The sequence below is a fragment of the Alligator mississippiensis genome, chromosome 16 (genome assembly GCF_030867095.1).
Source record: "Alligator mississippiensis isolate rAllMis1 chromosome 16, rAllMis1, whole genome shotgun sequence".
NCBI lineage: Eukaryota > Metazoa > Chordata > Crocodylia > Alligatoridae > Alligator > Alligator mississippiensis.
The window spans coordinates 21,121,363-21,192,105 of NC_081839.1; the positions used below are offsets into that span (position 1 = coordinate 21,121,363).

General features: G+C 48.4%; 2 protein-coding genes and 1 long non-coding RNA gene across 5 annotated transcripts in view; 2 read left to right on the forward strand and 1 right to left on the reverse strand.

The window, feature by feature from the left end:
• PUS3 (pseudouridine synthase 3) overlaps nt 1-1,784 on the reverse strand; it is a 14,141-nt gene extending 12,357 nt beyond the window's left edge. The window contains exon 1 of one of the 3 annotated variants that reach the window (XM_014600885.3): nt 876-1,784. Coding sequence is in view for 1 of the 3 variants with exons in the window: in XM_006270122.4 (XP_006270184.2) it covers nt 389-475 (87 nt within the window). In the remaining 2 variants the exon portion in view is untranslated. Of the gene's footprint in view, nt 1-384; nt 830-875 lie in introns of those variants that run through there. The other 2 variants (XM_006270122.4, XM_019490156.2) reach the window with 2 other exon arrangements.
• Nucleotides 1,785-15,103: 13,319 nt separating this feature from the next.
• DDX25 (DEAD-box helicase 25) lies at nt 15,104-53,569 on the forward strand. The gene is made up of 11 exons (XM_019490083.2): nt 15,104-15,238; nt 15,957-16,007; nt 24,611-24,746; nt 28,779-28,871; nt 32,045-32,147; nt 34,884-34,998; nt 40,081-40,258; nt 41,035-41,272; nt 43,959-44,121; nt 48,382-48,570; nt 53,342-53,569. The coding sequence occupies exons 4-11, from the start codon at nt 28,810-28,812 to the stop codon at nt 53,401-53,403; spliced, it is 1,110 nt and encodes a 369-aa protein (XP_019345628.1). The 5' UTR covers nt 15,104-15,238; nt 15,957-16,007; nt 24,611-24,746; nt 28,779-28,809; the 3' UTR covers nt 53,404-53,569.
• A 13,790-nt stretch (nt 53,570-67,359) lies between these two features.
• LOC109283752 (uncharacterized) overlaps nt 67,360-70,743 on the forward strand; it is a 4,375-nt gene continuing 991 nt past the window's right edge. The window contains exons 1-2 of the long non-coding RNA XR_002091017.2: nt 67,360-67,587; nt 68,265-68,340. This is a non-coding gene — a long non-coding RNA (uncharacterized LOC109283752). The remainder of the gene's footprint in view (nt 67,588-68,264; nt 68,341-70,743) is intronic.

Genomic DNA, 70,743 nt, shown 5'->3' on the forward strand with positions numbered 1-70,743 from the left:
AGAGGGTCTCTGGTGCACCTTGGTTTGCAATAATCAAGATGCTTTACTTACCAAGTTAGACATATTCCGTCATATTAACCCCAAACTCTTTCAGAGGGCCACATTCATACACTTCATACCCTTAGTAATAATTTTGTTGGCCAAATTCTTCCCTTGCAGACACCTCTGCAGCCCCAGCCTTCAGTGGGGGGTGCGCAGATGTAACTGATTAGAACATACCGAGTAAAGTCAACATGAAACAATCCTCTTCCTTTAAAAAGTGGACCAACACCACAGAGGCAAGTCACGTCACAACAGCACGTGGGGAGGGCAGAGCAGGACCTGTTGTGCCACACAGAAACCAAACTGACCCCTATTTTCAGTGACCAAAAAAAATCTTTCTACCTACTCTCCAGAACAGCAGGCAAACCGCAGCCCCTTGGAAATGAAGACGTTCCCATACCGCCACCGCCACCCGGTGAGGAGCTAGGTTCATGCTTTAAAGCTGTAGAGACTGAAAAAAACTCTACAAACTAGTGGTTCTCAGCCTTCCCGCACTCCAGGCAGCCCCGGCTGGGCGCAAGGAGTCCCTCCCTGGACCAGGACAGCCCTCAGAAAACGCCGACTCTTCCTTCTCACTCCGGTGTGACTGCTGAAAAACACTAGAGCAATTCTCCTCTCGTGCCGGGGCTGCAGAGACCCCGCGGGTCGGGATGTTTTTAACGCCACGGATTCCTCTCCGTCATCTCTGGCGCTGAGGACCGAGGCCGTGGGTCTCGCGGCGCTAACCCCGCGTGGGGGCTGCCCCGGGCGCGGGGCGCATCGGCAGCCGAGCGGGGGGCGCCGCGCCCGCAGGTCCCACGTGCGCGCGGGCGGCTGCGGCCTCCACGACCTACCTGCGCCGGCGGGACGGGACGGGACGGGACGGGACAGCGCCGCCCGCCAGGAAGTGACTTCACGTGTCATCGGGAGTCACAGCTCCGGCGCCTGCGCGTTAAACTCGGGCAGCGGCGGCTCCTCCCGCCCGCGCCCCCGGCAGTCTGAGCCTGGCCCCGGCCCCGTGTCCGCTGCAGCAGCCTCCCCGGGAGCGGCCGCCTGCACCTGCGGCCCTGCGCAGCAAGCGGGCCGCCGGGCTGCTCCGCCGCGTCCCTCCGCATCCTGCGAGACGAGCCCGCCCTCCCGGGGGAGAGCGTGAGCAGCCTTCGGCAGAGGGCAGCAGCGGCTGCGATCTGCTCAGGCGGGATGTGTGGCCGAGGTTCCTGCGCCCTGTACGAAACCTGCGTTTCCCAGCACAGGGGGTGAACTGCCCCAGCAAAGCTGCCCTTGTGCTAGCCCAGGGGCCCCCAGGTGTGGTCTGCTTTGCGGGCACAGCGCGGGAGGGGGCGGAGGCAGGTTAGTCTGACGTGGGTCAGAAGGCAAGGTAGGCGCGCACCTTTACCGACCAAATAAGATGCATCGAGTTGTCGCACAAGCTTTCAGCAATGCAAGTTGACTCCACCAGCTGCTATGCGCAAGGTGCAAAAAGCAGTGCCCGAAGGATAGAGAAGCGGGAAGAGAGTGGGGAGCGGGGTACTGCCAGGAGACGAGAGCAAATGAGCAGCAAAGCAGTAGGAACAAAGGGGGTCACAGAAAACTAATCCAGGTAACGAGGTAAGAATCCATAGTCCCCATTTTAAGCCATAGTTAACAGCCCAGTTTGTGGAAGATTTCCTGTTCCAGTTTCCCCATTCAGACTGGCTTTTAGTTTTTTTCCCCTTTGCCTCAGAACGAACCCGAGGACAACAGAGGAGTGTCTAGGGAGGTCAACGTGTTTTGCACGGGCTTTTGCATCTTTCCGCAGCTGATGTCAAAATCGGTGCTCATTCACTCTTACACACAGGGATCGCCCTGGGTGTCCAGTGTAAACAACTGGATTTGTTACAAGAGGGCTAAATTCAGGTGGTACAGGCAGTCTTGACTCTGGACGTCTGAGTTACAGGTTCTTGATGTTTAGGATTTTTTAAAACACTTTCTGGATAATTTTAAGTGTCCGACCATTGACTTAGTTTGCTTTCTTCTCTATGGTTTGTTCAATTAGCCTTAGTAGGAGTTACAGATCCACTGACAAGACACTAGGCCTCTTAACAGGTCCGACAGAAGCCACGTTGCATAACAAATAGCAAGCTCTTTACAGGCTTCTGGTATGCAACTGTGCTCCACGCAGAGTGTGTCTTCCCACCTTCAAAAAAAAAAAAAAAAAAAAAAAGGCTGCTAGTTTTAAAAAGCCTGGGTTTTGAGGTGGAGCAAAGTTTATTCTTGCTCTGGGCACAATTATTTAAGCCCTGACTTGTCTGAGAAACATGATTTGTCACCTACCAAGTTTCATATAGTTTCTAGGGTCAGAAGGAACCTGACCAGATCATCAAGTCTGATCCCCTGCCCTGGGCAGGACCAAGTGCTTGGATCATACTACTCCAGCCAGATATCTATCCAACCTCCTCTTAAAGACCCCCAAGGTAGGGGAGAGCACCATCTCCCTTGGGAGCCCAGTCCAGAGCCTGGCAGCCCTAACCATAGTGGTCTGAACAGCATGAAACTATGAAGATGAGCCCTTAAAAAGTCATTACCACTGGCCCCTTCCCCTAAATCTGTTGACATTCAGCTAATTAGGTTCCAAGCCATACCCAGACATCTCTACATGTTCATCCTAAAGCCCATATGCTTCATCTCCGTGTCCCATCACTTTGGGAAGACAAGGCCCTCAGCAGATCAATCTTTACTTCATTCTAGCTTGATTGCCCACAAGAGACAGTTGGGAGCTCCCATGGGGAGCCCCAAGCACAGGAACATGGGGGAGACTCTTCAGTCTTCACCAGTGCCTGCCCTAAAAACATCTAGACTCTTCCAGCTTCTTCACAAGTATTTTCCCTCCATGTCTTTTCCTCTTTGCACTTCTTATCCCAGGCCTGACAGGGTCATAAGATGTCCTTATTCAAGGTAGCCACCTACCAGTACAAGTAGATACTCGTCCAGAAAGTTCTTTGCAACTGTGGGGCCTATTTTCTTTTAATACTTAATTTTCACAGGGTCCAAGCAGAGTTCCTAAGGATGGCATCTACTGACTCCTCCCTGGGTTCTTGTCTCAGTATACTTTTCCAGTGCCTTTATGCTGTGTAGCAGAAAGCCCCCTTTTCCTCTAATGTAGCAGAAAGCCCTCTTTTCCTCTTGCCTGCATTTGCTCTCCCCTCTTTGGATGTTTCTCTTTTTCTACCTTTTCTTCCTTCCTCTCTCTCTCACTTTAAGATAAGGAATTGTATTTTAAAATTTGTATGTGTGCATTTTGTATCTCCCCTTGTAGTTTGGTATTTTTATCTATTTGTGTGCCATGGCATTTGTAGCTTATATTTTATACTCCTCACCTTTCAACTTTCAATTAAATGTGTTTTAGTAAGTTATACATTGTAACATTGTTAACAAAGGCAGGAATCAAACTGCCCTTCTCTGTATCAGGCTGGCCTCTGAAAGAGTGAGTGAATCAGTGATTGAATGTGTAACATGGAAGCAGGCAGCAATTATCACCTGGAAGCTGAACTCAATAGAAGACAGTGTAACAACCAGGAAATCTCTATACCTCACTGATCAAGGGCTAGAAGCCCTGGCCTGACTTAATCAACACCAGAGACCAACTTTTGGGCTGAATATCTCCAGATCGACCACTCCCAGAGCCCTATTCTAAATTCATCAACGGACTCCCAAACCTGCACGTACATGCGGACGACCCCTGGGGCTGACAGATGCTGTCCAGTAGCCACTGAGGGGGGGGGAAGTCCCACGAGGGTCAATGACCCCTGGATTGGGCAAACCAGAAAACTGGGGAGTCACCAAAGTCTGCCAGGGACAGATAAAAGGCAGTGAAAAGTGACCCTCAGTGGCGCCCTCTTGATCTCCAACTCGACCAGACCTGTCCAGCCAGAAGGACCAGCTGGCGACCCCCTTCTGGAAGATAACACCACACTGAAAGAAGCCTCAACGCCAGACTCCAGCGCTTGTAGGATAGGTATACCTGACTCTGTAGCCTGCTACTGTGTGTGTGTGTGTGTGTGTGCATGTGTGCATGGGGACCAGCCCCAAGGTTTATGATTACAGTGTTTCAATCCGCCTAATAAACTAGAATTTTAAGGATCCCGAGTTGGACATTTGTAGCCAACAGCTGAACCTGTGACCATCCCTCCTATTCCTAATTTTTCCCTATGCAATCAGTCTTTCCCAAGTTCTGTGGTCACGTCCTCCTCAGAAGAGTTCAGGCCTTTAGTCCTTGTAAGCCCAAGGTGGCTTTGGACACTCTCATGCCCTCAGGCACTATTGGGGCCTCTGCCTTCCCCCAATAGTCCTAAATGCAGGCCACCTGTTAAAACTAAAATAAAAAACTTAAGTACTCTGGCCACCTATATACAAGCACAGAGGCTGTCCCGACATACTAGAATCCCAGCGCATTGGAACAGACTCAATTAATTGAGTCTGGAGCGTGGCAATTTCCATGCTTCTGTAGCCTCCTATGTCTCATGTATCAGCATCCCCATGCTTAAAAGTGGCAGCAGGGGCACTCATTGAATGAGCTTCTGTTCAAGCGCTCCCATTACCATTTCTAAGTACGGTGACACTGATGCAGGACATATGGTAGTACTTTACTTTGAGCAGTAGTCAGAGCTGCATGAATTAAGGCACCAACCTCCCACCCCCCAGAGCATGAGTGCCTTCAGACTATAACAAACCTCCAGTTTCTTGGCTATATACCAAGATTCCTATCCAGCCATGGGCCTTAGTCCACTGCTAGCCCTCAGCCCTTCACTTGCTGTCACCAGGCATAGCATTCTCACAGTCCATTTCTCAGCAAACAATAACTCACCACAGAGCTCTTCAGCCTCTAGGGCCAGAGACTACCTTGGCTCTGGCCCTAGCTTATTTTTCTACCAGGTCCTGCCCTTTTGACAGCAGGTGACTGGCCACAGGTGCCATCTAAGTGGGCTCACTAACTAGTCTCCGTGGTAGCGTAACTGCAGCAATGCCTTGTTTCCCCTGCAGGGCTCCAGCCTACAGCTGAGCAGCTGGCACTGCAATAGGCTTCCTACTGCTCACGTGAGCATTGTTCTACTGCAGAGAAACTACGTCTTCAGTGAGCACTCATAGTCCCTATTTCTCTGGGTCAGCTCTCCTGCCACTTCTCCATCACAATTGTCTCCAACCTGAGGCTCTTCCTGGGCTCTTTCTCTCTTAAAAAAGGCTCTCTGCTACACACACCCCTTGTTACAAACCTACGTTTGAAGCCCTCCTCATTTTCCTGCACCAACAGGAATCGGCACAGGTCATCAGATCTCAGACCTGGCAGCTGCCATGTAGCAGGTGGTTTCCTTCCCACCCCAGGCTGTGGTCCTATTTCTCCTTACAGGAGGACTCCCTTCTGTAACCATAAGTTGTGGCTTCCTCCTTTCTCATATCCTACCACCCCACATGGACTTAGGAGCTAGTGCTCCTATGCTCTGGGAGGTCTCCCAAATTTTTCACCTCCACCAGCTTCCTTTCATATCTAAAGGCCTCCCTGCAAGCTTCCACTGAGTTTGAGTAGTGTTTCTCAAGCACTGTCCTCATTTCTGAATTCCACCTTTGCGCAGCCATTGGGCCTTCCTCCAGCCTCTTTGTATATTTTTACATCAGTAACCCCTCCAACTTTATCCTTGAACAATCTCTCAACAATCAACCAGCCTGTGTTCTCTGGCAGGTTACTTATAAATATCTTGCCCTTTCTCGCAGTCTTTTCTCCAGTATCATGCCCCATTTACCATTGAAAAAGGTAGACATTCCCTCCTCTCACTTCAGACTGAGCTTGCCTTGCTTTGTGGACTTCCCAGTTCAGTGTCTCAGGTTTTTTCTTCTGGCACCAACAGGGCAACTCTCACTCTGGCTTTCCCTGAATTTCTGCCACTCCTTCCTATTCTGATTACTCTTGGAATAGCCCCATCTTTGTTGTCATGCCATCTGCAAAAGCAACTGAGGCTGGCTCTTCTTATTCAGGGTGCTTGGTGTTGTCCCTGTGGGTGCTGTTTCTCCAGCCTGCTCCCTTAAACCTGCAATCACTGTTGCCCCCTCTGATATCTCTAGCAGCACTTCCCTGTGGGTGCATCTTTAGTGTGGACCCCACTCCTTCATAGCCTTTTAATGCATATGCTCCACAACTCCCACCTCAGCATCTTTGCCTTCATCCCCCTTCTCAGCTGCCACTGTGGTTCCTGCCACTACCTCATCTTTACATAGCTTCTTGAGGCAGGGCTGCATCTCCTGTTACCATCCAGGCACTGCTCTTGCAGCCTTCTCCCCAGTATAGGTACCTTTTTCCTCCTTTTGTTCAGGGTGGATCACCATGTGGGTGCAGTTTGGGCAAAGATGAATACTGCTTCTGTCTGATGTCTTGGTTTGGTCTTCTTTCTGCCAGGCCTCTCTTTCCTGAGCCCTTCCCAGCCCAGCCTCTGATTGCCACACTCAGCTTTTCACCACCACCATCTTTGTCTTGTACTGGCTGGTGAGCTATGCCAACTCCCTACTCAATCCTTCAGTCTTTTTATTGGCTGTCCTGTCTAGTTCTGTCAACTTTTGGTTGAGGTGTCCAATCCTTGGCCTCTCACCTCCTGCCATTCAGTCTGTGCCTCACATTGTCTCAGCTCCTGACCCGTGTCCTGGCAGTCCTTGGATCCCTTTGGTCTGCGAAGTTCCTGTTTTCACAGGCTCTAGCTGTGCCTGGGATTCAGTTAACATTTGCCTCAGTGCCTCCACTTCCAGTAGATCATTTTGGCGTTCAGTGCCAGTCATCTCTACGTGCTCTGTTAGTTGTGCTTCCAGCAGAGTCGTGAGCTCTCTCAACCTATCTGCGTTCTTAATTCTCAAGCTCTCCACTGCTTCTTGTAAAGAATGTACCAAGCTGCTGTTCTGACTCTTCCTTGGCTTTGACTGCAGTAAGCTGCCCTGCTTCACCTGCTTCCTTAGCTATAGTCAGTGCTGCCCTTGTTTTCTTCTTCTCTACACAAAGGTTGTTGTTCTGGGTCTTTTGGTGTTCAGCTATTAGTTCCCTGGCTTATTTTTCCAGCAAGGAGTCTAGGTCTGCTTTTTCTTGAAGTCTTAGTTGCAGCTGTCTCACCTCATCTCTACTAGCTGCCCGCACATCTTCATTTCTTTCTACCTCCCTCATCTGTCCTGCTTCCAGGAGGTCTCCCCTGGCTTTAATTCGCACTGTGAGCTCTCAGTTCTCAGCTTCAGCCTCCCACAGCTTTCTTTTCAGTGCTTCATGCTCCTCAGACTTGCGTTTTGCTTCTGCTTCCGTAGCAACAGCTTACTCTGAAGTTCAACAAGGTCTTGTTGCTGGATTCAATGCCACTCATTGACTGTGGCTAGGTTCTCTGCAAATCCCATGTGTAGCTCTTTAATGGTAGTCTGGTTCTTGCCATACTTCTGCCATAGTGTTTTCATGCAGTGGTGATGCATAGGGAGTGCACAGGGGTGCCTGTGCACCTCTGAGAGTGCTGGTACACCCCCTGACAGGCCACACTCCCTGCTTAGGTAACGGGCAGAGGGGGCCAGCAGGAGCTCTGGTGCCCCTCCTGCGGGTGCTGGCCAGTGAGTAAGATTGGCCACAGGGGCACCCCTCCCCCCCCAGTTGGTGAGATTGGTCGTGGGGGACCCCCAGTAACTGGCTGGTCGCTGGGGGGGCACATGCCCCCCTGAGTAAGGTAGCACCAGTTGCCCATGTTTGCATGAGATCTCCCAGCTGGAAGCATCTATTCTGCCAGATCCCCAGATCCTTCCGGAGGTCCTCTTTTTATTTGCTGCTCTTCCATGAGACGTGCGCGGCTTGGTGCCTCAGCTGTCTTTGCTACTTCCTCCTCGGCTATTCAGGCCATGACAGTGACCTCTTTCTGGAGCATCCATGGCTTCTCTCCCGCTTCTTGCCTTTTTCAGATTCTGTCCTAACAAGGCCTTTGTTTCCTTTATTCTTTTCAGCCTCCGCTGCAATCAGGCACCTAACTTCCTTTATTCACCCTTCCTTTCCCCCCTGCTAAAAGTGTTGCTTCAAAGAAGCTACTTCTGCTGCCTGTTCATGCCAACACCTCTCCACTTCAGCCTCCCATTGTAACTGATCTGCTGTATCTCCCATCTCGTGATCATAGCTATAAGTTCAATATTTGGCACTTCAGCCCCCTGTGGTGTCTGCCTCAGCCATGATTGCCACACAGTCCAAGCTGTTGGGCCCAGGTACACAGTTCTTTGTCCCTTTTCCTTGCTGGGTTAAGAGTTTCTGTACCCCTTCCTACCCTAGCTTGGCCCAAGGGCCCTCCTTTCTCTAACAGGAGAGACTTCTCCTCACACATGGCTTCCTCTGCCAGTGCATCTTAATAAAGAAAAGTGTTTGAAGACTGCTATCAATGTCCCCTCTTAAGCGCCTTTTCCACAAACTAAACATGCCTAGATCCTTCAGCCTTTTTTCATATGACTTGCCTTGATCATCTTAGTTGCCTGCTTCTGGACCATCACTAACTTCTCTGTGTCCTTTTTTAAAATGTGGAGCACAGAATTGCGCACACTACTCCAGATGAGGCCTAACCCAGGCTGATTAGAGAGGCACGATCACCTCCTGTGTCTCACACCTCTAAAGCTTATATCAATGCAGCCCAAAACCGCATTCACTGTTCATGTGGCTGCATCACACTGCTCATATTGAGACTGTGATCTACCAAGACTCACAAGTCCTTTTTCGCAGAGATGCCATCTAACAAGGTGTTCCCCATTTTATATTTGGTTTAATTATTCCTCCCTTCCCTGTATTTGTCTGCATTGAACTTCATCCTGTTAACTTTCCAATCCGTCAAGATCCTTCTGAATTGTGCTCACATCCTCCAACATGTTTGCAGTACTCCCCAGTTTTGTGTCATCTGCACACTTGCTCAAGAAGCTTTCTATGCCAGCATCCAAATTGTTAATAATTACCTGTTGTTTGCAGCTATTGAGCCAGTTATCTATCCACCTTAAAGTAGTTTTAACTAGCCCATATGAGAAGGTTGTGTGGGACCTTCTCAAAAGCTTTACTGAATACAGTATATCCACAGCATTCATAGATTCATAGATGTTAGGGCTGGAAGGGACCTCAATACATCATCGAGTCCGACCCCCTGCATAGGCAGGAAAGAGTGCTGGGTCTAGATGACCCCAGCTAGATGGTTATCTAACCTCCTCTTGAAGACCCCCAGGGTAGGGGAGAGCACCCCATTCCAGACCCTGGCCACTCGAACTGTGAAGAAGTTCTTCCTAATGTCCAATCTAAATCTGCTCTCTGCTAGCTTGTGGACATTATTTCTTGTAACCCCCAGGGACGCCTTGGTGAATAAATACTCACCAATTCCCTTCTGTGCCCCCTTGATGAACTTATAGGCAGCCACAAGGTCGCCTCTCAACCTTCTGTTGCGGAGGCTGAAAAGGTCCAGGTTCTCTAGTCTCTCGTCATAGGGCTTGGTCTGCATGCCCTTAACCATACGAGTGCCCCTTCTCTGGACCCTCTCCAGGTTATCCGCATCCCTCTTGAATTGCGGCACCCAGAACTGCACGCAGTACTCCAACTGCGGTCTGACCAGCGCCCGATAGAGGGGAAGTATCACCTCCTTGGACCTATTCATCATGCATCTGCTGATGCACGATAAAGTGCCATTGGCTTTTCTGATGGCTTCGTCATACTGCTGACTCATGTTCATCTTAGAGTCCACTAGGACTCCAAGATCCCTTTCCACTTCCGTGCCACCCAGCAGGTCATTCCCTAGGCTGTAGGTGTGCTGGACATTTTTCCTCCCTAGGTGCAGCACTTTGCATTTCTCCTTGTTGAACTGCATCCTGTTGTTTTCTGCCCACTTGTCCAACCTGTCCAGGTCTGCTTGCAGCTGTTCCCTGCCCTCCGGTGTGTCCACTTCTCCCCATAGCTTTGTGTCATCTGCAAACTTGAACAGAGTACATTTCACTCCCTCATCCAAGTCGCTGATGAAGACATTAAAGAGTATTGGTCCAAGGACCGAGCCCTGCGGGCACCCACTACCCACACCCTTCCAGGTTGAAGCCGACCCATCCACCACGACTCTCTGGGTGTGACCCTCCAGCCAATTCGCCACCCACCGGACTGTGTAGTCATCCAAGTCACAGCCTCTTAACTTGTTCACCAGTATGGGGTGGGATACCATATCAAAGGCCTTCCTGAAGTCTAAGTATATGACATCCACCCCTCCTCCTGTGTCCAGGCGTTTTGTAACCTGGTCATAAAAAGAGACTAGATTGGTTAGGCACGATCTGCCTGCCACGAACCCGTGCTGGTTTCCCCTCAGCATAATTTGTCCTGCCGGGCTCTCACATATGTGAGCCTTGATAATTTTTTCAAAGACTGCCAAGGATGGAGGTGAGACTGACTGGCCTATAGTTGCCCAGGTCCTCCTTCCTCCCCTTCTTGAAAATGGGGACCACATTGTCCCTTTTCCAGTCCTCCAGGACTTGGCCCGTGCGCCACAAGCGTTCAAATATTCCCGCCAGTGGCTCTGCAATGATGTCGGCCAGTGCCTTCAGTACCCTGGGATGGAGCTTATCCGGGCCTGCCGACTTAAAGGCATCCAGTTCTTCCAAGTGACTCTGCACCACCTCAGGGTCTACGCATGGAAGTCTGGCGCCTTGCTGCTGCCTCTCTACAACCCCAGTGAGAGACTTGTCGTGCCCCTCGCTTAGGAACACTGAGGCAAAGAACTCGTTGAGGAGTTCAGCCTTGTCCCCCCTGTCCGTCACCAATTGTTTCTGCCCATTTAGCTGGGGTCCTATTCCTCCCTGCGCCTTCCTTTTACTCCCAATATATCTAAAAAACAATTTCTTGTTGTCTTTTACTTGGGTTGCCATCCTCAGCTCCATGGTAGCTTTGGCCTGTCTAACTGCGTCCCTACAAGCACGAGCAGAGGAGGTATATTTGTCTTTGGTGATCTCTCCCTGTTTCCACTTTTTATGTGCTCCCCTTTTGGCCCTTAGGCTGCCCTGGATTTCTGCGGTCAGCCAGGGAAGCCTCCTGGCCCCTTTCCCTCTTTTACCTCGCACGGGGATCGTCTCACTTTGTGCCCGAAGGATCGTTTCCTTAAGGCACAGCCACCCTTCTTGGGCTCCCATCATTTCAAAACTCCTACTCTGCAGTGCGTCCTTGACTAATCGCCTGAGTTCACTTAAATCAGCTTTCCTAACGTCTAGTACTTTCACCCTACTAGTTACCTTACCCACTCGACGTCTTATGGTGAATTCTATTATTAGGTGATCACTGTCTCCCAGATGGCTACCGATCTGTAGGTCCCCTACCATGTCATCCCCTGTTGCCAATACCAGATCCAGTATGGCATTCCCCCTAGTGGGACCATGTACCTCCTGTGTCAGGTGAAGGTCCTGTACACAGGTTAGAAACCTGCGTGAGCGGTGGGACTTTGCCGTCTGCATCTCCCAGCAGATCTCTGGGTAGTTTAGGTCCCCCATGACTACCGCCTCTTTAGCTTTTATGTTCTCTGAGAGCTGCCTCAGGAGCCCCGCATCTATTTCTTCCCCTGTAGCAGACCCCTACCACCAAATCCCTTTCTCCTTGCCCCCCATGTAGCCTAACCCACAATCCTTCTACCTCCTCATCCTTGGATTCCGTCTTGATGAGGGTTGACGTATATTGCTCACTGACATAGAGCACAACCCCTCCCCCTTTCTTTCCCACCCTGTCCTTTCTGTACAGCCTATAACCCTCAATATGTACCGCCCAGTCGTGGGACGAATCCCACCAGGTTTCTGTTAGCCCTACTAAGTCGTAGGTGTTTTGTGCAAGCAGGAGCGCTAGTTCATCCTGCTTGTTTCCCATGCTCCTAGCATTAGTATATAGGCACTTGAGCCCTGCGACAGGTGCCTTTGCTGCCCCCCCCGCTCCGAGTCCCAAGGGGCCCCTTATTTCTTACCTTCTCGTTTCTTACCTGTGCCATAGTGCTGGCCTCCCCATGGCTTGCAGGTTCCCAATGTTCTCTTTCTTCAGGCTGGGCTGTCCTTGTGGGTGCCACATGGTTTGGAGGTCCACAGCTTCCCCCGCCCTCATCTTCCCCTCCCCCTTTTTCCTTTCATTTGCCCAAGTAGTAACTTTGTCAAAGGAGATCAGGTTTGTTTGACACGATTTGTTTTTCATAAATCCACACTGGCTGCTTCTAATTATCCTTTCCTCCTCCACATGCCTGTAAATAGCCTTCCTTAGGATAGTCATAGTGGATATGCCCCACTTCTTTTTCTTAGAAGGAGGATAGCTCTGTGTGGATGCTTTATGTAGACTATTGGGCTCCAAAGAGGCTCATCATCCTGAATCAATTCCCACTGCCTTATATTATGGAGCTATTTCAGAGACTCTGGCTGGCCTGGATTTATACTTGTTTGGACATTTACAGGGTATACTACCAGTATTTGATTTGTGCCAACAAATATGACTGGAAAACTGTCACGGCCACTTTGTGTATCTTGTTAACTTTAAATTTATGTTCTGCCTTTCAACAACACACCTGCTACATTTCAAAATAAGTAGCTTTAGGGATGTATTAGGTCTACATGTAGCACTGTACCTGGAGGACACTTGCTTTCTTGGAGAATGGGAGCTATGTTGTCAACATTTCTGTTCTGTACTTGAACATTTCTGTCAGAATAATCATCATGCAGAACTGGAGAAATGTGAGTTTGATCAGACTTGTGAAGTTCCTGAGCTATATAATCTCTTATAGTGGACTGAGGATGGAACACCACAGACAGGTGCCTTGACAGACAGATGACAGATAACTTCCCAACACAGCTACAACCTACACCCCAGATAACTTCCATGCACTCCCTTTAAGGAAGTGTGAGGGATCCAATACTTCCTTTAGTTTGCGGATTTTTATTTTTAACGAGGACTTCTCCAAGTAACCACACTCAAGAAGGGTCTCTTTGCTGCAGCCTCAGGGAACTTAACCTGTCCTCACATTGCAGCTTTTTCCCCATGAAAGTCTCATCATCACTGATATCATATCCCTTATTAAACAGTACCTGAAGTAATGATCACTGATCAGAACATGATCTTTGCGTTGTTATTACCATTGGGCTGGAGCCACTGATGCAAGATACTGGAGTGTTTAAAAAATATTTGTTGCCTATTTTCAGAAGACAAAAACATGGTATTTTGAAAAAGTGAAAACAATGAATGGTTCTTAGTAACAGCAGAACAAGGCCCATGAACCAGCAGGACAGTGCAAGCAAGAGGCCAGCAGCCTAGGAAAGACACTGCTAGCAAGCAGACAAGCCATATGTTCCTTGGTGTCCTGGAAGCAGTCTCTCCATAGACGGAGAGGGAAGGCTACACTCTTAAGCTGTTGACTTGGAAGGAGCCTAACTGTATTTGCTGCAATAATTTTTTTTCTCTGTTTGCACCTCTTAATAGAGAAATAGAAACCGCTGCTTGGGTCTGGCTGTTGGGCTGCAGGCTGTATGATCACCTGCATGTCTTTGATTGCATCTGCCTATGCTGTCTTCCAACTGGACGAAGCCATATTAGAACTCATTTTTAACATTCTAATATAATAAAGGGCTTAGTGTGTGTGTCCGTAATGTTTTTGGCCAAATGTGCATGCGCCACCGAATAGGGTTACCATATGTCTGGGTTTTCCCGGACATGTCCTCTTTATGAGCCCTCTGATCACCATCTGGGTGGGTTTTTTTAAATCTGACCAAATGTCTAGGATTTTCCTTTGCTCCACTAGCGGAAGCAGGGAACACAGATGTACCTGCCTCCAGCTGTGGAGGCACGGACAGACCGGTGCTCCCTGCTGCCTCCGAACACCCTTCCCCTGCTCCCCTCTGTCTCCGAACACCTCCCCGGTGCACCTTTCCCACCCCCAAAGCAAAGGAAAAACCCAGACATTTGGTCTGAGCAGGGGGTTCAGCTGTGACGGGGCACAGGGGTGGGGATGCCTGTTCTCCAGTGGAGGGAAGGAGTGGGTGTGGGGGGGCTTCGAGGGCAGCAGGGAACTCTGTGGCCAGGCCAGCAGCACAGGGCATGGTGTTTGTGCTGGCAGGGGCTGAGCAGCCAGGAGACACTGGAGAGGGGAGGAAGGAGAGGGAGGGGGCCATGGCCAGGCTGCCTGGTGTGGTGCAGCAGCCTCATCCCAAAGCAAGAGGGGCCACAAACCTCCCCTTTAGCCCATGCTGGGGCTGGACACACAGCTGCCGCCTGCATGAATTGGAGCCGCTGCCAGCAGGGCTGGGGGCTGCCTGTGGCTTGACAGGGGGACTGTGGGTGGCTGGAGGCACCGGGGATGGAGTCTGGAGTGAGGGGCACCAGCATGGTCCAGGGGGGCAGGGTACTGCAGCTGGGTGAGCGAGGGGCACTGGCAGGGCTGGGGTCAGTGGCTTGGCAGTGAGGGGCAACACTGGCACTGGCATGTCACTGCCCCCCGTCATTCCCCCCCCAGCCCCCGTGTGACAGGCGTCCTCTTTTTTGGACCTGGAACTACGGTAAGTACGCGGAGAAGGTGGGTGGCGATGGGGGCGGGCGTGGGGAGGGGGATCGCGGTGGCGGCGCCGCCCGGCCCCGATGCCCCCCGCGTGCTTGCGCCCCACGGGCGGGGGCGGAGGGAGACCCCGCCGGAGGAAGTGCTGACATGCCTCCCCCCACGCAAACACTCCTTTGAAACCCCCCTTGGCGCGGGCAACCGGCTCGTTTCCTAGACAGGTGCCAGCGCTCAGGTCTCCCCACTGCCGGGGCACGCGGGGTCGCGCTGGTGACGGTGCCGGCTCGGGCTCCCCGGCACGAGGGGGCCGGTGTTGCAAGACTCCCAGGCCCCGGCGGGCCAGGCTACGAGCAGTCGTGCCCAGCACGCCCCGACGTGCCCGCAGCTCCGGCCCGGCCCAGCCGCCTTGTGCCGGGGGGGGGGCACAAGCGGCGGCGGCGACGCAGCGTCCGTGCGCCCCGCCCCGCCCCGCCCTCGCGCCTCTCCCTGCGCATGCGCTCTGGCCGCGGCGGCGATGGCGATGCCGGCCGAGCGCTGGGGGCGCGGCGCAGCGCGGGGGGGCCGCTCCCCGCTGGCGGCCCCCGCTCCCCCTGGCGGCCTCCGCGGCTCCTGGCCGCAGCCCCGTGTGGGGGGCCGTCCTGCGGCCGCCTGGCCTCGCGCGGGACGCCCGGCCTCCGCAGGTGCGGCTGGGCCGGGCCGGGCTGGGGGTTGCCGCGGGCACGGGGCCTGCACTGCCCGCTTCGCTCGGAGCGCGGGGTTTCCGCGTCCTGCCCGCGCTGCACACGCCCCCCCCCTTCCCCGCTGCTCCGGCCTTGCCCCATGATGAGGGACCCGGGAAATGCCCCGCTGCTGCCCAGTGCCCGGGGAGGCCCCGCGCCCGGGTAAGGTCTCGGGGCCCCTCTTTGTGGACGGAGCATTTCACCGGTCTCTGCTGTGACCTTGTTAAAAATCAGGAATTTCATGTGTTTAAAGGGGAACTTGGTTTTTCTCTAGTTTTCCCTTGTGATTTGATCCATTGAAAGCAAGGTTATGTGAGCCATCCAAAAATGGATTCTTGTTTTGGTAAGAGAAGAGATTGGTTTGGGGAAAGCATGGACGTGGAGGGAGAATCTGGTTCTCATCGCCCGGAGTAAGAAAATGGGGTGTGCAATAGGCACTTTACAGTCTTAAGTATCATGATTTTGACCGCTGGCTACTGCCGCAGTAGTAACACCTAGGCTGGAAACTCCTCTTGCCCTGACGAGTCCATTTTTTTACATGACCACCTCCACGTGTCTTAGTGCACAGGTGTAACAACCCACCTCTGCTGAACTGGATCTAAAGTATGAGCGCTTGGCTAGCACTGGGTTATAAGCTTGTAAATTGCCATTTACGTTTTGCATTTTCCCCCCATCTAAGGGAACAGAGCTACAACTAATAGAGGAGGAGAAGAAGAGGATGATGACGAAGGTGGGAATCGCGCATCTTTTCCAAGGTTTTCATGTTTAAAGGGGAATTGTCGTGTCTTTTCAGCTTGGAGTGCGGGCTTGCTAGCCAGGTCTTGGTTTCATGGGAGCACGTGCGCAGTGGCTCTGTACTCCCATCTAGTGACTAGGCCGTGTCAGTAAAGTATGTAAGAGTCCTACTTTCTCAGCCCTTCAGAGAACCAGAGTAATTTCAGTCTCCTTTTTGTTGATGGTAATGGTACATCAGTAAAATGTTGACGTGTTCATGAGGAACCCCAGTGCTTGGGGGATTATTTGTTAGTCAACTGGTAAGGTATTTTATTAGATTTAACCGCTCCAATAGTGTAAAAGACATAGAAGAATCAGGGGTGTACCTTGTATCTGGGTTGGTCTAAGGACACAGGCAGACAAGGTTCTTTGGGTGGATCTGTTATCTTTTATTAGACCAACTTAAATAGTTGAAAACAAACATTTTTAAAGCAAGATTTCGGGTTTAAAAAACCCTTTGTCAGGCTGAGGAAGCTTTTGCAGTTGGCGTGTGCTCTTCCTGGATGGAATGAAAAGTAAATCAGCCAGAGGCTGTTCTCACCCACTCACTCCTCAGTTTACATCTTTACTGACTGCCTGTCTTTCATGCATACCAGCCCAGCCTCTGGCTTCTGGCAAAAACGTCCAACCTGACAAAGGGTTTTTAAATCCAAAAGCTTGCTTTAAATTTTTTTTCCCAACTATTTAAGTTGGTCTAATAAAAGAATCATGGGCTCTGCTTCAGATATATGGACAAGGTGACAAGGGATGCAGGTTGTAATTTTTTTAGTCCTTTTAAAGTCAGAGAAATTCTGGTTACCTTAACTAACCCCCAAAGCATTCTTTTATTCCTAGCCTGAATACTGATCAGCAGCTGTTAGGTTTCAGTTTATTTCACCACTTCGTGGAGTGATTCCTGTTTTAACATTTACAGTTGGTAAAGTTTATATAAAAGGTGCTATGTAATGGTGACAGTGCCATTAAAAAGTCAGTGTAGAAAATGAGTGACACTTAAGAAGATGAAATTAGTCTCGAGTATGCATGTAACTATATATCTGAAAATGATAGGTTTTCAAAAGAAATGCATCACACTTTCCATAACTGATTTCCCATTTAGGCTCCATTGAACAATGAGCTATGTAAGTTGAGCTTCATTGATGCAAGGTGGGCCATGAGCACAGCCGTCCACCTTCCCACCTCCCTACCTTCTAATGCAGGGATGGGCAATTATTTGAGCCAGAGGGTCACTTAAGGAGTTTTGGTGAGCTGTTGCAGGCTGGGTCAGCACCTGCCCCTTCTCCCTGCCCACAACAGCTCACAAAAACTCACTTAGTGGCTCTGCCCCAGGGCCCGGTAGAGGTGTGCCGATAGGCATTTTTGAGGCCTCTACCAATGGCCAATTTTTAAGGAGGCATGTCAGCTGATACCAGTTTGATTTCTAATACACAGCCTGGCAACATGCAGCTGGTAAGTCTGTTGTGGTGGAAGGGGAGTGGGGGGGAAGGAATGCTGATCAAGGCCCCCGTAGAGAGGGAGGAAGTGGGGCCGGGTCAGGCTGCCCAGCTGGGTCAGGCTGCCCAGCTGGGGCAGGGCACGGGGCAGAGTCGCGTCTCATCTGGGGCAAGTGGGAGGTGGCTTCTGCCACTGAGCACACCCTGGGATGGCATGGGGGGGAGTGTGTACTCCTGGATCTGCGCAGGCTGGGGCTGCACTGGGCTCTTCCTGGTGGTGGGGGGTACTGGGCCAGGCTGCGTTAGGGTGGGCGGTGGCATTGGGAGGGGACTAAAGGGGGGGCTGCAGTCACCCCCAAATTCTCTGTAGCCCCCCCCAACCCTTCCTCCCAGCACCACCACCTGCCCTGAACGCGGCCTGGCCTAACCCCCTCCCCAGCCCTGCCAGGAAGAGCCTGGTCTCACCCTGCACCAGATCTGGGGGGCACATGCCCCGCATCTGTGCCCTCCAGGGGTGTACGCAGAAGGAGGAGCTGCCCCCCACCCCCCTGCACAAGCCATGGCTCCATCCCACACCTGACCCGGCTGGCTAGTGTCTGCCTCAGCGCCACTCCTTCTCTCACTGCAGGGGCCTTGATCTACGCCCCCACACCCCTTCCCTCCCTCTACCCCTTCCACCACAACAGACTTACCAGCTACATGCAGCTGTCTATGCTGCCGGGCTGTGCTCCTCACTGCTTATGTGCTGTGTCGCAGCTGCACGCATGCATGGGCCATTTATCAGCCAAATTGTCGGCCACATCAGGCCGATTTCTGATGCAGTCAATTTTCTTTATATTGGTGCTGATCTGATATCAGACCAATGCGTTGGTGCACCTCTAGGGTCTGGCCATACTAGCACTTGCAGGACTTGCAGGGCAGCGTGCTCAGCCAGGAGGATGGGATGGAGCCATGGATAGGATGGCAGGGGGAGGCATCTGGGAGTGGGACAAGTGGGTGGGGCTGAGACCTTGGGGTGGTGATAGTGTGGGGCTGGAGTCTGGGGCAGAGCTGTGATCTGCTTCCCCTGGCCCTGCCTGCAGAACTGGCGCTCATCTCAGGGATGTGTTGGCAGTGGATTGTGGCTCTGCCCTGGGCCCCAGCCCCATGCTGTTACCACCCCAAGATCCTGATCCCAGCCCTGCCTGCCCGTCCCACTCATGGATGTTCCCTGCCAACCCATGGTCCCAGCCCAATCTGCCCAACCAAGTGCCTGGCCCACACAGCTCCCAAGTCAGTCTCCATGGAGACCCTGCCCACCTGCTCCATCTAATGCCCTGGTGGTGGTTGTGAGGCAGATGGGTCAGGTGCCTGGCCATGGCAACTGGAAGGAACAGCTGCTGCACAGGCTACCAGGAAGCTAGTCCAGCAGCCATGCTGCCCCAGCCCTGCTGACGTGCTTGGGGGGGGGCAGTGGGAGCAGCCAGCTGCATGTGCCACAGCCTGGGCTGCCCTCTGCACCTCGGCCAGGCAGGGCCAAAGGACCCATTGTAGGCTGTATAGAGTCCCTTGGCAGGTTATATTTTGCCCACAGCTGTTCTACTCCATCACGCACTAACTGGAAATATGCTTATTTAGTTATGAAAGCTTATTATGAATGGAGATAGCAGAGCATATATTATGGTTGTCTGGTGCATCCCATTGTAAGATGTAGCTCTTTTCAGTTGTTAATTACATAGCCTAATGTTAACCATTTGGGCTGAAAGTTTTTTTTCTTTTTCTGTCAAAGGCTGAATTCATTTCATCCAAAACTATTCACAAAACTAGGGGAAGATACATTGTTCTGTCATGTTAAATTCCACTAACAACTTTGCAGAAAAGCTGTTTCACCCTATGCTTTGGAGCAGGAACCTGATTGTGCAGAGTGGCTTGGGGCTACAGATCTGCTTTCTGCTGTATTTGTAAATCCACTCGGTCAAGCTGTACTGCTTTGGGAAAATAATGCCACTTTGCACATGCTCAGCAGAGACTTACTGCAGAGAAATTGTCCAGTGATTTTCTGCATTGAGTAGGCTTGCACACAGGATTATAGGGGCTTGGCAGGACTTGCCTGGCATTTTCTGTCAAATTGGGTGGGCTGAGGACTGAAACAAAATTGAGACTGCTTTTCTGTGATCTCGGTGATCCCCCTCCTGGTGGCCAGGCAGTATGGGAAAAATGACTTGAGTGTAGGGGGACAAGAGTTTTGTACGAGGAAAGAATAGATTGGATCATAGTCTGGGTGGGAAGAGACTGGTGCTGGAGTTTGGTGGAGGAGGGGAAGATATCAGGAATAGGGTTATGTGAGAACCCCAGTGTGGGAGGAACATTAGTGTGCTACAGCTCTGCATGCAGGGCAGGTTTACCTGGCACCTGCCATTGTGTTTGTGACGCAGCTCTCTTGAGGGGCTCTTATGGCACCCTGGTTGAGAACCACTGGGCTAGAGCTCTTGCAAATAACTTTCTTCACTATACCATCCTGACTCATCTCCAGAACAAGTCTATCTTAGAATCATAGAAAATTAGAGTTGGAAGGGACTTTGGGAGGTCATCTAGTCCAACCCCCTGCTCAAAGTAGGACCATCCCCTAACTAGATCATCCCAGCCAAAGCTTTGTCTAGCCAGGTCTTAAAAACCTCCAAGGATGGAGATTCCACTACCTCTCTGAGCATTGGTGATGCGTAGGGGTGCATGTGCACCCCCTGAGCTTGGCGGCACACCCCCTGCATAAAGTGCCGTAGATACTGCCAGCGGCGCCTGAGGGTGGTCGCTGCTCGCCATCCCCCCCTTGCTGCCATTGCTACTGGTGGGGTCTGCAGCCAGACCCTGATTGCTGCTGGCTGCTGCCAACAGTGGCATCTGCAGGTGGTCGCCAACTGCTGGTCGGCGCCTGCTACCAACACTGCTGTTGCCACCCGCAGGAGCTTCCTGCTTGGTCCGCCCCTGCTGCCAACACTGCCGCAGCTGCCTGTGGGAGCTCCCCACTCGCCGCCACTGACACTGCCACCTCCGCCTGCAGGTGGTCACCGTGCCCCCCACCTGCCTCCAGGGTAACCTGTTCCAGTGTTTTACTACCCTCCTAGTGAGAAAGTTTTCCGTAAAATCACCTAAACTTCCCATGCTGCAACTTGAGACCATTGCTCCTTGTTCTGTCATCTGCCACCACTGAGAACAGCTCCATCCTTTTTTGAACTCCCCTTCAGGTAATTGAAGGCTGCTATTATATCCCCCCTCAGTCTTCTCTTCTCCAGACTAAATAAGAACAATTCCTCCAGCCTCTCCTCATAAGTCATTTGCCCCAGCCCCCTCACCATTTTTGTCGCCTTGCAGTTTGTCCACTTCCTTTCTGTAGTGGGGGCCCAAAACTGAACACAGTACTCCAGATGTGGCCTCTCCAGTGCTGAATAGGAGAGAATAATCACTTCCCTTGATCTGCTGGCAACACACCTGCCAATGCAGCCCAGTATACCATTAGCCTTCGTGGCAACAAGGGCACACTGTTGGCTCATATTCAACTTATTGTCCACTGTAACCCCCAGGTCCCTTTCTGCAGAGCTGCTGCCCAGCCAGTTAGCCTCCAAGCCTGTACCGATGCGTGAGATTGTTCCATCCTATATACAGGACTTTGCATTATTGAACCTCATGAAATTTCTTTTGGTCCAATCCTCCAATTTGTGTTGGTCTCTCTGAAGTCTTATCTACTGACAATATCCTGTGGGGGAAAAACTGGCTTGTGATTGTGCAGTATGACTATAATCATGTACATCTAACTTGATTTCGCAGTCTTAATGTTCTTTTAATGTAACTTCTTGTGTGTAACTTTCCAGGTTAGCAAATTGGAGGAGAAAAAAAGAGAGAAAAATACCCCTCTCCTTTCTCCAAATTTAATTGTGTGGCATTGCTGGTTCCACCTTCCCCACGCATTCATGGGGCCTTTGGACCCATCTATGCCACATGAGCTAAGGACATACATAGCAGCAGTGGATAATCAACTCCTACATAGAGTAACCTTAAAGGCAAATGGAAACTTTTCCAGTAAGTTTCACAGATATTTGCTGATGCAAAGGAATGGTGAGACCTGTTATGCAAAGTCCTGTTCTTTAAGTTCTCTGATGCAACAGAAGTCCACCTACTCTAATGCATAAAAATGTTTATAAAAATTGGTAAAAATCCAAAACAAACCAGTTTCAAATGAAAATTCCTAATGACAAATCATAGCATCGCTGAGAATATGTCTAGTAAACAAGGTGAGAGGGATTGAAAGTCAGGAAACTGAAATTGGTGTGTTGAAAGGTAGCAGACAAAATGGCTACTTACCAAAGCTGTTCACACCGTTTGGTAGTACTTCATAGGATATATACCAAACGCATGGGTGGACTAGAAAGAACAAATGTCACCATTATGACTATTGTCCCTTCCACCCCTCCCCCACTCTCCTGGAGTCCTAGGATCCCTGAGACTCTGTTGGGCTCTTGTCACTTTGGGTGCCTGTACATCCTAATTAATCTATTAGACCATTAATCAAGTCTGCTGGAGTGTTCTAATTTGAACGCTCCAGCGTGCCTCACCATCACATGTATTAAGCACCCCGTGTTTCAAAATGGCTGTGGGGACTGTGGTGGGGATGCCGCCACGAGAATAAACTTACCGCTGACGCAAAAGCATCAGGAGAAGTGGCAGCAGCAGAATGCTGCCAAAGATCAAAAACGCCTCCTGGTGCTGGTGGCATGCTTTGTAGAGGGATAAAATCCCCGCCGACCAACGTTCAGGGAGGACCAGAAGTGGATCCTTCTGAGTATCCAGAACAATGGGAAGTGCTTGTATGCCCTGGCAGGGGCAAGTGGTGGCAACCCCGAGAGTTGGGGTGCCCAGCTAAGGCTGGCTTGGAGGAGCCAGGATACTCACCTCTCCAGCAGCCGTGGATCCCAGATGACACCGACAGAGACTTAGACAGTGGCGAGCCTGCAGGGAGAGGAGAAACAGAGGTGTGTTAAAAGCCATGAGTAACCCTGGGGGAGAGAGACCTGAAGTAAGGTGCACCCCAGGGTACAAGAGTAGATGAGTCAGGCCAACTTGAGGCCCCAAGAAGGACAGTAAACCTTCTGAACTTGGGCTGAAAATAGACAGGGGCTAATGCCCAGCTGTGCTTGATGACCGAAAGGTAGCCTCAGCCAAGACTTAACATCTCATTTGGTTGGTGTTAGGTGGGGTGTAGGGGAGGTGGAGCCCCAAAACCAAAGACCTGCGTGTGAGATCAGAGAGAGAACCAGGAGAGGCAGGACCTAAGAACTTCCTCCCATTAATAACCATTCCAACCAAGTCAAAGCAGGTGAGAACCCCTGGGGGCCTTAAAGACTCACACTGGAGGGTAAGCTGCCAACCTGCAAGGGGACAGGAGTGCCTGATTGGCTGGAGAAGGCGAAATGCTTGAGTGAGTGCCACAGTAAATTACAGGAGCACTTTAATTAAAACTTTAAGTAAAGTTCATTCAATGAGTTTTAGTTAATGTGCCCCTGGTGCCCATTTTGAAATGTGGATGCTTAATACATGTGACGCTGTGGTGTTTTAATTAAAATGGCTGTCCAGGAGCCACTCTAATTAAAGATTCCCCCCAATCCCAGAACATGCATAGACACCCGCTGTTTCTAGTGTGTACTGACTGACAGAGAGGGGTAGACCCATGTGACAGCTGAAGCTGGTGAAACCAGTGAAGTCTTGAACAAAACCTGGAACAGGAAACTTCAGTCAGTCCCTTCCTTGTCACCCTTTTCTTCCCCACTTAATTTTTTTCTTTCCATTCCTTTGCTTTGTGTTAAGTCTACCATGGTCAGTGGAGTCAGCTTAACTCTGTTTTTGGTCACAGGCTTACAGAGTCAAGTTCAAAAGAAATAAGGTCAACCCAGTGCTGGTGCAAGCTTGCCAAGTCTCAACAGCTGATAAGACTAGGGACCAAGCCCACCCTTTTCTAGTACTCAAGTTATAGGCAAGAGTCTGCACCAGCAGCAGCCTCTGTATTTTCTGTCTTTGTTGTTCCTTTCTCTTTCCTTTATGTGGTGGCCTATCAAGGAAATGGGGTCAGACTACAGGAGGAGCTTCAGCTCATATCAGCTATTGTTTTCCTCATTCCTAGAAAGGTCATTTATCTCAAAGACCATCTAAATTAACTAAATTAACATTGTACAGGCAGTCTTGATACTAACATTTCTGAATTTATGGTTTCTTGATTTTAAAATGTTTTCAACATTTTCTGGGTAATTTTAATGGTGAAGTATTTAGTAGGTTCACTTTCTTCCCCTTCAGTTTGTCTCCAAAGTTTGATTACTAGAATAGGAGTTAGAGATTCATTGACAAGACAGTAGACCCTTAATATAGGACTGACAAGACCAAATTTTGTCAGGAATGGCAAGCTATTCATGGGCTTTTGGCAAATAATTATATCCTATAACCTCCCCCTGTCTCCCTTTACCCCCACCCCACAAAATAAAACCCAAACCAAAACACCTGCTAGTTCTAAAAAGCTTGGTTTTGAGATTGAGGCAGCATTTATTATTTTTGTTCTTGGCACAGTTATTTAAACATTGACTTGCCTGAGAAACTGTCTAGATTTGTTATCTCTCAAGTGGTCTGACCAGCATGAAACTATAATTATTTTTAAGGACATATCTGCACATGGAGTTCTTTATAAGAAGAACTACTAAATAACTCCTTGTGAACTTTTTCATTTTCAAGTAAGAGTTCCCTGTTCCTGTTTCCTAACATAGTTCAAGCCCTTAATATTGAAATAGAACTCATTTATTACATCAAAGGCGTTTTCCATTTTCATTGGTTGTATTGTCTGATTGGTATCCTACAGCAATGTTTATCCCCCTTTGCAAAGAAGGGCACATGTCCCAGGAGTCTTGAGGGGGTGCCCTGGGGAATCATGTCAGCTCTGTAATGCTTCTTCACTTTATGCATGTTGAGTTCATTTTTATTTTCAAGGGTCTAGTATTTACTTTCCCTTTGTACAACACTCTCTTTGTGGCACTTACAGAAGTCACAGCTTGGTTCTTACAGTACCTACCAGGTGAGGAAGCAGTTTTTTCATTTCTTCTTTTTCATGTTTACCTAGCGGATTTAGCAGAAAATTCACTTTTAAACAAGCTGATAAGGAAGTCTTTGGTAGAATCCAGTCATCGGGTTGAAGTCCTGCAACGAGACCCAAGCTCCCCTCTCTTCTCAGTAAAAACATTTGAAGAACTTCATCTGTGAGTACTTAGGCAGATCAGAACAAAAGCATCCTTAGACTGATGGTGACTACTTACTCTGGGGTGTGGCGGCAGAGTGGGTAACATGCTATAGCACCAGAGGGACCAGTCTGAGCCTTGGTCTGGACTTGTGCTTTAGGCTTCTCCCTATTGACCCAGGTCTTCATGGGTGGGTTCACAATCACTTGGGCTGGGGAGTCAAAGGTAGCTAAAGAGTGGTGCTAGCCACTTCATTCTATGTGCTATTGACTAAAGACACTGACATGCCTTGACTATATTTTGGTTTGTGGAGTTCCAAGGGGCCTTTGACCTTTACTTTTTTATTATTATTTTTTTTGTTCATTCTCCTTGACATTGGGAATGAATCTTGAAAACCTGGGCAAAAACCTCTATACCACAAAGGTCAGAAAGCTATGCAAAGACTATTCCAGTCTTGTTTTATATTTATATCTGATTTTTTACCTCCACTTACCAGATTCCACTCATGGTGGTTACCCAGTGTATTACAGCAATAATTTAAAAATATAGTAGTGATATAAGCACCTTAGAAAAGACTATGGAGTTTTCTTTTTTTCTTGACAAGCTGGAAAAGAAAACATCCTACAAGCATGTTTGGAAACTGTTTAAACCTTGGTAAATATATATACTAAAATACACAGTTTGTTTATATAGTTAATGTGTCTTCTCATACAGACCATATGCAGTACTCTTGGATCACAGATATTTTGCAAACATATTGAGACATAGTTATTTTTGTGGATGCAGGGTTTCCAAGGAAACCCCAGTGTGTGATAGGAAGTAGTGGTGGTAACTTTTCCTCTGTCTCCGTTCAACTAGAGTTTCAGCTTAATGCAGCTGAAAGATTTTTAAAAGATTGCATGTAGCCGTGTGTCTGCTCAGCAGGGTGGCATATATAGCAGGTGGAGCAGTATCTGAACTAAGACATTCAAGCATTTGAAAAGCAGAATATTTTTAAATAGAGGTGCACCAACACATCAGTCCTATATTGAATCAACACCGATATAAGAAAAATTGACTGCATTGGCAATTGGCTTTTTTTGGCTGATGTAGCTGATAATGTGGCCGATAAATGCCCTGTGCACGCAGGCGGCCAGGAGCACAGCCTGGCAGAGTGAAGAGCAACTGGGTCTGGCTGGTATGTCTGTGGTAGAGAAGGGGCGTTGGGGGCGGGGGGTGAGAGGTAGATCAAGGCCCCAGTGGTGAGGGAGGGAGTGGGGCAGGGGCAGGTGCAGCACAGCCGTGAGCGGCTCATCCAGGAGGTGTGGGGGGCGGCTCCTGGGGTGTGTACAGCATCAGGAGGGCATGGGGGACATGTGCCTCCAGATCTGCATGCGGGGCGAGGGCGGGCTGCCTCTGTGGGCTGAGGCTGGGCTGGCACTAGGCTCTTCACTGTGGGGGGGTTGCAGCCACCCCAACCCCCTTCCTGCCCTGAGCACAGCTCGGTTCAACCCTCCCCAACCAGGAAGAGCCCAGTGCCACCCCAGCCTGAGCCCACAGCAAAAGCCCACCCTCACCCCTTGCACAAATCCAGGGGAACATGCCCTCTCAGGGTGCGTGCAACAGCAGAAGCTGCCACCACCACTCCATTCCCCGCACCCTCTGGATGAGCTGATCGCAGCTCCATCCCGTACCCCACCCTGGCTGTGCAGTGCCTGCCACAGCCTCACTCTGTCCCTCACCGCAGGGGCCTCGATCTGCACCCCACACCCCTTCCCTGTCCCCTTCCTCCACAACAGACTTACCAGCTGGATGCTGCTCTCCAAGCTGCCCAGTCGCATATTGGAAATTGGATCAGTACCAGCTGATATGGCTTGTTAAAAATCGGCCATTGGTATCAGCCCAAAAAATCTCTGTGTACTCTACCCCTCTTTTTAAAGCATTTTTGTATCCTGAAACACCTGTTTCTTATATAGGGGAAGTTCCCCAAACTATTTTTAGGTAGGTAATTGGGTAAAGGTGGTTTGGGAGATGGAGTGGTTGCCTCAAATTTTGTTTGGCATACTGTGGTAGCTTAGCTGAATGTGGGGTTTCCTTTGCGTAGTGGTCAGCAATAGGGGCTGATTCCTACAAGAAAACATTGGTATAGAATTTGCTTTTTAGACTTACAAGACTTCTTGATCCTTAACCGAGTGTCTTATCTAGGGTGGCTTGTTAAACAAACCATTTCGTCTGTTTTATTTAATTTTATTTTTTAAAAGGAGAAAATTAGTATCTGTTTATGTTTATGACTTGTGGTTCAGGTAATTTCACGTATGCTAATACTAGGGGTGGGCCAATACCAATAGCCAATTTTTAAGGAGGCATATCGACCGATATCAATCTGATTTCCAATACTCAGCTCTTCAGCTTGAAGAGCTACGTCTAGCTGGTAAGTCTGGTATGGTGGAAGGGGAGGGAAAGGGTGTCGGGTGGGGCAGATCAAGGTCCCTGCAGTGAGGGAGGGAATGGGGTTGGAGCTGGGGCTGGGACAGGTGCTGACCAGCCGGGGTGGGGAGGGGCACGGAACAGAGCTGCAAATGGCTCTTTGGGGGAAAGGGCATGTGCCGCCGCCACCCCCCCCCCCCCCCCAAATCTGTGGGGCACGGGGTGGGCTGCAACTTCGGGCTGGGGCTGGGACAGGCGCAGCTCATCAGGGGGGCACAGGTCCTGCTGCTGCACGCAGCTCGTCAGGGGGGCAGCTCATCGGGGGGGCACAGGTCCTGCCACTGCATGCGGCTCATCCAGTGCTTATCTGGCAGCTCCCACCACTGCTCCCGCCACTCGCCTGGGGGCGGTGTACCCCCAGATCTGCCTGGCCCCAGCCCATCCCACGCAGATCCAGGGGCACACACCCCCTCCATGCCCTCTTGGATGAGTGGGGGGGAGCAGCGATGGGAGCCACCAGATGAGCACCAGATAAGCTGTGTGCAGTGGCAGGACCTGCCCCTCCCCCTCCTCCTTCTCCCTTCCAGCGCCCCCCCCGAATAGCTGCACCTCCATCCCACCCCGGCCCTGGTTGGGCAGCCCCAACCCCACACCCTCCCTCACTGCGGGGACCTTGATCTGCCCACCCCCCCACGTCCATCCCCCCTCTCCTTCCCCTCCCCCCACACCAGACTTACCAGCTGCATGCAGCACTCCACACTGCCGGGTTGTGCTCCTCACTGCCTATGGCCTGCGTGCAGGCATGGGCATTTATCGGACAAATTATCAGCCACATCAGGCCAATTTCTGACGCAGAAACTTTTTTTTATATTGGTGCAGGTCCGATATCAGACTGATGTATCAGTGCACCTCTAACTAATACAATTCTTATACTGGCAGTTGCATCCAAGCTTCCTTGCACTCCCCTTGTATTTTGCAGTTAATAGACTGTTTTCTTCTTTTCCTGAACTCTCCTTCGATTTTTGATAGTGCTAACAAAGATGTATCCAGAAGCAGTTGCATTTCTGTGGAAGGTGAAGTAATTGATCTTACTAAAAACATTGGTACTAATGGCTGCCTACCTATGTAAGGTACTGATATTCAACACTTTTAACAGGATGCATTTTGGATATATGCAGCTGTCACTGGTAACTAACTTGACTTCTCTATGGTGAAAACTTTAAATGGAAGAGTTTTGTTCATTTTGATTGAGCTATTATTTATTGTGAGGAAAGAAAACAGCAGTTACAAGTTGGCACATTTAAAGGGTCCTTTGTACCTTGAATTTTGCATAATGAATTCAGCTGTCCCTGTTAAGGCTCAATGAATGGAAAACCACATTCTGCTGGAGTTCTAGGATTTCCATTACATGTGTGAATAAGGCTTTTGATTTACTTTCTGGTGGATCCACCAGCTTCATATAGAGTCTTGCTATGACTGCTTATTTACACAAAACATTGGGGAATAACAAAACAACAACAATATTTTGGGAGAAAATGAGAATAAGGAAGGGAGTGAGTTTGGATGCTTTTTGTTCTGTTACCTAAATTATATGTACTAGGGTATCTTAGTCACTTGCTTGTAACTAATTCATCTTTCTTTTGACAGAAAGGAGGAGTTACTCCATGGGGTTTATGCCATGGGTTTCAACAGACCATCAAAGATCCAGGAGACTGCCCTTCCTATGATGGTAGCCCACCCGTAAGTACTTGCAAAATAATGGATAAAACATGCTGTTTAGACACTAAGAACAAAAGCATTTTATAACCTTTTTCTCTCTAACCTCTCTGCCTATTGCCTTTTCCCATACCCTGGCAGATTCTAAATGCCCCTTCCAAAGTTATCTGCATGTCATCCTTTGTGTCATCAGGCTCTCTCTGAGATTTTTCTACTGCTCTTCCATGTCTTGTAACATCAAGTTTAAGATCCTCAGCCTCTCCTTCAGGCTGAGCCTAGGCAGGTCTGGCAGGGGCTCCTCAGCACCTGGGGAGGGCGGGAGCTCTGGTGTGCCCAGGCTTGTGACACGCACCCCACACACATGCAGTACACCCCACCCCAAACACACACACGCACCCCGGGACTCCCAGGAGCCCTGATAGTGGGGCAGGACAGGGCAGTGCAGAGGCCTGTGGCTAGGCTCCATCCCCTCCTTGCAGAGGCTGGACTTGGCTGGGAATGGCCCCTGCAGGACCAACCCTAGGGAGGTGTGGGGCCCAGGAAAAATCAGCCTGTGCAGGGCCCCCTTAACATTTTTATAGAGCAGGGTGGAGACGGTGGCCCTGGTGCTGAGGGTGCTGCCGCTGGCACAGCCGGCACCAGGGGACTGCCTGCAGCATGGGGTAGCTGAGGCAAGGGCTGGGCTGGGCTGGGCTGGGCTGGGCTGGGCTGGGCTGGGCTGGGCTGGGTTGGGGGATGCCCTTGCAGTGGGACTTCAGTGAGTTTCAGTGCTCAATGCTCAGCAGCCTTGCAGGGGCTCCAGGCCAGGCTGTGCTGCAGGGTGGGTGCTAGGGAGTAGGGCTATGCAAAGCTTCGGTTGCTGGTTCGATTCAGAGGAGATTCGGCCCGATTCAGCGGCCAGTTCTCCAAATCTGAATCGAATCAAGAGACCCATTAATCTCTCCAAATAGAATCAGAAGCCTCCGATTCAATTCGTAGAGATTTGACGATTCAGACATAGATGCAGCCTTATATGTTTTTTCTACATACTTCAAGGTACCAGCATGGCTCATGGACGCTGAGATGGTGGGGTGAATGGAGCTTCCCACAGGAGCGTGGAGGGGTTCCCAGTGTGCTCAGCTGTGGACCCAGAAGTGGGCCAGAAGCACTTCCGGTCCACTTCCGGGTCTGCCATGGAGCGCGTGGGGGACCCTCTTCTTGGCTCGGTGACTGGTGCCTCCTGGGTCTGGGGGTGCTCCCGGGGTCCCCCCATGGCTGATTGCTGAGCCAGGTGGGGGGGGGGCGTGCCCCGTGCGCGCGCTCAGTAGCAGATCTGGAAGTGGACCGGAAATACTTCTGGTTCACTTCTGTATCTGCCACCAAGCACGTGGGGGCCCCCCTGTGCTCCTGTAGGACGCTCCATCCGCCCACCCCAGCATCACAATGTTCATGAGCCACGCCTGCTACCTCAAGGTATGTAGAAAAAATCTTTAAACCTGTGTCTATGGCCGAATCACTGATTCTCTGAATCAGAATCGAATCTTCAGATTTGGATTCAGCTGAATCATAGATTCATAGATGCTAGGGTCGGAAGGGACCTCTACAGATCATCGAGCCTGACCCCCTGCCTAGGCAGGAAAGAGTGCTGTAGTCAGATGACCTCAGTCAGATGCCTATCCAGCCTTCTCTTAAAGACCCCCAAGGTAGGGGAGAGCACCACCTCCCCCAAGGTAGGGGAGAGCCCACTCCAAATTTGGGCCATCCTTACTGTGAAGAAATTTTTCCTCATATCTATCCTAAATGTGCTCTCTGTCAGTTTGTGACAGTTGTTCTTTGTTACCCCAAGAGGCGCCCTGATGAAAAGAGCATCTCCGATACCTTGCTGTGTCCCCCTAATGAATTTGTAGGTGGCCACAAGATCACCTCTCTCAGCCTTCTCTTGCAGAGGCTGAAGAGGTACAGGTCCCTCAGTCTCTCCCCATAGGGCTTGTCCTGTAAGCCCCTAACCATATGAGCAGCCCTTCTCTGGACCCTCTCAAATTTATCAACTTCTTTCTTGAAGTATGGTGCCCAAATCAAATTGGGACAGTGATCTGAATCAGTGAATCAAATCACTGTCCCCCAAATCGAGCCGAATTCAAATCGAATACAACCTGCTTCGCACACCCCTACTAGGCAGCAACTTTGCCACAGCCCTCAGAGCCAGGATGTCAAAGCACGGGACCTGAGGCGATTTCCCCGATTCACCATACCCTAGGAAAGGCTCTGCCTGTACGGCACCCATGGCTCCACCAGCCAGCTCTTTGGGGCTGCCACATGCAGCATGGGTTTTGGTAGTGACTGCAGCAGGAGGACATAAGGCTGTTAGCAACAGGTGGCCAACCCAGATGTTGCTCCCCATGGGTGCCTGCGCCCTGGTCCTGGTCCTCCCACCCCAGTCATCCTATCTATGCTGCCTCTTGTTTAGGGCATACTTTTCATGTCTTCTCTCCTTTCCTAAAATCCCCCTTTTAAGTAAGGTTAAAGCAGAAGTTAGGTTTACCCTGGATCTGATGGTCCTGGGTTTTGACAAGAATCAAAACAGGCATGGGGCTTACATACAGCTTGAATGGCAATTAACTCAAATTTGCCCCGATTGTCCTGGGAAAAAGTGTCATTTCAAGTACTTCACAGGTGCCTAAAATGGGACAATGGGCTTGCAAAAAACTAGAACTCTTGGTTCCAAAATGATACCTTTTATTAGACCAACTGGAAAATGGCAAGAAAATTGTCCTTTTCTGCAAGCTTTCGGGATCAAAGTCCCTTTGTCAGGCTCTGGGAAAAGTGTAGATGGTACTAGATGGTAAAAAGTCCTCATAGGTAGGAAATAAACTTCATTTTTGCACAGAGGGAGCTGAAGATGGAAGTCTGTTCCTCTGGGTCCAGGAGTGTCTTTGTGAGCTGTGTTGAGTGGGCTTGTACTTTCGTGGCATCCCAAAATAAAAAGGAGTGTCTGACTTTAGACAGTCTCTCTAGAAACCCCATTTTGCATGTCCACAAACTTCTGTTGAGCTACTACCTTGTACTTTTTTCTTGTTCTATTTGGAATGCAAACTCTTTGGAATAAGGGATCCTGATCTGTGTTTATTGAGTACCATATACGCTTGTATAGTGTTGTAATGTTTATGGTTTTAATTATAAAACTTTATCCGTAACTAAGCTGTTCTGTTGTCTTGCAGACCTCAAAATCTTATAGCACAAAGCCAGTCAGGGACAGGAAAAACTGCAGCTTTTGCCCTGGCCATGCTAAGCAGAGTTAATGCAGCAGTGAAATATCCACAGGTAACTTGGGCAGAAAAAGACTAATTTGGGAGGGGTTGTTTACATATATACTAAAGAGAGAATATGTGGCATCTTAAACTGCATCAGGGGTGGGTAATTATTTCAGCTGGAGGGCTACTTAATGAGTTCTGGTGAGCAGTTGAGGGAAGCACAAATAAAATCTTTCACCAGATACCATTTTAACAAACTATAGATAAAAAACATTGTACAGTAAAAGCTCTGCTATCCAGCATCCCCTGGGAATCAGGGATGCCAGATAACAAAATATGCCGGTTAATTGAGCTGCCCAAAAAGGCATCCTTGCCTGTTTGGGCCACCACTTCTCCCACTGCATCTGGGGCGTCGCCGCCCCTTCCGCAGTATCACCAACCCTCCTGCAGGCCCCGTGGGACAGGGAGGCGGGCCCTGTGCAGCCTGTTATGCCTCCAGGCCATATGGGCTCAGCAGCGCAGGCTGCTTTGCCTCGGGCTGTGGGGGCTTGAAGAAACCAGAAGTGCCACGGCGGGCATTTCCGGTTTCACTTTACCTTACAAGCCGGCATGCCTGTTAATAAAGTATGCTGGCTTGTAAGGTGCTGGTTAATGGAACTTTTACTGTATACTAAAATCAAGTATCTACTATAACATATTTTAACTTTATTTCAAAAAATATTTTTGTCCTGATTTATGGTTTTTGTAGTGCATATAAAGGTGATTGCATAATAACTCAAATTAAAGTCTTACTCTTATGTATGGTGGGGGGTGAGTATGCACATGTGTGTGGCGGGTGCTGGTGCACTAGGTTCTGGGAACCTGTTTGGGGTGGGGGGAAAGAGGGAGGAGAGGACAGGAGGTACATGCAGCAGAGCTTGCCCCTGGGAAGTGCAGGTGTGTTTTGCCATCCTACATTGAACTGAACCATGAGACTGAGCCATGCCCGTTCCTGCTCCAGGTGTCTGGAGCCATGCTCCCACCCACACCCATCAGACAGCACTGCCCTGGCTCCAGCCACCATCCAGGTACTACTCAGCTCCCTCCGCCTTCAGTGGCTTTTCCTGCCCCTGCTGCTCTGGGCAGCAGGTAATATGGGGAAGCTGTGGGGACATGTGCCAGGCAGCAGCTATCCAGCCAGGTGTGGGGAAAGCTGCAACCCGGCAACTCCTGCCCCAGCATGCGGGGCTCTAGCTCCAGGAGCCACCTGGTGAAAGGCAGCTAGGAGCTGAAGCCCCACATGCTGGAGCTGGAACTGGAGTAGGAGGCACCCAGATGCAGCTCTGCAACCCCCCACCTGCTGCCTGGGCAGGGGCAGGAGGAGGAGGAGCCATTGGAGGTGGGGGAGCGAAGCAGTTCCCAGGTGGTTGCAGCAGCAGCCCCACTGGGAAGCTATGCGCATTGGCTGGGGCCAGGGCAGTGCTCTTTGGCAGGCACAGGGTGGGAGCAGGCAAGGTTCAGCCTCATGTGGAGCGCCATGGGACAGCCTTGGGCCAGATGCAATCAGTTGGTGGGCACCCAGTTAGTTGGCACAGGGACACTGATACACAAGATGCTCTGGGCGCTTTAATTAGAGCGGCTCTTAGAGCCACTCTAATTAAAGCTCACCCCACCCCACTCCCAAAGCATGTGTATAAATACCCTCAGTTCCCAATTCGTGAGTCTTTCACACAATAATGGGACAAAATATTTCATAAAAGTAGGGAAATAATTGTAAAAAAGCATAAGGTAGGGAGAGACTTGGGGTTGCTGCAGCGCTTGAAACTTCTTTTAACTCCATTTTTTTTAAAACAAACTGTGTTGCTGGTTCTATATCCCTTGGCTTTTCTTGAGTTTTATGATGTTGCTACAGCTGAAGTATTCAGGCAGTTACAGTATAAATCTTATTTATTTATCTTGAAAGCTTAGTCTATTTAGAATTTTGGGTATAGATGCTTTTTGTAATAAAATGTGATTACAGTGAAATCATTCATATTATAAAGCAGAAACCATTGCACAGCATCAGATAGACTTTTAAAAGCTCCAACCAAAGACATTGCTTACAAAAAATATTTTACCTATTTACCTACTGTGGATTTAGGCCAGATTTTAAGTCTGGGGAAATGTGGAGATGAGCTTGAAGAATAACTATTTGCAATTTTAATTTTCACTTAATTGCTGTTACTAGTTCAAGCATCCTTATTGGATTTCAGGATAAGCTAACCTGTTTTGAAAGTGAAATGTTACAGCGTGCAAAGAGCTTCCACTTTTCCCTATTCTCACCCATGCTAGCTGAATCTACCAGTTTTATCCAAATTCCAGAAGCAGGTTGCATTACACCTCCATAAATACTGGCGATGAATTTATGAGCAAAAAGATTTATTCAGTTTCACATTCACTTTTAAGCTTATTGCCATTTTTATTTTGCTAATAAAGTCCAAAAACAGTTAACCACATCATTCAGGTATATGATAACCAGATAGCTAGCATGTACATGGCCATTAAATACTTTTCTTAAGCTTAGAACTGATACACAATTTATTTAGCATCAGGTTCTCCATCTTCTGCTTTTTCATTTGTTTGATTATTGCAAATACATGAGATGCTGCCATCTGGTATAAAATAACCTTTTTCTAGCAGAGTACAGCTTTACATAGTCTTTTGTCACATGACTGCTTTCTTGAACTCATTCTTTAAAGTTTCCCTTTTGACTAGAAAAATGTACATCATGTCTTCTGTCTTGTTCACCTCTTGCTCCTTAACCATTTGTTCATTGCCTATCTGCAAGTGCCTTTGCTTAGCTCCAACCTTTGAGTTGGCTCTGCAGACTGGACGAGTAGTTGAGCAGATGGGAAAATTCTGTGCTGATGTCAGAGTTGCGTATGCTGTCCGAGGAAACAAAGGTACGTTATGTTCACTCTCATCAGAAGATGCAGGAAAGATTTAATAGTGGTATATATATTATCGCATTTATATTCCAGTAACACTCAGAGGCCCCAGTGAGAACTGGAATCCATTACTACCACAAGCATTAACCTGTGTGTAAGAGACCCATACAAAGTAGCGTGAAGTACACAGTCTAATTAGAACTTTTATTTTTGGGCACATGTTTAATTTTTTGTACTGTTATAAAGTATGTCAGTCTTGTCACCATATGTCAGTTGCTATTTTTTACATCTGTGCCTTTGTTCTTAAAGGGTTTCAGGCTGTCATAAATCAGAACTAAATTCTTAATTTCTGCCTCCAGATTTTCCTGGACAGCCTCGTACTGTCTTTTCCACAATGTATGCTATCATGTCTAGAGACCTGATTACAGCACTTCTGTTCTACTATACCCTGCCTATAATCATGCTTTTGTTAAGTAGGTTCAATCTGAACTAGTTAGTAGATGATCACTCTGGATTGTGTAAAGCTTTTTTTGGTTTTTTTTTGCTTAGGGAACACAGTTGAAGCTGCAGTTTGGTTCTCTGAAATGGTTGTTTTCTCTTTTTGGGTAACAGCTGCTTGTTAGTATATTTAAGTATTTTAAATGACCAAACAAATGTCTCCAGATATATTGGCTTTTATTCTGTATTTTGGTGCTTGGTATTCCCTAGAATTAGATTCAATAAGTATCACATTTTGTCAAAATCTTTTTTTCCCCTCCTCTAAGAGATCCTGGGAAGTTTCTGTGCTTTAATAATTGCTACCTTGCATGGAGTAAAGATGTTTCATAAGGAGTGTAGTGCTCACTAGGGCTGTGCAAAGCTTTGGATCATGATTTGGATTTGGGGATGATTTGGAGGCCAAATCTACAAATCCGAATTGAATTGCTGGAAGCTTTAGGCTTTCCGAATTGATTTAGAAAAGATTTGGAAATTCAGCCACAGTGTGTAATGGGGAATCAGTGAAATATCTATAACTTTGTTGTCTTTTGGCTGATTCAGCTGAAACTTGCAGGCATGGTAGCCTCTACTGAGAGCATGATGCGTGCCAAGTTTCAAGAGATATGTGGAGGGATTTGGGGGGAAACTGCACCTCAAATTCTGAAAGCAAAACTCATGTCACGTGTGTGTTAAGCCACAGTGGGGTCAAAACTGCTGAGATGGTAGCCCCTGGTGAGGCCACAAAGCCTGCCAAGTTTCAAGGAGATAGGTGCAGGGATTTCTGGGAAACTGCACCTTAAACTGTTGACAAGCAAAACTCATGACATAGGTGACACTGTGTGTGTGTTAAGGCACAGCGGGGTGAAAACTGCAGGGATGATAGCCACTGTGGAGGCCACAAAGTCTGCCAAGTGTCAAGGAGATAGGTGCAGGGGTTTGGGGTAAACTGTACCTCAAGCTGCAGACAAGCAAAACTTTTGACATGCGTGACACTGTGCGTGTTAAGGCGCAGCAGGATGAAAGCTGCAGACCTGCTAGCCCCTGCTGAGGCCACGACACCTGCCAGCTGTCAAGGAGATAGGTGCAGAGCTTCTGGGTCCTGGGGCCCTGCACCTCTAGCTGCTGACAGCCAAAACTCCTCACATGGGTACTTGTGCAACTGTCTCTCTCTTGGGGGGGGGGCGGGGAGAGGGGGGGAGACAAGCTACTGTGTTACCAATCAGTCATGATTCACTCAGGGACCAGCTCAATATGCAGTAGCTAGCTACTAGATAATGAGTTAATGAGCAAGGATTAACACCTACAAAACCATAAACTAGGGAGAGGAAAGAATCAATACAGAGCTGGGAACTGCTTCTGCTCCAAGACAGAGACAGTCAGTTGCACAAGCACAGTCAGTTGCAGGGCCCCAGACTCCCCCTGCACCGATCTCCTTGACAGCTGGCAGGCTTTGTGGCCTTGGCAGGGGCTAGCAGGCCTGCAGTTTTCACCCTGCTGCGCCTTAACACCCACAGTGTCACCCATGTCGCAAGTTTTGCTTGTCCACAGCTTGAGGTACAGTTTCCCACAAACCCCTGCACCTATCTCCTTGAAACTTGGCAGTCTTAGTGGCCTCAGCAAGAGCTACCATCCCTGTAGTTTTCACCCCACTGTGACTTAACACACACACGTGACATGAGTTTTGCTTTCAGGACTTTGAGGTGCAGTTTTCCAGAAACCCCTGCATGTATCACCTTGAAACTTAGCCTATGTCATGCTCTCACCAGAGGCTATCATTCCTGCAAGCTTCATCTGAATCAGCCAAAAGACAACAAAGTTATAGATATTTAATTGATTCCCCATTATACTCTCTGGTTGAATCTCCATATCTTCCGAAGCGATTTGGCCGAATCGAATCAGAAAAACTATTTGGATCTCCAAATCAATTATCTGGCATCCGAATCAGCCTAATCCAAATCAAATAGTTCCCTATTCGCACAGGCCTAGTGCCCACAGCAGGATCTGAAATTCTGAGTTAAGCAGCAGTGTGGTCCAGTAGTCAGGGCATTGCAGTGAGATGTGGGAAGCCTGGGTTCTGTCCTTGGCTCTGATGCTCGCTGACGAGAGGAAATCTTTGCTTTTTCCTTTTCTATTCCTTGGCATTCCTAGGATGCCAAAGTAGTGATAGTACCAGTCTTTGCTGTAGGTGGTTTCAGACTGATGTATGAAAAGTGCTAAGAGCTTGATGATGTTCCTATTTGAAGAACGATCCCTTAAGAGCTGGGAAGCAGTTGAATTAGAGCAGTTAAGTTGTGCTTGAGTGGAACCACCAGGAGCACCACTGCTGTGGTTGATTCTGCCTCAAGCAGGGGATTGCACTAGATGTCCTCCTGAGGTCCCTTTCAGCCCTACTTTGTCATGATTCCAATAGGTGTAGATATATTCCGAGTGTAAGATCTTAATGCTAACAAGGCCATTTGCATATGCAATGTTTAAAACGGGAGTGAGATAGAGGTGCACCAGTACATCGGTCCGATATCAGATCAGCACCAATATAAAGAAAACTAGCAAATAGCCCATCAAGGATGACGTAGGTGGGCAAGGATGGAGCCCCGCGTCTGGCCCCGCTCCACCCCTCCCAGAGGCGGATTAATGTGCACTGGGGCCCTGGGCAAACACAAAATTGGAGACCCCCTCCCACTATGGGAGCTGGGCTACAGGGGGATGGGGGAGGGGCCCCTTCCCCTCCTGGTGCTGGCGAAGGAGGCTGGGTGGACCCTGCCGGGCTGGGGATGGGGGAGTACATACCTGTCTCTTCTCCCTGCTACCTACCCTGGCCAAGCATACACACACACACACAGAGGCACACACACACAAGTGTGCATACCGACAGGTGCACACTCTACTCCCTCACTGCACATGGACACATAGAGACAAGCACACTCTCCCTCCAGCCATGAACACAGACACATGCGCACACACAGACGGGTGCGCACTCTACTCATTCACTATCTGCACATGGACACACAGACAAACACACTTTCCCTACCATAAACATAGACACAGGCACGCATACGTGCACGCATGCACTCACAAACACATGCAAGCAAACATGTGGATGGGTGTGCACTCTACTCATTCTGTGCACATGGACACACATAGACAAATACACTCTACCTGCTATGAGCACAGATGCATGCATGCACACACAGATGCACACAAACATGGATACGTGCACAGGCACATGCATGCACAGACACACGAAGACAGGCACATGCTCTACTCATTCTCTACACGTGGACACACACAGACTACACTCCACCTGCCATGAGCACAGATGCGCGCAGATTTGTCCACGTGCACACAGATGTGCACACACCCAGACACCCAGGCACTTACCTTCCCCTCACAGATCCTTCCCCCTCCCCCATTAGTCTCTCTCCATCACTCTGAGGCAGCTCCCCCCCCCCCCATTAGTCTGTTGTAGTGGAAGGGGAGGGGGGAGGAAGATTGAGGCCCCTGTGGTGATGGAGGGAGTAAGACTGGGGCAGGAACTGCACAGACGGGGCAGGGCGTGGGACGGAGCTGTGGGTCGTCCAGTGGGCATGGGGAAGGGAGCAGCTCCTGATGCTGCACGCACCCCTGGAGGGCATTGGGGGGGGGAGGGGGCATGTGCCCCTGGATCTGCATGGGGAGAGGTGGTCTGCTGCTGTGGGCTGAGGCCAGGGCAGTGCTGGGTTCTTCCTGGTGGGGGCTGGGCCAGGCTGCACATGGGGTGGGCAGGCAGCAGTGCTGGTGGGGGGACAGCTACAGCAAAGTTTGGGGTGGATGCAGGCCCCCCCCCCCAGCTTCCCTCCCAGTGCCACCATCCTCCCCAAGCACAGTTTGGCCAGGAAGAGCCCTGTGCAGCCCTGGCCCAAGCTTTCCCTTGCCCCACACAGATTTGGGGGCACATGCCCCCATGCTACTCAAGGTGCGTGCAGCAGAGGGAACCCCCCCACCCCTTTCTTCTGCTGCCCAGATGAGCCATGGCTCTGTCCCACACCTTGCCCTGCTCTGGCTAGGCAGCGCCTGCCCCACCTCTACTCCGTCCCTCACTGCAGGGACCTCTAGCTGTGGCCCCCATGTCCCCCTCCCCCCCACTTCCACCACAACAGACTTACCAGCGGGATGCTGCTCTTCAAGCTCCCAGGCTGCATATCGGAAATTGGATTGGTATCACTTGATATGCCTCCTTAAAAATCGGCTTTCAGTATCAGCCCCAAAAATCTGTTGATGCACCCCTAGTGTGAGGTTAGAAATTGTAAGTAACTTGGGGAAAAGGCACACCCCAGTCTCCAGTGGAAAAAGCACTTGTTTCTCTTTGTAACTGTGCTTCTTTGAAACAGATTCCTTAAGAACCTTAGTTCTGACAATCAAACTTCAGTAACACAGATTTAAAACTTTGTTCTAGAACCATTGCCAGCAGACTGCTTGAAATTCAGTACTATCTACAGTGTGCCGACTGGAAAATTGGCTGTTAAATCATAGTCATGTTTTACTGTGCACCATTGAGAATTCTGGTCTATTTATTGCTACAAGTGCAATAAAAATATTTTGCTTTCCTGAGGTCAAGTCTAATGTAATTTTCCCATCTTCCAGTTCCAAGAGGTGCTGTCATCGAAGAACAGATAGTAATAGGAACTCCAGGGACTACTCTAGACTGGTGTTTCAAACTGAGGTTGATGGATCTGAAGAAGATTTCTGTGTTTGTGCTGGATGAAGCAGATGTCATGATTAACACCCAGGGTTTCTCAGACCAGAGTATCCGTGTTCAGAGGTAGATACTCTAGTGTCTTTTTTTTTTCCCCTCCAGTGTATATTCTGAAGGTGGGACAAATAGCTTAATTTTTTTAATTTTCACTTTTAGCTTGTAAATCTGTTTATATCTAAATCATTTTGAGCCAAAATCAGAATGGGCCAAATATAAATCAAAGTTGTGTCATAAATGTGCAAAAAAATTGGTCAAGTTTAAAATGATACCTTTTGCCTGGTGTCCAGTATGATTGTTGAAAGATTGTTTTATGCAGAATTAAAAAACAAGGTGTTTTTTCTAGTTTATCATGGCTGAAGCAGGGTATGCTGGTATGAGAGCATCCCAGCTTGATCTTGAGACCTGCCACTTCCTTCTGTTAATATCTTGCTTAGGGCAAGATAGTGGATGGTGCTGAGTTCTAAAGCAGTGAAGTAAAGAGCCTGCATTGTGATGAAGAGAAGATGTAGCTTTGGCATTAATCCCCAAAACTCTTAAAACAGAAGAAATGTTCTGTAGCTTGGATGTTTTTGTTGCAAGCTGAGGAAAATCAACTTTTGAGACCCTCACCCAAACTCTTAAATAATAGAGAGTGTAAGGGTCTGCTTAGCATAAGAGCAGAACTGTTATTACCTGACTTTATTGATGCAGATCTTATTCCAGATAATTTATTGCATAGAAGCACAACTTTAAGAGTTTGCCACCGTGAAGTGGGAGAAATTTTAAACGTAAGAAAAAGTATTGGTAAAGGAAAGATCAATATAATGTCACTACTGCACAATTTATTATTTTCTTTCTTCTAGAGCTTTATCACACGATTGTCAGATGCTCCTCTTCTCAGCAACCTTTGAGGATGCAGTGTGGCAATTTGCTGAACGCATTGTCCCTGATCCCAATGTAATAAAACTCCGCAGAGAGGACCTGACGTTAAATAATATCAGGCAGTATTATTTTCTGTGTGAGAATAACAGCGAGAAATACAAAGCTCTCTGTAATGTCTACGGCAGCATCACTGTGGGTCAGGCTATAGTCTTCTGCCAGGTAAAGTTCTTTTGATGTCATGTTTACTGGCTTCTTACTGGGAGAGTTACTGGTTTTGTAGATCAGATTTAAAATGACCTGTGCTGTAGTACCAATTGCAAGAGTAAGAAAGTTTGATAGGGGTTTGAGCAGTGGTACTTGGAATGTCATTTGAGGATTCTTGCTCACATCATGTTCTCTTAACCCTTTCCTCCAGACTCTTGTATCTTTGCCTTCCTTGACTTCTTCCTTTGTGGTGCATTCTGCTTACCTTTTTAAAGGTTTGGGTGACAAGTGGGGAAAAATAGGCTGCAAATTTCCTAGTTTCTTGTGTGATTTCTAAATCTGATTGCTGCACATTCCCACATGCAGATTCTAATTTGGAATTATTCTGGGGTAGTCCAGGATTTGGTACTCCCAAGACACCACTGCGTGTCAGAGCATACAATACTTCTGCTGAGACATTCTGTACAAGGCTTCCCCATGTTGATGGGTGTGACCTACATCAAAAATCCATGATGAAAATGCTTATTTACTTCAGTTTTAGACTGCAGCAGTCTTTTTAAAATAGCATTCTTGTACAGCATCTCTTCCAGCAGTAGCTGCAGTATGGTATCCTTCTACATGCATGCATTTACAAACAATTCACACTGTTGTGGTTTTTCCTTGGTTCTCTGATATTTGCTGTCAGTGTACCTAGCCCACATGTGTTTTTTCCACTAAATTTGATATTTCTCGCCCTGGGGTTGTTTAAAAGGCTATGTGGATTGTTGTTAATTTATTGCACTTGGAGCAATCATAGAATCATATAAAATGAGGGCTGGAAGGGACCTCAGGAGGTCATCTAGTCCACCCCTCTGCTCAAAGCAGGACCAGCCCCAACTAGATCATTCCAGCCAGGGTTTTGTCAAGCTGGGCCTTGAAATCCTCCAAGGATGGAAATTTCACAACCTCTCTAGATAACCCATTCCAGTGCTTCTAGTGAGAGTTTGTCCTAATATCCAACTTACTCCCTTGCTGCAACTTGAGACCATTGCTCCTTATTGTGTCATCTGCCACCACTGGGAACAGTCTAGCTCCATCCTCTTTGGAACCAACCTTTGAATAGTTAAAGGCTGCTGTTAAATTCTGTCTCAGTCTTCTCTTCTGCAGACTAAATAAACCCAGTTCTCTCAGCCTCTCCTCCCAACCCCTGAACCATTTTCACTGCTCTCTGCTGGACTTTCTCCAACTTGTCTACATCCTTTCTATAGCAGAGGGCCCAAAACAGGAGACAGTACTCCAGATGTGGCCTCACCAGTGCTGAATAGAGGGGAATAATCACTTCCCTTGTTCTGCTGGCAGCATTCCTACCAATGCAGCCCAGTATGCCATTTAGCTTTCTTGTCAACCAGGGGACACTGCTGACTCATATCTATCTTATTGTTGACTGTAACCGCCCCCCCCGGTCCTTTTCTGCAGAGCTGCTGCTTAGCCAGTCAGTCCCCAGGCTGTAGCAGCACATGGGATTCTTCCATCCCTAAGTGCAAGACTTTGCATTTGTCCTTGTTGAACCTCATGAGATTTCTTTTTTTGCCCAATCCTCCTATTTGGCTGGGTCACTCTGAATCCTAGCCCTACCCTCCAGTCTGTCTACTACACCCCTGAGCTTGGTGTCATCCGCAAACTTGCTGAGGGTGCAATCCATCCCATCTTCCAGATAGTTAGTGAAAATATTGAACAAAACCAGCCCCAGGGCCAACCCCTGAGGTACTCCACTTGATCCTGGCTGCCAGCTAGACATTGAGCCATTGATTACTACCTGTTGACCTTGACAATCCAGCCAGCTTTCTATCCACCTGACTGTCCATTCATTCACCTTATACTTCCTCAGCTTGCTTGTAAGAATGCTGTGGGAGACAGTATCGAAAGCCCTGCTAAAGTCAAGGTATATTACATCTTCAGCTTTCCCTGCATCCACAGAGCCAGTCATCTCATCATAGAAGGCAATCAGGTGTGTTGGGCATGGGCATCAGTTGCCCTTGGTGAATCCATTCTGACTGTTCCTAATCACCTTCTTCTCCAAGTGTTTAGAAATGGTTTCTTTGAGGGCCTGCTCTGTGTTTTTTCCAGGGACTGAGGTGATGCTGGCTGGTCTGTAGTTCCTTGGATCCTCCTTCTTTTCTTTCTTAAAGATGGGCACTATATTTGACCTTTTCCGATCATCCAGGACCTCCCCTGATTGTCACGATTCTGCAATCACATCAGTCAACTCCCTCAGCATCCTTAGATGCATTGTATCCATCCCCATGGACTTGTACACATCCAGTTTTTTAAAATAGTCCATAACCTGTTCTTTCAGCACAGGGCTTTTCACCTTCTCCTCAAACTGTGGTGCTTGGTGCAGTAGTCTGGGAGCTGATCTTGCCTGTGAAGACCAAGGTAAAAAAGGCATTGAGCACTTCAGCCTTTTCCTCATCATGTATCACTAGTTTGCCTCCCCCATTCAGTAAGGGACCCACACTTTCCCTGCATCTTAATGTAAATGTTGTCCCCGTATCTCATTCCCCCATGCGTGCCCTGTGAAGAGTGAACCAGAGAGACATTCCTCTAAAATGTTTTCCTTTCCCAAAGTGTAAGGATGACTGTTGTAAGCATTTGAAAGGGTCCCAGCTGGAGCCCTTAGTAGAGGTCTGATCTCACTCGTTTTCTGCATTTGTTCTTTTAGACTCGTAGAAATGCGAAATGGCTCTCTCTGCAAATGATTCGTGACGGGCACCAAGTAGCCATGCTGAGCGGGGAGCTGACAGTTGAGGAGCGGGCAGCTGTAATCCAAAGATTTCGTGATGGAAAAGAGAAGGTCCTTATCACTACGAATGTCTGTGCTAGAGGTACTGCCTTCGATACTTAGAGAAGCAAGTGGATTCACGTAGGAATATGAGAACCCGCATAGGGCATCCAACCTGTAATGTTTCTGCATTACAAAGTCCTTCCTCTACCAGCCTAGCATGGAAAACTTAGTGTGGGGTGCAGCAGAGGAAATCATTGGTATAGAATCCTGTAAACTCTCATGTATTAAAACCTCCTTGTCAATTTTCTGCTATAGTAATGTCACACACACGATCATGACTTTGTGGGATTGTTGTGTTTCTAGATATCGAGTCAGTGATGCTGGTATAGCAGGTGTTCATTCTTATGGCTTACTGATACCATACTGCAGTGACTTTTTGTTGTTTTTATTTCCAATCAGATCAAACTTGGGTATTTTCTATGAGGTGCAGTGTGTGACTTGGCAGGAGAGTGTTGCTCATATTAACTCTTAAGCCTTTCATCTATCCTGTTAAACTTTACGGCTGTTCTTCACAACTGGTGATAACAGTGGTAGGAGATTGGTGTGTTTACAGTTGCCTTTTCTGAAGGCAGCCACAAGAAATACAATACTCCAAGGTGTAGGCAAATGTTCCTCATGTAAATTCATTCACTGGGGGAAGAGTTTCATCCATAGAAAATAATTGAGAATGTTGTGAAAATGTTGTATATAACAAAATAAATAAATAAGCACATTATAACTAGGGACCTACTCAATTCGCAATTTCGTGGAAATCGTGAAACTGGGCAATGTCTGCAAAATAAAAAAAACTCCTAAAAATAAAGTGCTTGCTCCCCAGTGGGAGCCACCAGTCCTCATGGCCACTGCGACCCAGCCTTGCAGCCTGCTGGAGAGAGGAGGAGGGGGAGGAAGCTGCCAGCACTAAGGGGAGCAGCCAGGATGGCAGCTTCCCCCACCCCTCACTGCTGATTGGCTGAAATGGCTGCCTATTGCATGGCCCTGCCCCCTCCACCAGTCAGTGGTGAGGGGTGGGCCTCATGATGGACAGTCCTCTCAGCCAAATAGCAGCTAATCAGTGGTGAGGGGCAGGCATGGAGGGGAGCCCACTGCAATAAGCTTGTGAAAATGGCAGCCAGCCCCACAGTTGGCCCGTGAAATCGGCTGCCTGCCTCTGTCTCACTAGGTACCTCTAAAAATGTTACATGAACTGCCTGATTTTTAGACTCCACAATTTCAGTCGTCCTGTCTGGTGTACTGTGTGTAATCCCAAACTACTCTTCCTTTAAGAGTATGTTAGACTACTCTTCTTACTGTATTTTAAATGACCCATGACAAAGTATGCTCGTGTCAGCTGCCTCTTGTCTCTGAAATAAGGTATGTCCATCAGCTGTCTCAACTCTACTTGCAGACCCTACAGCAGGGGCGGGCAGTTATTTTGGGCAGAGGACCACTTACTGAGTTTCAGAAAGCCATCAAGGGCTGCATGACAGGCAACCCAGGGCAGGTTAATATTCATTTTCTACATTTTTTAGGGGGCCTGCGGGCCGGATAGAATGGCCTGGCGGGCCGCATCTAGCCCCTAGGCCGCATTTTGCCCACCCCTACCCTACAAAGTACATGGATTGGGGTATTAATTAAGGTTCACCTTCTACAGGTGGCAATGTGACAAACATATAAAAACAATTGATTATATTAAAGATTCCTGTCTGGATAGATACATAGCAAAGACTTTCTAGAATAAAATGGAATAGTGAGTAGTATAGGGAAGACATGTTCAAATACTGAAGCTACATGAAAAAAAGGCAACACTGTCATGTAGGGCTGTGCAAAACACCATTGTTTCGTTTCTACGTCTCTTCCGCCATTTTAAAGGGACAGTGTTTCATTTCATTGTTTCATTTCAAAGTACTGTCCCATTTCGTTTAGTCTAAACTTTCGCTGTTTTGACTCATTTCAACATTTTGCCCATAGGCTATAATGAGGAATCATGAAAATGCTGAAACTGTTGTCATTTATTGCCTGATTCAGATGCAAATTGCAGGAATGGTAGCCCCTTCCAAGTGCATGAAACATGCCAAGTTTCAAGGAGATAGGTGCAGCGGTTTCTCGGAAGCTGGACCTCAAAGTCTAGAGAGCAAAATTTGCTGGCAGTGACAGCTTCCTGTCATCCGGCATGCAGATCTGGGGACTCACACCCATGGGAGGGCTGCAGGGCTGTGCTGGACTCCTCCTGGGGGTGCGGGCCCCTGGATCTGTGCCGGATGACAGGAGGCTATCACTGCTGCCTGGGACCGGTGCTGGGCACAGCCTGCATCCAGCACTGGGGAAGACAGATGCTGCTGCTGGCCCCAGGGGCTGGCAAAGCTGATCGGAGCATAGCCTGGCGGCAAGAGGCGGGCAGAGCCAGCGCTCCGCTCCACCTCCCAGTGCCAGGCTGAACTACATGGGGCTGCGGAGCCGCTCAGAGCACAGCCCTGGCTCTCCCTTGCCTCCCACCACAGGGCCGCTTCGAAACTCGAAACATTTCAAAACTTTCGAAACGTTTCGAGTGCCCTCATTTCATTTCAATGCTGTTTCGATGCTTTGTGTTTCATTTCAATCTCACTGTTTCAAACTCGAAACACATTGAAACAGCTTTGAAACGAAACACTTGGCAAAATTTCACACAACCTTAATGTCTTGATTTTAACTAAAGGTTATATATTGGGTAGAACACATCTAATTGTGGAGGGTAAAGAAATGGGATGTAGCTTGTCTTTTGTCAGCAACCCATATTGTAATGAGTTGCATGCGACTTGGGATGGGCACCCTTCTCCACTCTCGGGGGTTCGCACCAGCAGGCTTCCGTAGACCCCAGCAGGCTGTAGGCTGGCCACACTTGCACAAGCGCGCTCTGCCTCCCCTGCTCATATCTCCTCCCTCCACCAGCTTCTAGAAAGAGCCTGAGCTGTCTGGGCAGGGGCCCTGGCAGCACTATCCAGGGGTAGAGTGCCATGAGCCAGGCCACCACCAACCCCTCTGCAATCCAGCCATTAACCTGTTCCTTCCCAGAACAAAGCCTATCCAAAGAAACTTTCAACATATAACATCCAGACAAATAATACAACCACATAATTGCCGCAGGCTCATGTTTGAATTGTGTTATGTAGATGTAAGGAAACCTGAAGCCCCTAGAGGTTGTGTATGTGAGTAGCAAATAGTTCCACTAGCAAGTCATTTCTTACTACTTTTTCCCTTTGTTTTAGTTTTTTTAAACTGTAGTATTCTGCTGAAGACATGGCTAGGTTGGAAGTTTATATTAATTATAGTAGAAATCTTTTATTTGGGATTTTCTTTGCGTTTCTCAGTAGAGATAAATTATGAGTACAAGACATTTAAAATGATGTGAATATTTTTAAAATGAAATTCAAGCACTTCTTAGCCTTTCTGGTGGTATGCATTTCTTATTCTCTGTAGACTCTTTAAAGTCTACATTTAATTGCAAAATGTTTGCACTAAAAACAGATTGTATGCCTTAAGACCCTCCTAAGATGTACAGGTTTTTGCCAAATGAATGGGCCAAACGTAAGATCCATGAAGTATGTGAAGGTGATCTCTGAATTTCACACAGCTTCCAGATGTTTTAATCTGAGTTGTATCTGAAACTTATTCACTTTGTTAGGTAATTGAGGGGCAGGGGAAGAAACTAGGGTATTGTTGTGTTTTTTCTTTTTGTTTGGATTTGTATTGAAACTTGCTTTTACCTTCATAAAAGTGTCTGTGACTAACACAATTTAGGCGTTTTGAAAATGAACTGTGAGCTTAGTCTCATAATTTTAATCTAGCAGTATTTCAGAAATACAATCCAGCTTTAGAGTGAGCTGTCCTGAGATGTGTGCGACTCCAAAGTGCTTTAGACAAGATTGGCTGAAAGAACTGGTAGTTAGGAAAGCTGTAAGCCAGTGGTAGCAACAGCAGGAAATTCAAGGTTAAGGTGGAGACTTAGACTGAATATTCAGAAGGTGGCCCCACTTTGGGGCTTGTGACTTCTCTTGACTTCACAGTTTGAAGCAAATCCCTAAGGATTCGCAAATAACACATTTACAGCAAGTGTTTGTGAGCATGTTAATGGGACAGTCCCTTCTAGCTGAATTTCCTAAACCATATGATAGTTATTTTTACTACTTTCCATAATAACAGAGTTCTTCCCATGATGCAGATTGGATATGATTAATTGAAACTGAATGGGTTGTTCCCCTTTCTGACAGGTTAATGTCTGGGTGGATTGTATTTCAGGTGGACTTCTTGGCAGTAAGAATCTTCCTCTTCCATCCTGATCTAGGTATTGATGTGATACAAGTCACAATTGTGGTGAATTTCAATCTCCCTACAAACCAGTTGCAGTATCCAGATTTTGAGACCTACCTCCACCGCATTGGGCGGGCAGGTCGTTTTGGGAAGAAGGGCCTGGCTTTCAACATGATTGAAAGATATAACTTGTCCTTGCTACACAGGATTGAAGAGCACTTCCGTGAGTATAATATCCCTATCAACCCTACACTGTGAGGGCACAGCCATGCAGGAGTTAGCTATAGCAACAATATTGTTTAATCGGTATTGTAGTAAATCTGTATACTTACTTGCACACCCAAAGCAGTGTTAAGCATATTTAAAAGGCTAAAAAATCAGACTTACAAACATTAGGAAACCCAGCATTAAACGCATCTGTCTCTTCTTAATTTGGCTCCCCTGTGCATGTGAATCACTAGTCTCTCAGGAGCCTATACATGTGCTCTGACACATTCTAATTAAAATGCTCTAGCATTGCTACTGCATCACATGTATTAAGCCCCCCCCTCCCCCCCTCCCCTGTTTCAAAATGGCCATGGGGGTGCTTTAACTGCAGTTTGTCAATTGAGCTTTAGTTAAAGCATTGCATGGCAATTTTTAAACACACAGGGGCTTAATACACATGACACTGCGGCTTTTTAGTTATTGTGGCTCTCCAGAAACCACTCTAATTAAAGCCCACCCCCCCACATGCACACACTCCCAAGCACATATATTGGCAGCCTAAATTTCCCCCAGTGACATGCTGCTTTTCTACGGGTTCCCTGCCTCAGTGGTGAGGATGAATTGTGCTTAGTGCTTTGTGTTCTTCCTGTTGTGTGTGTGGCTTCAGGCTTTATTTACTGCCCACTATAGAAACCCTGCTTTAAAGACAGATTTGTTAATTTTTTCATGGGCTTTCTTCTGGCACTCATCATCACTGTAACATCTGACTGCTGTAGGCAGAGATGAGGGTCAGAAGCATCTGCTTTTGAGTGCCTTGTTGTAGATGTTTAGGGCTTGAGGTTTCAGAATATGTTCAGAACACAGCTCTTACCGACTTTGCTGCCTCCTGCAAGGGCTCAGCACTTCCACAAGTCAGACCGCAGAGTTCTGTGACTGGTACCCAATTAGTGACCAGCTGGGTTAAGCAACCTTTACAGTATCCCATAGAAACTCTTAGACACTCTTTCTGGAAGAGGCAGGGATAGAATCCAGCAGCATTCAACTCTTACCAATAAAACCAGATTTTACCTTATGTCAGGGATCAGCAACCCCTGGCACACGTGCCAGTTAGTGGCACATGGAGACATTTTCCCCCACTCACCAGGAGGCGTGCAAGGAAATTGTTTAAACAAAAAAAAATTTAACTTGCTGTTCTGGGTTCTCTGGAGCAGCCACAGGTCCCAGTGCCACAGCAGGCGCTGGGGCGGAGTCAGAAGAGCACAGGCAGAGGCTGTCTGCATTCTGCTGCGCCCTCCAGCCCAGCCTGGTTTCTGGAGTGGAGCTGCAGGGTAGGGGGGGAGAGCTGGGTAAGCACTGTGCAGGAGGCTCCCAGCAGGTGGGCGAGTCCTGGGCCTGGGGCTCGGGCAGATGGATGCTTTGTGCCACTCAGGCGAGGGCAGTGCTGGGGCTGGGTGCTCAGGGGCAGGGTCTGGGCAGTGCAGGGAGAAACAGAGGCAGGGGGAGGCGCTGTGGACAAGTCAGGTCAGCCAGCCCCTTGGGAAGGTGGGCACTGGGTGGGAAGTGCGGCTGCCCCAGGGTTCCGTGGGCTTGGCCTGCAGTGGGAGGGTGGGTGGGCAGGGGTGCCCAGTGGCACCTGACGTGGGGTCCGGCCTGTGCAGCTCTGCTGGATTGGGGCACAGCTGTCCTGCCTGCGAGGGGATGCTGCCTAGCCGGAGCAGGACACTGGGTGTGGGGGGCTCCCACCTCCAGGCTCATCCTCCCTATGCACCAGGCACCACGCCATTGGGGTGGAGCCACCCCTGGTGCAAGGGCCTGGCTGTGGGGAAACCCCCAGGGCCCTGGGAACAGCTTCCATGGCTGCTCTGACCTGCCCAGACCCCGGCCTTGCTCACCCTCAGCTCTCCTCCTGGGGCCGGGACCCAGGTAGGCACTGCACTGGAGGCTACTAGTTGGCTCAGCCCCAAGGGGCTGGAGCAGTGTACAAATGCATGCCTCTGGGTAGAGGGGCTGAGGCTGTGCTGCCCCTGTGCTGCGCTGGCAGTGATTGCATGCGTGCCTCAGAGTGGATGGTGGGGGAGGAGCTGGGGTTTCACTGCCTTAGGCCCCTTTGCCACTGCCCACCCAGAGGGGTGCACCCAGCAGCCTCTGGCACAAAGCCAAGTTAGGGTCTGGAGGCCACGGGCAGCATGAGAGGGTACTATGGCCACCCCAGAATTTGCCGTAGCCACCCCTCCACTGCCACCCAGGCCACCACTGCCTGCCCTTCTCTGAGCCCAGCCCCAGACTAGCCCCCCCCCACCTGGGAGCACCACACCTTTGCAGGTTCAACTGCACAGAGCGAGCGGCAGCTGTGCTGGGAGAGGCGGCTAGAGTGGAGGTGGGGGGCAAACTGGGGGGCAGCAGGTTTTTCATTATATAGCATCATACTGGTATTCAGGTGTATGATCTGCAGTGTTAAATGTATCACAGACCTATGACACTTGAACTGATGGTAAGTGACAGCAGTAATAAGTTTTTTTTTCTCCTCACTCTGGATGGTACTGGAGGGGAAAAGGGTCCCTGTGCCATGGATTTCAGTAAAATTTGCTGAGAGCAGAGGGATGCTGAGACTTGATTATCCTGAACCTGGCTTGGGAGGGAGGGAAGTTAATTCTTTTGCCCTTCTGAGCACAGCCCTCTTCCAACCTTTCTGTCTTACCTCTGGTTCTTCATCTTGGCCTTCTTGAAGTCCAGGGCTGATGGCTCCGCAATTCTAATCTTAATCCTCTGACCCACCTCTCCTTTTCTCCCAGTTGCTCCATCTTACCCTACTCTTCCCAGTTCTTCCATGCTCCCTAGATTCTCATGGCTTTGTTACCCTCAATCTGTGTATCCTGTCCTGGGTGGTTTCCATTACCAGCCACCCCAAGACTCTTCATTCAGTTTCAGTGCAGCTCCCCACTCCAAGCTTGTTGTCAGTCTTCCTAAGCCAGTAGGGTCCGGTTATCAACTTTCATCCTGGCCTCTTTCCTCCTTCATCTTTCCCCTCCTTACTAGTTCTGTTTCTGCCCTGCCTGAATTCATCTTCTTGCAGGATCAGCACTTGCTTCTTCCCCTCCACAATCTCTGAGGGTCACAGGAGGTCCTGGTAGGCATTACATTTGTCATGATAAACTCTGTATAACATATATGTATATAAAGTGGGACAAAGCACAAATGGCCACATCTTCACACCGTTTGTTCTGCTGTAAAAACAGGCAATCTGCCATAAAAACAGCAGCAGCTTTGTCTTTCCAAGATAAATTTAACATCTGGTCAGGTAGAGAGAGAACAGGAGAAGGGCTGCCTGCAGTATCCCAGAACTGCAAATGTAGGCAAAGTTTTGGCTAGAACATGTCCCATGAAGGGACACTTCAGAATTCACCTGAAATCTCAGCTGTCCTTACAATGGCAAATTTGAGTCTGCCCCCCCCGAACCCCTCCTCCAGGCTGCAAAAAGCATGCCTTGTAATTAAAGGCTGTCTCTTGCCCCTACATCAGGACCTGGAGACATTGAGATCATGTCTAAGACTTTTATGCACTTTTTACCATGGGCACGGTGAGGGATAGTATAATTCCTAGTCTTGTTAGCAAAACTGCTAAAACGTTTAAACTGAAATATTCCAGAAACTTGTGAGAGACAGAAACCTGACATGGGAAATTTCAAGCCAGATGGTGAGCTTTCCCATTTTTATGCTGGGCAATGTCAGGCCACCTCAGTAAGCAGTACAGTTAACTTTTAATACATGAGGTGGCAGACAGTTTTCTCACTAAAGCTATCTTGTATCTGTTCTAGATTGTTTAGGTCTAAATAAACCTGTTTCATGGGACAGGAGCAAAAAATTGTCCAATTTACTCTGTGTTGCAAAAAAAGGCATTTCCTTTTCAAGTTGTATGTGCACAAGTACAGCCAGGAGTGGAATTAGTAAAATGAGCCTTAAGCGTGATCTCTAATTCCACTCATCTTTTAATACCTTAATCTTGGATAATCTGATTTTTCTTTTTCACAACTTTTACGCCGTAAAGCTGTTAAACTTTGAGATTTAGGGATGTTAATTATTTCACTAGAATAATACTTAGCGCATATAACCCTCTTTATTTGTTAAGTGTTTTCCAAACACTACCTAGTTATCACAACATCCCTGCAAAGTAAGGAGATAAGGCACAACACCTGGGATTCATCTAGAAATCTAACACTGTTCACTGTTTTTAATTTGAGAAGTTCCCAGCCTTTGTTGTTGTCAGCTGCCTTAATCCAGTTTACATTGTGCTTTCTCAAAGTTTATTTGACTATCACTTGAAGTGCTTCGACTGGAAATACTATACTGAATACTCATACAGATACTTCCACCCACATAAAGTGTTATATATGTGCAAGAAAATACATGATAATGTTCTATAGAACAATTGTAAATGGTAGAAAGTTGTTAAATGGACATCTCAAGGAAAAAAAGGACTCTTAAAGTTATTTTAGAATATGTTAGCAGACATGTCAAACTCGCATGCTGGTAAATTCTCTACAGTTTGGCCCTTGGTAGCTCTACTTTGATTGTTAATAGCCCCCATTATTGTGATAATGCTTGTATCAATATTATTGACCTGATAAGTTAAAGATCCTTATTATCTCTTTCCAAGAAAATTTGAAAATCCCCCACAAAAACAAAAGTCTCCATATAAAATTCTTGCTGCAGAAGAGTGACCACTGGTGGAGTGCAGTTTGGAGACTTATTTGTTGTTGTTTTTTTGTTTGTCTCTGGGTTTTTTTTAAGAAACCAAAATTAAGAAGCTGGACCCAGAAGACATGGATGAGCTTGAGAAGATTGAATATTAAGTGAACTACAGGAATCCATGATAAAAGGGCAGTTTGCTGCTTTAGACTTACATGTTTAAAAAAAAATTCAGTGGTTAAATCTCCACCCCGTTACAGTTACCAGCATATTTTATGTATCTGAGAATATTTAGGAAAATAAAAAAAAAAATATTCTTATGACCCAGAACTGACTCTGTTTTTCTTTTAATGATTCTTGTGGGGTTTTTTTAATCAAATGGTTACCAAGATTTTGGCATGTCCAACAAAAGCTCAAGAGGGCTTTCTGTCCCTGACCCAGCTCCCCTTTGCTACCCTAGGGTATGTCTCTCCAGAAAAAAGCGACTTGTAGATGGAAACAATTCAGAAGGATCAAACTCTACTGAAAAACCAAAAAACAAACCCTGATGTCTCCTACACTGCCTACAGTAATTGACACTTACATTTAATAAACTAGCCACTAGATGGCAATGGTTACAGTATTTTACACAGAGATAGGGAAATATTGGTGTTTGTGACAGAGGATTTGAAAAGAAATGACACTGCATTTTAGCTATTAGATTTTACTTTTGTTCTTCTGTATTGCATCCAAAATGTAAATATTAAATGAGTGGGTATATGCATGTATGTGCAACTTCCTTCCCACTAGATGGTGGCATGATTTAATAAACTTACCCTGCCCCATTTATCTGAACAGCCTGGGCTCTGCTTCTGAGTTTAGGAACTAAATTTTCTTTCATTTAAAACTTGCTCTTTTGATTTTCTGGATTATTTTTACCCACTCCAGGTTCGCATTTCGGGCAGAGTCAAGAAATTTGTGGTCTGTTGTGTCTCAGATCTTGGCCAGGAGCTTTGGTTAACTTGGCCAGTTAGCTTTGGTGGTTATGTCTTGAGATGATTGGCTTAAATTTGTCTTGTATTCTGTTTTCTGTTTGTTACCAAGTATATATCTAGTACCTTGCCTGTTGTGCTTCTATGCAATGACAGTGGGAAAGTGGTATAATAAAGTAGTTAGGGGTTTTTTTCTTCCTGTTATTGGAGAAATGTAAAGTTATCAGCTAGTAAGTGAAAAAGTTGCTTATGAAACAGCAGCTTTTGCATATACTGCTCAATACTCTGTTTATTATCTTGCACTTATTTATCACAACCTTGCACTTTCCTTTCCTCGTGTCCTTGTGATAAGGTATTTAGCAGAATTCTCAGATTCATTGTGTGCTTCATGTGTGCTTCTGCTCTGGCCTTGAGCTTGCAACCTCTGGGCTGTCAATCATGTACCTTGGCACCCACACCAGTTTAATGCAAGGAAGTTACTAGGCACTAGCCTTGGATCCTGGAGACCTGATTTCTATTCCCTGCTCAGCTGTAGTCATCCTTGGGGAAGCTGGTTAATATTTTCATGCCTTGGTTAACTACCTTTATATTAGGGAAGCATTATTGCTGCTGTCTCTTTGTAGTGGTGTGGTATCATGATTGTCATGTGCATGATAGTAATGGGTATTATATAGGTACCTACGAGGTAATAGAATTGAGGGACATGATAGAAATGGTTGCAGCTGTCAAGAACACTGAATCCTCATAGTATCAAATTTTCCTGTATTTCTAACATGCCCCTTGTGATGGTAACTGGCCCATATTGTGTACAAAGAAAATGCCAGTTCTTCTCTGATGTGACTGTTGAACTTGTTACAGATGAAGCTTCTGATATTATTTCTGTGCAATGTTACCTGCTTGAGTTCTCCTCTGCTACATTATTGAGGGAAGCTTTTGCCAAAAAAAAGATCATGCGTAAACCTGGAAGAGGTCAGGTTTGTCTCAACAAAGAGTTCCACAACTGCAGACTCTACTAATGGCCTACCTATGACTGCAGGATTTTACTGTACTTGTTAACAACAGCAGTCCTGTGCACGGCTGGAATAGAAAAAGACCACTTCTAATCAATTGGAACCTGGTGTATTTTTGGAGCTTGGACAGGGAATGCAACATTTTGGCCCCATGGTCTTCTGTTTATTTGCCTGAGCTATGCAGTGTAACACCAGCTAAGAGCTGCTACAAGAACTGGGTTCCATCTCCAGATAAATTGCATTTGCCATACTCTATTTGAGGATAAGAAACTCAAGATGGGGTAGCTCTATCCAAGGGGCACTAGTGCAGTCCATAGGCCAAAACACAACAGAAGGGACAGGCTTCCATTTCTCTAAAGTATCTAACATTATTGATGACTGCAGGAGGACGTAGGCCACACTCTTTCGATGAGGGGGCAGGTGCTCACTAGGAAAGTGAAATCGTCCCAGCCAGCCCCTCCTCATCACCTGAATTTTTTTCAGGTACTGGGACTTGATTTAATATGCTGAAGAAATGGGCAGCCAAGCATTGCCACCATTGCTAGCACTGGAATACCTCTGTCTCTTTTCCAGGCCTGCCTAGGAGCCACGATTAAAAATTGCAAACTTTCACACAAGACGGTTGTTGAGTGAGCAAGCAGCTATCCAGTGAATGTTTAGGATCTGTTCATGAAGACTTGACAAGATTAGCTGCGTGGAGCACTATCTACTAGATTTAGATCTATGTAGGAAAGAGTACTTGGTGGTGAAAGCAGTGAAGACCTAGAAACCTAAGTATGCATATTTTTCTCCTTCAAGGCCATTCCTGTGCTGCATGAGTTTTGATTGTAGCTGTGAGAGGTCTAGCAGGTTAGCAGCAGCCAAGTGCTGATTTTTTTTTCCCCGCCAATACCTCCTCTGCAGTGATGCACAGGAATGGTATTTGGATGAGGATATCTGGTCGACAGCTTGGTTGTCCAAAGGAATCTGTGATATGTGGGTGTACTTGATATCAATGAAGTTTCATTGCAATTTGTCCAAAACTAGGCTTTGCATGGGGAATAGCAGCAGCAAGGGTAACTGAACATTGATAACAAGTATGCTGAGCAGGTTTCTAGGGAATAGTTTGCAAATAGACTTCTCTAGGATTCTGAATGCTCCTTTGAAAAGCTTATAGCCAAATCTTAGGGAGGGAACATCAAATAAATTATCTCGGCATTTATTGGGTGCATCTGATGATCAGTGAGGTATCTGTCTTCTGAGTTGCTTAGAAGTGTTGATAATTTTCAGAAATTCACTGGTGTTTAGAAGCTGAAGTTCTTTCTGAGCAGGATGTTTCATGCTTGCAGCTGATAAAGAGGAGGGGAAACCTTGGGGTTTCCAGTCACCTACATAAAGGTATGCCCTTTCGGTGCTTCCTAGAGGAGGTTGTATGCGAAACTTGGCTTCAGCCCATTTGACATGTTACATCCCTGCACTATCTCCAAGCCAAAATAATCTATAATAAAGTGGAATTATAAATAATTACCAGGGAGTTGCACTGCTGCAACCTGAGTGCCAAATCATTTCTTGAAATTTATAATTTATTTTACTTTCAGGCTGAAGTATTTTTATTAGGTCAGAGTGTTGACAATTTTGTCATTTGCTGGATCTGCCAACACCCCCTACTTTGGCTTTTCTTGTTTTTTTCTAAACCTGACCTGTACAGGCAGAAAACTAGACTGAAGGTGTCTGGCACTGTATCAACAGTGAGTGAAGCTGGAGAGATTTATGTGCGTGTTCACAAAGCCCAGGGAAGCGCTGCACCAACTGAGCTCACTAAAACAACTGCGTAAATGATCTCACTGCTGTCAAAATGAAATTGGCTCTACCCCACTGTGCTCAGCTCCCCAAAGAGCAGGCTGCAATTTTCATGTCTCCATCACTTAGATTGAAAAGTTTGACCTATTTTAAGTCTCTCTGGGCTGAGACATTAAAGTGGGGGGTGTGGGGGAGAAGCTAATAAGAACTAAGTCTGCCCTGTGTGAAATGGACGCTTGTGTTTGCTGCCCAAGCTTGACATAAAATGATAGCTTAATGTCAAGATTATGCTGTAGGTGTGTCATGTAACATGGGACCCAAGAGGGCTAATTGCTCAAACTCATTACTTAGTGGAGCAAGAACTATTTTCAAGGTAACAGCTGTTTGGAGACACCGATGGCAAAAATGGGAGAGGGTGGAGGGAAGGAAAAAATGCTGTCCTTGTCTGTTACTCATCCATTTCAACAGAAAAAGGCTGTAAATGGTTCCTGTTGTGTCTCACCTTTTTTAATGGATCGTTTGTGAGGCCAGTACAGTAAGTGTTAAGCTACATTGTATGTCTGCTCCTTGCTGTAGTATCAGAAGAGTGCCTTTGAACCACTGAAACAGAGCAATAATTACCTATCATCCTTTGCAGCCTGGAGGACGAATGGCTTGATTACTTTAGAGCAGTGATTTTCAATCTTCATTTGCGTACCCCTAAAAATTTTCGAATGGTGGTGTGGGCCCCTTTGGAAATTTGGAATGGAGGTGTGGACCCCTTTGAATTGTGAGTGCAGGTATTCACCTACTTCTGATTGATCATAGTCGCCTTTTGTGGATGCCTTAGACACTGTCTAAGGAGCTGGAGGTATGAAGGGTGGTTATAAAGTATTAACATTAAGGTAATAGAGTATTTTCTGAGGCTGCAGAGGACAGGGCAAGGAGCAATGATCTTAAATTGCAACAAGAGAAATTTATGTTGGAGATTAAGAAGAACTTTCTCCCTGTGAGAGAAGTTCAGCACTGGAGAAGATTGCCTAGACTGGCTGTGAAATCGTCACCCTTGGAAGTTTATAAAAGCGGTCAGACACGTGTGGGTGAGATGGTTTAGACAGGAGCAATCCTGTATTCCTCTGTGATTCTTTGCAGGAGTCTGGAGTGCTCTGTGGGTCAGTGGGGCAGGCAGCAAAGCTAGTTGGAAAACTGGAATTTAGACAAATGGCAGATGTTCTCCCTTTTTAGTTTGCCCTTGGTACCAGCTTGACTGTAGCAGAGCTGGGACCCAAACAGCAGAACTTGGGAGGTGCTATGACTCGATGATAATGGAGGGCAGAGGGATGTAGTAGCGCTCTGTTTTTGGCCATTTGTTAACACACTGTTAAAAGTTAGTGCAAGATGGGCTGTGGCTGCCTTCATACCATAACCTGGAGAGGGTTCAGAGGAGGGCTACTCATGTGGTTGAGGCCCTGTGGGTAAGATCCTATGAGGACAGCTTGAAGGACCTGAATCTCTTCAGCCTCCACATGAAAAGGCTGAGAGGTGATCTTGTGGCTGTCCACAAACTCATCGGGGAGGTCAACAGGGAATAGGAAATACTCTGTTTACCATGGCGTTACCCTCAGGGTTATTAGAAACAATGGCCATAAACTGAAGGAGAGTAGATTTAGATTGGACATCAGGAAGAAATTCTTTACGGTGAGGGTTGCCAAAATATGGAATACGCTTCCAAGGGAGGTGGTGCTGTTCCCTTATTTGGAGGTGTTCAAAAGGAGATTAGATAAGCACCTGGTTGGAGTTATTTAACCCCAGCGCTCTTTCCGGCCCAGAGCAGGGGGTCAGATTCGATGGTCACTCTAATAGGTCCCTTCCAACTCTAGAAATCCATGAAATCTATGACATCTATAGTGATGAGTGGGCAAGCTGAGAATGGGAATGCCCTTTTCTTGTGAGAGACACAAATGCATTTCCAGGAGTTGGTGGGTGTGAACACTGTGGGAACGGATGAATAAAATTGACCAGATTCTGACTCTAGCTGTTACGCAGCAGTAAGGAATTTGCCCTGGCGCCTTGCATTCAAAAGTGGTTAATAATGGTGTTAGCTTGATTCTTGTTAACAGGAAATAATCCCAAGGCCAGTAAACTGTGATTATGAAAGACCATGTTCTATATACAGGCCCTAACCTGGCTCCTGGGACTTTCCCTGACTACTATGAGCGGCAAAGACTGCTTGATAGCAGATCTTGCCGCCTCTGCTCCATTGCAGACATGCCCCAGAGCTAAGCCCAGGGACAGCATCTTCCAGCATGACAGCTCTCCGGTCTTTTCCCCCACTTGCTCTTGCTCAGAGGATGAGCAGTTGCTGCCCTCCCTGTTGCTGTGGCAGCCTCTCCTAGGCAGCTAGTTAGTGGGAGTGCAGAGAGGCTGGAGTGATAAACTGGTTTTGATTTCAGTAACGTTTGTTCAGGACATTGGAACCGGTTGTGGGGCAGGGTGGCACAGGGCTGGGGCCAGCTAAGCCCTGGGATGGGTATTTTGGCGAATTAAGTGCCGTTTCTCCACTTGCTGCATCCAGGCACGGGCAAGGTAGGAACGTGGCTGTGAGCAATTCATAGAGCACTAGGACCAACTGCCTTCAGACCCGGCTTTCAGTAAAAAAGAAAGGCTACCAAAATGAGACGTGCTCTGGCTCAGGGCAGAGCGAAAGCTGTGCTGAGCTCTGGCAGCTCTAACCAGCCCAAGTAGGTTTGTGTCCCCCTTTGCCACTGCCCCTCTCACTCTCACTGCCCCTCGGAGAGTTAAAGGAGCAATCCATACAATGTAATTCCATGGTAACAGAACACTTCCCCACTCGTTTGTCCTTTCAGGCAGACTCCTCTTGCACAAGTCAGGGTCCGCCTAGAGATTTCTGTGGCCCTTGCCTGCCTCCCAGTTATTAGGAACATAGGAAAACCGGGCTGGAAGGGCTCTCACAAGGCCATCTAGTTTAGCACCCTGCCTAAAATAGGATTATCTCTGACTAAACCATTCCAGCCAACGGTCTGTCTAACTTAAAAACTTCCAAGGATGGGAATTTCACAATTTCTCTAGGTATCCTGTTCCAATATCTGACCACTCAGTCAGTCAGTCAGAAAATTCCTTCTAATCTCTGACCTAAACTTCCCCTCCAGCAGCTTGAAGCCATTGCTTCTGCCCCCTACAGCCTCAGAGAAAAGGCCATATGCATCTTCTGTGCAACCACCCTTTGGGTATTTGGTTTGCTCATCTCCATCCTTGCTTTACTAGCCGGTCAGGTATCATTGGAGTTTACTTTCCTCCCTCCCCAGGATGCTGTAAACTTTAAGCTTTGTCCCCACTTCTCATGCAGACAGCTGAGGCACAGGGTAGAATAAATCACTTGCCTAAGGACATAGGAGAGTGTGGCTGAGCCAGGAGCTGAACCCAAACAGCTTGAATACTAGCAGGCTGTACTACTCACTAGCCTTCCAGCCTACCATGGCATGCATGTAAGCTGGGCCAGTGCTGTTGTCTCTACAGCTAGGAAGCCAGGAAGTGATTACAGAAGTGAAATATAGTGGAATCATGAATAAAATTAGTCCTCCTGCTTTGCTTAGCCTGCCTTTGCCTGAGAGAGCACGCTGGTCTCTGTCATATTTATAATGTGAAGTGAACTTCAGCTCATGAGAGCTTGTGCTCTAGATATATACACACACCGGTACACCTTGGTTAGTGTGTAAGGTGCAAATCTATGCTGCCTTATATCTGTAAGCTAGCCACCTCCCAGCCCAGATTCTCTCTCTCTCTCTCTCTCTCTCTCTCTCTCAGAAGTGCAAATTGCAGCCTGCAAACAGATCCATTATGGTTCATAGCAATTGTAGATTCTGAGAGCAGATTCATGCCCTATGGTCTAATTTGAACACACGAGGGGAAAAACTGCAGTTCCACCCTTGGAGACTGCAAGGCTGACATTTCCCCATGATTGTTCTGGCCACTAGGGCCCGCAGGCCAATGTCTGCTGAGACAGCTGTAAGGGATTGTATGCACTGGGGGGCTTGGTCTGGGTCCTCCAGCTCTGAGCCTGGGCAATGGGGCAGGACTGGGACAGGAAGCTGGCTGGACTTTTTAGCATAGCTCAGATGCAAACCCTGGCAGCAGTGTCTTCCAATAACTGTCCTTAGTGTCCTCCCTGCATTCCCCCGCAGAAGCCTTCGCCCTGCTCCCCGCCACTTAGCTGGCACCTGATGCAGGACCATGAAATCAGAGGGAAGACCTCTCTGGAGCTCTGTATGAGGACTGGGAAGGAAGGAGGAGCTTGGTAGCTTGGAGTGAAAAAGAAAACAGGACCAAGACCTGGGCAGACGGGAATGATGGAGTGTCCTTGTTTCTTTGTGCAGGTCACTGCAGATGTGCCAGGCAGGGGCTGTTCATGGGCGGCCAGTTCCTGGGATATCTCTGTACAGGCATTTTAGGACTTGTCAACATCAAAAAATTGGTTTAAACACTAATATAGTTGTGTGGGTCAAGGCTTTGCCTAGACATTAACTGTGGTATAAGAGCAGCTCACCTCAGCTGTCCTTAAGCCAGCAAAAAACTGATTCAGTACAACCTACTCCTACATCTAAGTAAGAGGGTCTGTACTGGTTGGTATAGCAATTTAGTTAACTTCTCTTGAAAACAGCTCTGGAGTTTGACCAGTGCAAACATGCTTTGCCCAGGGTGGTGGGGCTAGCCTAGGGGCCTGGCCTGATGCATGGCAATACCAGGTTCATTTATAGCACTGGATGGGCAATCCCTTAAGAGCAAAATAGTCCAAGGTCCCTTTGCTCCTGGGGCCTATCTCTGACTCCAGCTGATGCTGGCTGTGCCAGAGGAAGGAATGGAGTAGCTTGGTGGAGGCCAACCTTTTTGTCAGGCATGCCAAAACTTAATCCCTGTTCCCTCTGTAAAAGTCCCTCCAGTCCCCTTTCCCTTGCCCAGCCTGCTGTTCTGCAGCTGTTCCCCCTTTGCTCCCCCACGTGCCGTGTGCAGCACACAGAAGCTGCCTATGACACTTGCAGCACACATGCCACAGGTCGGTCACCCCTGGAATAGCCAGGGAAGTCCTTTGCTTTATTGTCCTGGGCCCAACTACCTGTACCCAGGTAGTTTCATTATCCATGCTGTTGTCTTAGCCTCTGTGGCCAGGGAGTTCTGCAGGTGGGCTGTCCATCACATATGTGAACGGTTTCTTCCCTGTTTGGACTGTCAAGTGTTTGGGGTGGAGGCAGTGCCTATAAACATGCTCCAGGGTGGGAGTGGGGAGGGCACGTGTTAATTAAATTGGCTCTTGGGAGCCTCTCTAATTAAAAGGCCACAGCATCTTGTGTATTCGGCATCCCACATTTCAAAATGGTAGCAGGGGTACTTTAACTAATCTGATTCAAGCTGATCAAGTCTGCTCCAACGTATTTTAATGAAAACACATTGGAACATGTGTATAGGCATCCTACAGTAGGTCTACCCAGAGCCAAAATTAAGGGCACTGCCTATAAAACAATTAAGAGGTCCCCCAATGGCTTCCAAGAAATCACTTTAAATTAACATCAGCAAAGTGAATGCAACCAGATTTTAGCCATGGCTCTATAAAATAACCCTAGGGGGTGTAGTGTGGAAGTTGCTCACCAAGATAATTGATTCCTTGCTGATTCCCTGAAACAGTAATGCCGAAGCTTCTGGTTGAGAGCTGTGACAGCAATAGCTACTAAAGCCGGTTCATTACAATAGCTTAGAATTGGCAAATCCAACTCACCTAAGAGTTCAGTGAACAAGAGCTTTGCATGGCAGCATTGTCAAACCTACTCAGCCCTGAGATGCTTAAGCCTTAATAGTCTTGCCTTAATCAACCTGACTAAGTCTCTATGAGAAGTACACTTAACATACTTATGGACAATTGTGGTAGCAATTATTTGCTGTTGGCACTTAGTATAGTCAATCACATACCAAATAAGGCACAGCCTGGCTTGGAAAGTCTCTCTGCAGGGGTGTCCATGTCAATTTATTTGAGCATAACAGTTGTGGATAAGTTACAGGAACCTTACTGGAAAGCTGCTGAGATGCAGCATGACTTTGTTCCTGCTCATAAAGCCAGAGGCAGAGGGAGGCAAAGCTGATGCATTTGGTGCCCAGGTGGAAGCTGTGCTCTCCATGGATCTGACTCCCTGGGATGAAATGAGGACAAGGATAATCTAAGACCTGATCTTATAGGTGACAGCTATGGACTGTGGAATAATTTTACCCAGGGAAGTCGTGGAGAGCCCATGGCATGAGGCAGCTAAAAGAAGATCCAATAAAGCAGTGGGAAGGAAGTGATCCTGCCATATTTTGGGAGCAAGGACAAGGTGGCAGCAGATGATCTTGTTGTAAGGACAGATTGACAGTAGTTTAAATGTGGCAAGACTGGCCAAGGTTCCCTGGCTCAATCCTAAAGGAGGCCTAAGCAGCCTACCTCTGCTTTAGGGGCATCCTTATAACTGCACCAGGGTTGGAGGGAGAGCTGCATTGATTAGCAGCTCTAAGAGCCACCCTAAAGCTCCCACAGTGTTACATGTATTTAGTGGAGGCAAAGAATTCACTTAAAAATGGTGGGGGTGCTTTAAAGCTTGTTTGACAATTAATCAAGTCTTCTCCAACATGCTGTAATTACAGTGTGTCAGAGCAGCATCCCTACACATCTACAGGCACCCTAGGTGTCTCAGTCATGTTGGGATTCTGCAACCCCTTCCTAACCCCAGAGGCACCTAAATTCCCTCAATATCTACATTTATTTTCTGCCAGGGCTTGGGTCAGGTGGGAATCCCAAGCAAAGGGGCCTGTTGAGGGGTGGGCATGGGCCCTGCTCCTCTCCTTGGTGTTTCCTATTTGGGTGGCTCAGTGTGCTGCTTTAGACAGCCCCATTTGTCAGTGCCTCACTGTCTGTGTGGGTCAGGGAGCCTGACAACCTGGCCTGGGGCTCTGCATTCAAGTAGGCAGCAGGGGACCTGTAAGTTCCACATTACAATGCTGTTCCTACAGCTTTTGGCAAGCTAGTGTTTCACCACCTCCCACCCCTCCCCTGGTTCTGTTGTTGCAATGACCAGTACAAACCTGTTTTAGAAGATGGTGGAACTAGGCTTGTCAGCCATCCTACTGCCTTGCCCTGCTTTGAGAGTAAAAAGCTTGACTGTGCACAGTGGGGTAGGAAGGGGATTCTCTTCTTCCACTCTTACAGCAGGATCATGGATGGCTTGATGGATGGTATCAAAGAAAAGTGAATGTGGGTATCCATAATCACTCTGCAGTTTTTCAGCCTCCTAGACCCTGAAAGAAGAATCAGCATAAGTATTGCTCTGGATTCCCCTCCCTGTGCTCTGCAGGTACGTGCTTACCTGCTCCTTGGGCAATGGTTCTGGGCTTGCCCAGCACCTGGATCTCATTGAGCTCTGGGGACCAGCACCATATAAAGAATGAGCTGCCTTTCTACCTCTCCAGGGGACGTGACTCTTCAGGTCATAGAGTAAATCAAAAAGCAACATTTGAACTCAGGACTTCCAACTCCCCAGCAGCATGCTCAGTCCACTACATGGCACACCCTAAGGGCACCAAATCAGAGCCATGCTGCTCTAGAACAGACTTCAGTGCAGGTTAGTAACCTGGGTAAAGACAGCTCCCAGGCAGACTGGTGCAGCCTACCCTGTAGCCCATGCTGTCATGCCTATGTGGCTTTGAGCAGCATGTGCTGTTCTGTGATAACAGCAACTCACATTGAACAGCTCTGTGAGCAGCCCCACAAGCAAATCTGATCGCCCAAGAAAAGACGACAGCAGTAGTTCTTGAAGGAGGTTCTGTTTCAGGTTTTGAGCTATCATTAAAGGGAACAGTGAGGAAAGAAAGAATTTTCATAATTATAAAACTGCCTTGGCACTGGCCTTCACAGCAGGATCCTATCTGCGCAATCTTACTCATCCATCGATGGCAGACAAAATACAGAGCAGGCTTCAGACACTGACAGAGGCGCCTGTAGGGAAGTAGACACACCTCAGCCAGGCAAGCAGATGGCTTGTTTCTTTACTTAATTAATTCCACGGATATTGATCTACCCAGATTTAATTTCCGAATTGGAGGGAGACAGTCATTTTGTCTGCACAAAACTGTTGTTTTTGGAGTCAGAAAGATAAGATGAACTATCCTTTCCAAGTCTTATAAAGCAGCTATTTAGACAAGGCCTGTCCATGCCTGATGTAGTCCTGTAACACAGGAAAAATATTTGGCTTTATGATCAGAAACAAGCCTTGCATTAAACTGTATATCAGCACAAAGGCCAGGACTACAATAGCCTGTAAGTTGGGGTCTGGGGTTGCCTTAATTCAGGATCCTCTACAAGATCAGTCATGTTTTCTGAGGTTTATATAATCACATTAAAGCCCAATCTTTGATGAGCCTCAAATGTGCCCCTCACTTGCTGATCCAAATCTGACTGTCCTATGGGTCATGGTGCTATAATCCAGCCTTCTCCACGCTAGTCTGAGCTGCATGCTGCCATGGCTATATCACCCTGCTAATCCAGTGGGAGTCACTCAGGCTTATTACAGTGTCATTTACTGAACCAGGCAGGTTAAACTGAACTGATTTGTCTATGACCCATACACGCTCTTCCAGAGGGAAACAGAGACAATTGCATTGAGAGGCTAGCTCCTGGGTGCTTACAGCTTTTATGTGCTTGTTGACATGTCACTGCTCTTCTGAGGGGCACCTGAACTGACACAGCAGGAGCTTAAGTGTTTTGTGATTGGCTCAGGATGCCAAAGCCATTCCCCACCATTCAGCTAATGCCCTGGCTCTGTCCCTGGACAGGAGCCTAGTGTGAGACTTTGGCCCTCCCCATCCCTATGTTGCATGCCAGTGTTCTGTAGCTCTGCACCCCAGAAGTGGCTGCATTTCATGGGTGCTCTGTGGGCTCTAGGGAGAAGGGTTCTACCTATGTTTGATAATTTCTACAGCTCCAGCACTGAGGATCTTGGCAGCCTAGGGAAAGCAATACACCCCTGCGCTGGGTCACTGCTACTGCAGGATGCTTCAGGGAAGCACTGTGGCCCCCTGCTTCCCAATTCAGCTGCAGCCAGGAGTAAAGCAAAGCATATAGCAGTTTCCCAAGTCTGGAGAAGACAGCCTTGCCACAGCCTTCATCCTCTGGGCACAAAGGAAAACACCTGGAGCTGCCTCTGCCTGTGGAAACCCCGGCTACAGCCACAGGAATCAGGAACCCGCCAGTGACGACCTGGGCTTCCATGTCCTTCCAGGAGCGAGGTGGTCCTGCTCACCGCCTTGCACTGATGGCACATAAGATGTCTGCCAAAGGATTTGGAAGTGTCTGAAGCCCCAGGCTGGGCTGGAGGATACTTGCTGGTAGCAGGGCCACATATGATTCTTGAATGATTCAAATGGATTTGGACCTGATTTGGCTAAGTTGACCTGGGACATGAAAAATTTTCCCTTTGCACTAATGGCACTCAGGTGTCACTTTCCTCCTTTGCCCTGGATGAGTAAAGAAGGAAGGAAAGGTAAAACAATTCCCCACTCCTATTTCAGGTTGTGCTTTTTCCTCAAGAACATTTCTTAGCGCCCCTGTAGGGTTGTTGCCCATAACTCCACTGTGCTGGGACTCGTCCAGCTGCACTGGGACCCGATGTGAAGGAGGAGGGAGGAATCCTTTGCTCCATGGGGGCCAGCATGTCCCAGCCGAGCCTTCTGTCTCCATCAGTTCAGTTCCCCCTACCGCTTAGTCAAATCCTGTCTGCACCTGTTTTGCTGCCAGGAGACCCTGTGCGGATGCAAAGGTGAAGCCACCCCCCAGCACCATCTCATTCACTCCAACAGGGCCCAGCTCAGCCCTCGCAGCCCTTCGCCACCTCCTTTCCACTCCAGGAGCAACAGGCGCCTCTCCCTGCCTTCCACCCTCACAGGGGGCAATGACAGCATCTCCCAGTGGCCCATGTCTGTGCCTTGGGTGCTGCAGGTTACAAGGCAAATTAGGCCATGTCTGAAGACCCAGGGGGTGTTGTTTGGCTTGGCTCTGGCTCCCTCTGGAAGGGGCTCCTTGCAAGTAGTCTCATGTTTAGCATTAATAGTGTAATTTTTGGTAATGAGCAATTAATTCTAATTAAAAAAATGGGTTGTTTGGGGGGAGCTGAAGTGTGAAGGCTGGAGATGAGAAATAGCAGGTAATTTTATGCTGTTTGCCTTGGCTTTGTGCCTGCTGCTATTCCAGCTAATTGTCATTATTTAGTCGTTTGTTGCTATGGTTATTGCAGGTCACTGGAGTTGCCAAGTCTCCAGCACAAGCTCAAACAAGGCACTTTTGAAAAGCCTGTCTCTTTCCCCTGCTCTCTGCCAAGGGAGCTAAGGCTCCCTGGTCCTTGGAAAGTGGCCAGACTCTTTCCTGGGGACGAATTCACCTAGTTGTGTCTCCGGGGCTGCGCTGGGAGTGCGGAGCCGTGCCTAAGACCTGGGCAGGATGGAGCAGGGGCTCTGGCTAGCAGGGTGTGCAGTCTATCCGAGGTCATGGTGCATGGAAAGAATAATCAGCTCGTGGCAGGTATGGGCTGTGACCTTGTGTCTGGAGGAATGCAGAGCCCCAGAAGCAGGTCTTAGGATGGGGAAGTACATGGTCAATAACTTGGCATCAGCTCAGCTGGTTTGTCAGAGCACTGCATTGCTGGGACTGCCCAAGAACATCAGGCTCCCAGCCCTGCACATTGATATACCAATCTGCTTCTTAATATTCATGCATATATACTGTGCATTGCCCTCTTGGGCTGTTTTGGTCCTGATTGTCTAGTTTTCTGTGTGTGTGGAGACAAATCCAGAGCAAGAGAGAGCAGGGGCACTGATGACATCCATGGGGTGGCTCTGGGTCCCCTCACCTCTGTATTGTGCCCAGTCTCTTGCCAGGGTGTTCTTGTTCTGTGTGCTCACGTGTTGCTCCCCTGGTGAATACAAACCCATTAAGCTGCCTTCAGCTCTGCAGGGAGGGGCACAAAGTCCAGCTTGCAGCGGCAGCTGCCTTGCCCCACGCACAGATCAGGGGGCCATGTGGCCCCCGGGCCTCCACCAGGGAGTGTGCAGTGGTGAAAGCCCCCCTGTGCACCTGGATGAGCTGTCCGGGCTCTGACCCTCCCCCGGCCCAGCCTGGCTGGGGCCCCACTCACATGATGGCAGCAGAGGGGGATTGTCCCTTTTTAACAAATTATTTGCCTCTATTTTCTTGTGCAGGGACCGGGACTCCCCGACCAGGGTTCCAGACGGACTCAGGAGAAACGCCGCCAGGACTAAAGTCAGGCAGGACCAGGTTAGAGAGCTTCTGGAGGGGCTGGACATGTTCAAATCAGCAGGTCCAGATGCTCTCCACCCCAGGGTGCTGAGGGAATTGGCAGGGGTTATTGCGGGGCCCCTGGCACAGCTTTACGAGCGCTCGTGGTGCTCTGGCCAGATGCCAGATGACTGGAAGAAAGCCAATGTGGTCCCCATCTTCAAAAAAGGGAGGAGGGAAGACGTGGGCAACTATAGGCCCATTAGTCTTACTTCAGTACTGGGGAAACTCTTTGAGAAGATCATCAAGGAGCACATCTGTGACGGGCCAGCAGCAGGGATGATGCTCAAGGGCAACCAGCATGATTTTATTAGGGGCAGGTCCTGTCAGACCAACCTGATTGCCTTTTATGATCAGGTCACAAAAGCACTGGACGCAGGTGTTGCGGTGGATGTAGTCTTTCTGGACTTCAGCAAGGCCTTTGACACTGTCTCCCACCCCATTCTCATCAAAAAACTAGGTGACTGTGGCATCGATGCCTACACAGTCAGATGGATTGCAAGTTGGCTGAAGGGTCGTACTTAGAGGCTGGTGGTGGATGGGTCTTTTTCGACCTGGAGGGACGTGGGCAGCGGAGTCCCCCAGGGCTCGGTCCTTGGGCCCGCACTGTTCAATTTCTTTATTAGTGACTTGGACGACGGGGTAAAAAGCAGCCTGTTTAAATTTGCTGATGATACCAAGATTTGGGGTGAGGTGGACATGCTAGTAGGGAAGGACAGATTACAGCAGGACCTGGACAGGTTACAGGGGTGGGCAAATGAAAATAGGATGGGTTTCAATACTGACAAGTGCAGGGTGCTGCATTTGGGCAGTAGGAACCAGCAGCATACCTATAGGCTGGGGAACTCCCTTCTTGAGAGCATGGTGGCAGAAAGAGATCTTGGAGTCATTATTGACTCCAAGATGAACATGGGCCAACAATGCGAGGTTACAGTCAGTAGGGCTTGTCATGCATCTGTCTCAGCCGGGCTGAACCGACTCGAGGTGATTCAGAAATTACTCGTTCGTCAGGGCGGGCTGGTGAATAGAGAGGCTGACAAGGCTTAATGGTTGCAAAAAACTTTACTTACGTTGCGGGTGGCTGCGACGGAAATGGTTCGGTCGTCTGGACAACAATGTGAGTTGCTCCAGCTGGCGAGGCCAATGCCAGTAAACTCGTCCGTAATTCAAGCCGGCGGGAAAAGGGTACGTCTGGGACTGCGTTCGGCGACGGGAAGAAGGATCGATAGGTGATCAGTCTATCGATCAGCTAGCCGCAAGTCGGATCTCTAAGAGGCACTCTGCAGCGTGCTCAAAGCTCTTCGACTTGGGCGGAAGTCGCGCTAGTTTTTAAACGGCCAGCAAGCCAATTACCGGCTGCCACGCGTGAATAATTTAGCACTAGCCAATTGCGGGGCACGAATTTGCATCCGAATGGCGGGAACTCTTTGCACCGTGCATTTCTGTGCTGCAAAGAGAATGCATCCTGCAAAGACAGCTGCAAAGTGGCAGGAACTCTCTCCTGCACGCGGGTTCTTTATACAGCAAAAACCCTCGCTGTGCAAGAGGCTCTCGTGTGTCAAGAAAATTCCATAGTGCCGAGGCACCAAACTCACTGGGTTATGACAGCATCCACAGATACATCTCAAGCAGGGCCAAGGAAGTGATCCTCCCCCTCTATGCGACACTGGTCAGGCTGCAGCTGGAGTACTGCACCCAGTTCTGGGCGTTGCACTTCAAGAGGGATGTGGACATCATTGAGAGGGTCCAGAGGAGGGCCACTCACATAATCAGGGGACAGCAGGGCAGACCCTACGAAGAGAGGCTATGGGACCTGAACCTGTTCAGCCTTCACAAGAGAAGGCTGAGAGGCAACCTGGTGGCCGTCTATAAACACACCGGGGGAACCAGCGGGGAATAGGAGAGACCCTGTTCCCCCTAGCATCCCCCGGGGTAACAAGGAATAACGGCCACAAATTGTTAGAGAGTAGGTTTAGATTAGATATCTGAAGGCACTACTTCACAGTCAGGGCGGCTAGGATCTGGAACCAACTTCCAAGGGAAGTGGTGATGGCTCCTACCCTGGGGGTCTTTAAGAGGAGGCTTGACATTTACCTGGCTGGGATCATTTGAGCCGGGTTTTCTCTCCTGCCCAGGGCAGGGGGTTGAACTTGATGATCTACAAGGTCCCTTCCGACCCTACTTCTATGAATCTATGAGTCCCACTTGCCCAGCCAGGCCCTGGTGGCAGGGGGCGCGGTTCAGCCCAGCCACGTGCATCCTGCTGCTCCTATGTCCTGCTGCTCCCGCACTGCATCCCGACTGCTCCCCACACGTGTCCTGCCACTTCCAATTGTGGAGCCTCTGACAGTCGATCAGAGATTGACTGTCAGGGGCTACCCG

Excerpts from the sequence above, each read along its gene's own strand:
- DDX25 (XM_019490083.2), top strand. The coding sequence starts at position 28,810 with ATGGGTTTCAACAGACCATCAAAGATCCAGGAGACTGCCCTTCCTATG. Across the intron at positions 40,259-41,034 it reads CAGAGTATCCGTGTTCAGAG|AGCTTTATCACACGATTGTC; the intron begins GTAGATACTCTA and ends TCTTTCTTCTAG. Across the intron at positions 44,122-48,381 it reads TACGAATGTCTGTGCTAGAG|GTATTGATGTGATACAAGTC; the intron begins GTACTGCCTTCG and ends ATCCTGATCTAG.